At 47.3% G+C, this 70837-nt stretch overlaps 1 protein-coding gene, 1 non-coding gene and 1 pseudogene across 2 annotated transcripts; 2 read left to right on the top strand and 1 right to left on the bottom strand.

Moving 5' to 3' along the window:
• The first annotated feature begins 3533 nt into the window (after window positions 1-3533).
• On the top strand, window positions 3534-3640 carry LOC115838190. The gene has a single exon (XR_004033219.1). It is a non-coding gene; the product is annotated as a U6 spliceosomal RNA (small nuclear RNA).
• A 32134-nt stretch (window positions 3641-35774) lies between these two features.
• L3MBTL1 (L3MBTL histone methyl-lysine binding protein 1) lies at window positions 35775-70288 on the top strand. Its single transcript, XM_030825773.1, has 22 exons — window positions 35775-35818; window positions 41833-41978; window positions 42177-42400; window positions 42974-43115; window positions 43349-43499; window positions 43632-43755; window positions 44434-44518; window positions 57003-57091; window positions 57605-57709; window positions 58625-58760; window positions 59140-59231; window positions 61412-61563; window positions 61981-62057; window positions 62647-62732; window positions 62923-63033; window positions 63467-63581; window positions 64477-64576; window positions 64737-64934; window positions 65048-65097; window positions 68798-68955; window positions 69397-69464; window positions 69583-70288. The coding sequence occupies exons 2-22, from the start codon at window positions 41843-41845 to the stop codon at window positions 69767-69769; spliced, it is 2586 nt and encodes an 861-aa protein (XP_030681633.1). The 5' UTR covers window positions 35775-35818; window positions 41833-41842; the 3' UTR covers window positions 69770-70288.
• LOC105740716 lies at window positions 51478-51910 on the bottom strand (annotated as a pseudogene).
• Window positions 70289-70837: the final 549 nt, after the last annotated feature.

Below are 70837 nucleotides of genomic sequence, written 5' to 3'. Positions count from 1 at the left end.
TCTGTCTTCGGTCAGTGGGACGCAACTCAAGTTGTCTCCTAAGTCCTTTTGAAACAATTCTAATCTTGTCAGTTTCCTCGCTTTCTGGTATGGTAAGATTTCCAAGATCATGTACATTTTCAGTCCAGATCTGAAATCAGCCATTTCTCCAAGGAGCCCTGGTTTTGTTAGAAATGGTATTTAGCAACCAGTCTGGGCAATAAGCAAATTCATTGCCACTTGTTTGGTCATAGGCCTTCTCGGTTGACAGAGCTAGGAAAATATTACCTGATTCTCCCTCTGGCCACACAAATCATGTTACCTTCTGGTCATCTGAAGGTCCTCTCTTCTCCAAGCAGAAACCATCTCAACCCTGCCTCAGTCAGTGCCACAGTTTTGAATCTCCTAACCATATGTTGTCTTCCTGCACTCTTAATTTGTGAGTGCCACTCTTTTTTTTTTTTCGAGACAGAGTCTTGCTCTGTCGCCCAGGCTGGAGTGCAATGGCGCGATCTCGGCTCACTGCAAGCTCCGCCTCCCAGGTTCATGCCATTCTCCTGCCTCAGCCTCCCGAGTAGCTGGGACTACAGGTGCCCGCCCCCATGCCTGGCTAATTTTTTTTTGTATTTTTAGTAGAGACGGGGTTTCACCATGTTAGCCAGGTCTCGATCTCCTGACCTTGTGATCCGCCCGCCTCGGCCTCCCAAAGTGCAGGGATTACAGGCATGAGCCACTGCGCCTGGCCTTGTGAGTGCCACTGTTACAGAGTGGTGTTCACTGGTAGACAAAGCACTCCAGGTTTGCTCCAACCTGCTCAAAGCAGAGCAGTGTATGGCTTCCCTGCCTTGATATATGCTTCCTCAGCTGACTTCTGGGCCGTTCTGGCAAAGGGATAAGAGGATTAAAAGGAAATTGTTTCTCTAAGATCCTGCGGCCTCTTTTCCGCACCGTCAGATGGTTTAAAGCAGATAATGTGTCATCTTGCTCTGAATAATGAGTAGAGGAAGAAGGAAAATTCAGAGCCTAACTTTCAGTGTGATTCTAGAGTACACAACAGCACTATAAATGGAATGAGTAAGTAAAGACCTCAAATTATAGTTTTCATCCACCTTGACCATTGCCTGCAGACCCAGCGGTAACTCAAGCCCAGACAACAGTGTGGCTGTGATCATAATAAGATGATCAGTGCTCACTGGTGTTTTCAGGAAGTTTTTCAGGAAGCCCTGGAAAAGTATAGCACCATGAGTCATCGTAGTCCAACTCATATTCAGTAAGCATTTATTAAAAACTTTGGCCGAGTGCGGTGGCTAACGCCTGTAATCCCTGCACTTTGGGAGGCCGAGGCAGGCAGATCGCCTGAGGTCAGGAGTTCAAGACCGGCCTGGCCAACATGGCGAAACCCCATCTCTACTAAAAATAAAAAAATTAGCTGGGCATGGTGGCAGGCTCCTGTAATCCCAGCTACTCCAGAGGCTGAGGCAGGAGGATCTCTTGAACTCAGGAGGCGGAGGTTGCAGTAAGCCAAGATCACGCCACTGCACTCCAGCCTGGGCGACAGAGCAAGACTGTCTCCAAAAAAAAAAAGTACCTTGCCAGATGTGTGGTAGATTACATTACTGTCAGAAATACTTACTATCTCCCCTTTCTGCATTTATGAGTACTTCCCTCTCTTGATGTTGGCCAATGGAATTTAGCAGGCATGATCTATTTGGTAGGCTGAATGATACCCTCCCCTGCCCCCCAAAAGGTCCACGAGCTAATCTCCAGAACCTGTGAATATGTAACTAACATTGTAAAAGACACTTTGCAGAGGTAATTGAATAATGTTCTGGAGATGCGATTATCTGGCTAGGCCCAGTGTAATCACAAAGGGAGGCTTTTTTTGGCTCTCCAGCCTCCCTTATAATCTAGGGAGGCTGGAGAGTCAAAAATCAGAAAAAGTTGGTGTAAAAATGGAAGCAACAGTAGATTGGAGATGCTCTACTGTCAGCTCTGAAGATGGGCGGAGCCACGGAACGAGGAAACGGATTCTCCCTAAGGGAGCACAGCCCTGCCGACTCCCTGACCTGGCCCCTGCCTCCCTCTCTCCCTTGATTGGCCCAGTGAAACCCATTTCTGACTTTTGATCTCCAGAACCATAAGACAATAAATTTGTGTTATTAGGTTGGTGCAAATGTAATTGTGGTTTTTGCCATTACTTTGAAAATATTTTAGGCCAGGCGCCGTGGCTCACGCCTGTAATCCCAGCACTTTGGGAGGCCGAGGTGGGCGGATCACGAGGTCAGGAGATCGAGACCATCTTGGCTAACACGGTGAAACCCCGTCTCTACTAAAAATACAAAAAATTAGCCAGGCGTGGTGGCAGGCGCCTGTAGTCCCAGCTACTTGGGAGGATGAGTCAGGAGAATGGCGTGAACCCGGGAGGTGGAGCTTGCAGTGAGCTGAGATGTGCCACTGCACTCCAGCCTGGGCAACAGAGCGAGACTCCATCTCAAAAAATATATGTATATTTTAGGCCACCAAGTTTGTGGTAATTTGTTACCGAAGCTCCAGAAAAATTAATACAACACAGCTAAAGCCTTAAGACATACTTAACACCTTAAGACACACTTAAGACAACACCTTAAGACACACTTAAGACAACATGTTAAGACACATTTGCACACCTGGGCTTGCTCTCCTGCATCCCAGCTGTCTCTATGAGAATAATACACCTCAGCCAGAGGACAAGAGGGCAAGAGACAGGCTGGCCAGAGCTGCCTGTGAGCCTTGGCCACCAGCTCGAAGCAGAACCCAGCCCAGATCAGCCAACCTGCAGAAATGTGAAAAGTAAAAACGTACTGTTGTGTACTACTCAGTTTTGGGGGTTAGCGACAATGATAGCTAACTGATAACGGGGTGCTAGGCAACTCCACATCTGTCTCTGCAATAACTATACGTGGTAGAAACTGTTATCCAGCATTTTACAGATGATGAAACAGGTCAGGTAAACCCACGTGCCCAAAGTCACACACAAGGCAGCATTCTGAAGTTCAGTCGTTTCATTTTGCCTAAATGAATATGAGAGATATCTTCCATTTTTCCATCCCAATTTCCTATTCGCCTGCCTGAGCCTCAGGAAACTAGCCTCATGATTTCATCCACACACTTCCCTGCCCTCTGGTTTCAGAGTGGGACGTGGAGAGAGGGAGGAGATGGAAGTTGGGGTCTTTATTCCCACAGCACCCCACCCCCACCCCCGAAGGCTTAACTAAGGCTGGCGGTGGCCTTCAACCAAAGGCCATAGTGTCTGGTGTACACAGCCCTCTTGTTCCAAGTCCCGGTAACCACTGCCTCCCATTGTCCTAGCCCCACCATTTTATGCTAACCATTGTAATTTTCCTACACCCTGCCCACACCATTATAAATAAGTTAATGATTTATTATATTCTCTTCAAATTACTCAAGTGGGAGTGTGCCTTCTGTTTCCTGTTGTGACGCTACAGATAATAGCAAGTAAGTTAAGCAGTAAGTAAATACTTCCTATTTCAGAGGAATATAAAACATCACACTTAGTGCTTGCTTCAGCAGCATATATACTAAAATTGGAACGATACAGAGAAGATTAGCAGGACCCCTGCGCAAGGATGGCATGCAAATTCGTGAAGCATTCCATATTTTAATTTAAAATTATTTAAAAATAAATAATAAATATCAGGGGTAGATATGCAGGCAGGACGGGGCAAAGCTCTGAGGGGGTAGGGTATGCAGGTCAGCATTATCTAGTTCCAATGGTTATGTTGGGTAATGGGCCACCTGGTGGTCTAGCTGGAGGCAACAAGGCTGTAAATCAATTGTTCAGCATTCTTTGCTGAGATGGGACACTCAACCTTGGTTTGATATTCTGGATATCCTAAGGCCAGTTCCTGGAATTATTTAAATAAAAGGCATGGTTAAACATTAAGAGAGCACAGAAGAACAATATAGAATGGCTGGACTAGATGTGAGGGCTCACACCTGTAATCACACACTTTGGGAGGCTAAGGCAAGAGGATCTCTTGAGCCTAGGAGTTTGAGACCAGCTGGGGCAACATAGTGAGACCCTCTCTCTACAAAAAAAATAAAAATTAGGCAGGTGTGGTGGCATGCACCTGTAGTCCTGTAGGTCTAAAACTGTCCTGTTTGGAGATTTGGTTATTATTTCACTCTCTCCTGATTTCTTGGAAGGTTTGATAACAATGGTTTCAGGCTGGGTGCAATGGCTCACACCTGTAAATCCCAGCACTTTGGGAGGCCAAGGCAGGTGTATCACGTGAGGTCGGGAGTTCGAGACCAGCCTGGCCAACATGGTGAAACCCTGTCTCTACTAAAAATACAAAAATTAGCTGGGCTTGGTGGTGGGCACCTATAATCCCCAGCTACTCAGGAGGTTGAGGCGGGAGAATCGCTTGAACCTGGGAGGTAGAAGTTGAAATGAGCTGAGATCATGCCATTGCACCCAGTCCAGCCTGGGTGACAAGAGCAAAACTCCATCTCAAAAAAAAAAAAAAAAAAATCTTGGTTTTGGCTTAGTGGTGTGGAACTTCAGCATTTGTACTCCATTTTGGTTTGGTCTATTGGGTCTAATGCCAGAGCCCAGTCCAAATAATGAACTCCTAAAATTTGTATTTAACATAAGGGAGGGAAGGAAGGAGATAGAAAGGGGGCATGAGAAAGAAGGGAATGAGGCCAGGTGTGCGGCTCACACCTGTAATCCCAGCACTCCAGCACTTTAGGGGGCAGAGAAAGGAGGATTGCTTGAACTCGAGTTTGAGACCAGCCTGGGTAACATAGTGAGACCTCGTCTCTTAAAAAAAAAAAGAGCACAACCTTATTTATTCAACTTTTTTGAAAGAGGATCTTACTCTGTCACTCAGGCTGGAAATCATATCTCACTGCAGCCTCGATCTCCCAGGCTCAAGTGATCCTCCTGCCTCAGCCTCTCAAGTAGCTGGGACTACAGGCACATAACACCATATTTGGCCGATTTTTGTGTTTATTTTTTGTAGAGATGGGATCTTGCTATGTTGCCCAGGCTAGTCACAAACTCCTGGGCTCAAGCAATCCACTGGCCTCTGCCTCACAAAGTGATGGGATTACAGACACGAGCCCAGCCTACTACAATTTAGCAAGAGAATTTAAAGTCTGTTGTCTAACGAAAACCTTTGTAGTAGAATCTTATAGAGACTATTATAAGGGATAAATTTCTAATTATTGCCTCATTTACTCCAAACCATAGAAAAAGAGATCTAACAAATGATGCCCATCTAAAAGAGTGAAGCCCCCCTGGTGATGTTTTCTTTTTCTTTTTTTTTTTAGAGAAACAGTGAAAGTTTATGAAAAAGTTTTAGAGCAGAAATGAAAGGAAGTAAAATACACTTGGAACAGGGCCAAGCAGGCAACTTGAGCAATCCAAGTGCCCTGACTGACCTTAGACTTGGGGTTTTATACATTGGCATGCTTCTGGAGTTTTGCATCTCTCCTCCCTTGATTTTTCCTTGGGGCAGGCTGTCCGCATATGCAGTAGCCTGCCAACACTTGGGAAGGGGTGCATGCGTGGTGTGTTTACTGAAGCAGTGTGCATGCTCACTTGAGGCATTTTCCCCTTACCAGCCGAGTGTACCTAGAGAAAGGTCGTGTACCAGTTAAACTCCACCATTTTGCCTCTTAGTGCACATGCTTGGACCCACTCACCCAAATTCTGAGATCTTAGTGGGAAGCTGCGGATCACCAGCTTCAGGTGTTTTCTGTCTATTGGGAGATTAATTTTTCCTTGATGCCAGATGTGACCAATTATTATTTTAGAGAGACAGCTGAACAACTGCCTGACCATTACCTGATGGTTGCCTTGAGATGGTGCTTGTTCCCTTGACCTTGACCCCCTTGTGGGCAGGAACTGGAGTGGCTCATTTCACTCAGCTTGCAGTCTGTGGACAGCTAAGTGTTAACAGCTCAGTGAAGGGTCAGGCTGATTGCCTCCTGTACCTGCCGCAATGTATTCTTTAACCTATGATGTAGGTTAAGAGTGGACCAGTGTTCTGTTTCTGACTGATTATGATGCAACAAATGTACCATTAAAATTTCTCACCGACATTGGCCCTATATCTTCCATCTATCAAGGCATAAGATTGTCCATGTATAAGATTGGCTGCAAAATCCTCCACAAATAAAAGTATACCCCACGGGTGCACACAAGACCTCTTTTCCAGTTCTATTGTTCATAGAAGCATAAGTAAGGAAAAAATTAGGAGAAGTAAGAATCTCATGATGGCAGAGGAATGTTGATCCCTGATTTTGGGAAAGCTGTCCACATCTAGGATGTCGTCTGCTTCTGGAGAGAACCTTCTCTGGTTAGCTTTACCTTATGTTCTCCAATAGGTATACAGTTCTAGCGGGGCTCTTCTGAGTTGCAAGATCACAAACCCAAAGCTCAAAGTCACAAAGTTTTGCTGCAGTGTGGGTGGCAAGTGCAATTTTTCTCTGATGTCGTTTCCAGAAGTCCCAATCTCTGAGTTCTAGATAGTGAAGTCTTCGACTGTCCTTAGTCAGTGGATCATGAAAAGTTTCCTTTACCTGGTGAAAATACACTTTGGCAGAATGCATTAAAGCCTTGAAAGGCTGGGTGCAGTGGCTCACACCTGTAGTCCCAGCACTTTGGGAGTCGGAGGCAGGAGGATTGCTTGAGCTCAGGAGTTGGAGACCAGCCTGGGCAACAGGGTGCAACCGAGTCTCTACCAAAAATATAAAAATTAGCCGGGCATGGTAGTGCATGCTCATGGTCCCAGCCACTGTACTCTGGAGGCTAAGGTGGAAGGATGACTTGAGCCCGGGACATGGAGGTTGCAGTAAGCCATGATGGTGCCACTGCACTCCAGTGTAGGCAACAAAGCCAGACCATGTCTCAAAAAAAAAGAAAGAAAGAAAAAGAAAGAAATAAAGCCTTATAGCATTTAGTCATATCAGAGATTAGGAGTGGAAGATATATGCGATTCTATTATTAGGAGCATAGACCTTTTAGTGACTATTTCATATGGGGTCAACTCATGTTTTCCACTGAAAGTGGATCTGATTGTTATCAATTCCTAATGCCTTTGACCAAGCCAATACAGTTGATTTAGGTAGCTTTTCCAGATATTTATTGTATCTGTAATACCTTATTTAACCATTTTACAACTTGTCCAGTGAAACAAGTACCCCTATCACTGGAGATTTCTCCAGGAATGTCCATGAGAGAAACACATTTCCTAATAACCTTTTAGCTACTGTTATAGCATCAGCCCACTTACATGGGAAAGTTTCTATAAAGCCAGAAAACATACATTGAAAATGACAATTAAATGCAGTCCATCTATAAATGTTTAAATAGCCCATCAGGTAGCAGAAATATACCTGAAGTTTTGATTGTCTTCCCAGGATTATAGGTTTACCAAACCAAACACTGGTCATAAGTTATTTTAGCAATTTAGAATAGTCATCGAATCATATATATATATATATATATATGATTCCTGTTTGGATAATTTTGTCTCTTCCATGAGGAGTCATGGAGTGCAGAGCTTTTAATAACAGAAGCTTTAAGGACTCAGGAAGGACTAGACAAGCATCCAGGCTTTCTATGAGTACATGCTTAACATTAGGTTTATATCCTCTTAAATACTGATTTTGTTTCCCCAAGTCATATGTATAGCACGATTTGTTAGATGGGTTATCATAGGTCATTTGTCTTGGACCATGGGTTCATTCAAATTGCATATCTAAACAATTTCTGGACTGCCTGATTTAGCATGAATATCTGGGAAACTATTGTCTTGATATTCAATTAACTCCTCTCTTTCTTGGGTGAGCAGTTTTATCAGTCATTCTCTTTATTACACTTCTGGGAATTCTTATCCAGTCCAAATGGTATGATTGAAAACTTATCAGAAACCTGTGTTTAAGAGTGCTTCTCAGGAAAAACAAAGTGCTTGTAAGGGTCTTTTTTACTTTTTCCATGAACCTCCTTGAAGACATAATACTCTAGGATTTTACTTCTTGAGAAGAGTTTTCACTTTAATTTTATTTTTTTATTTTTTTGAGACAGGGTGTCACCCTGTCGCCCAGGCTAGAATGCAGTGGTGTGATCACGGCTCACTGCATCCTTGACCTCCCAAGTTGAAGCCTCCCTGGTAGCTGGGACCCACAGGCATGCACCACCACACCTGGCTAATTTACTTTTATTTTTTGTAGAGACAGGATTTCCCTATGTTACTCAGGCTAGTCTGGAACTCTCGGGCTCAAGCGATTTTCTGACCTTGGCCTCCCAAAGTGCTGGGATTATAGGTGTGAGCCACCATGCCAGCCAAGAACTTTCAGAAACTGCATCAGAATTAAGCAATTAACTATAGAACCAACTTAATTGTCATTGTTAAAGACACAATTTACAAATTTGTTCATTTCTGTGATCTACAGTAATTTAACATAATAACTATAATTATATCTATATATATAACCATATATATATAACCATATATATAAAACGATATATACACACATGCAGACACACACACACACACACACACACATCCAGACATATCAGAATTTGGGGAATCTTATACAATTTTGGAACATATGTTAATAACATTCATAAAAACAAAACTCAAAGAAAGTTAAACATCATTACTTTTTCCTTTTTATTTGTTTATTTAAAATAGAGACAGGATCTCCCCATGTTGCTCAGGCTGATCTCATACTCCTGGGCTCAAGTGATCCATGCTTGCAAAGTTCTGGGATTGCAGGCGTAAGCCACCACGTGTGGCCTAAACATTATTTCTTATTTGACAATGCTTCCCATGTAATTTAACACATCAAATAAGCCCTTTTATTATCTTTCTTCTGGATGCTGCAAGGACCCTGTGATGCATCCCAAGGTTAAAGGCAAAAAAAAAAAAAAGACAATTTTTAATTTGAAATTTGATTTTGAGAAGCCTGTCAAATATGTTAAAGGATTAAAAGACCTTATCAAAATAGGATCACAGGTCACTGTGATAATTCAGATTTTAAAAAGCAAAAACCTTTACTTTTTGATAGAAGACTGTTTTCCAAACAATCAAGAGACCTAAACAAGAATAGCATGAGACAGAATCTGTCTCTCCTGCCCTTTCCTTTTTAAAAATTGTTTTGCAGTTTATGCAAAAGGTGAGCAAAAATATTTTATTGTATTTTATTAATACTGCATGACATTTTTGTTTAAAAGAGAAAACCAGGCTGGGCATGGTGGCTCACACTTGTAATCCCAGCACTTTAGGAGCCCAAGGCAGGAGAATCACTTGAGCCTAGGAGTTGGAGACCAGCCTGGGAAACATAGTGACATCCTGTTTCTATAAAGAATAAAAAAATTGGCCAGTGTGGTGTTGTGTACCTGTAGTTCTAGTTACTCAGGAGGCTGAGGCAGGAGTATCACTTGGACCTGGGAGTTCAAAGCTGCAGTGAGGTGTGATCGCACCACGGCATTCCAGCCCGAGTGACAGAGTGAGACCCTGTCTCCGAGAGAGAAAAATCAGATTTTTTTTATTATTATTTTAACATACAAATATAAAATGTGGCCTGTAGTCCAAGCTAATTTTTTTATTTTTGTAGAAATAGGATCTCACTATGTTGCCCAGGCTGGTCTCAAACTCGTGAGCTGAAGCAGTCCTCCTGCCTCAGCTTCCCAAAGTGCAGGGATTACAGGCATGAGCCACTGCACCCAGCCTCACATTTTTTCTTTATTAGCAAATCTAAATATATTTAGCTTTTCTATACCATATAAAAAATAAGATGCCAAAGCATATCAACTTAAACTTATATTTAATAATAAATGTTTGGTATTTTATTTATAAATGGCTCAGACATTTTATGATTATTACTTAATTTAATATAACATAACTATAAGATTTTAGATTACTAAAAATAAATTTGAAACTCTGACACAGGTACCCTCCCTAATGTCTTCCCCAGTCATCCTGGGTCTCATGTAGCCGTGTGGCACCCAGGATGGCTAAAGAGGGCAGGGTTCCTCTGGGTCCAGCATTTATGTGCCACATTTGGAGCTCAGGACAGCAGGCAGATCTGTGAAAATGATGCCTAGAGGATCAAACCCCTCCCAGAATAGCCAAGAGGCAAAGATGGACCAGAGAGGAAGGGGCCATATTGGGCTTGATTCTGCCTTGAAGCTAGCTGGTGGTCTAGGTGCTGAAAACATGTCCCCAGGTCTTAATATGGCCACCTGTCGGATTCCAGAATCCAGAAGCTCAAAACCAAAAACAAGCTCACAGACAAATCAAGCAAGTATCAAAAATACAGAAGCAGCAGTTTTGTGGCCCTTAAAACATGTATTGGAGACAGCATAAACCTGTTTAACCAGTAGACCCAGGCAACAATTTCTGAATTATATTTAACTGATAATTTTGAAGCCATTCCTATTATATCAATAATTTAAAAACTAGTTTAATGTACCAAATATTATCACATACACACAACCCGTATAGACATATAGATATACGTACAGAAAGCGATCTTAAGCTTTCATAAAGAATTTGTATTTTCTGGCTTTTAAATAATTTTTTCAGCCAAGCATGGTGGCTCATGCCTGTAATCTCAGCACTTTGGGAGGCCAAGGTGGGTGGATTGCTTGAGCCCAGGAGTTTGAGACCAGCCTGAGCAACATGGTGAAACCCTATCTCTACTGAAAATACAAAAATTAGCTGGGTATGGTGGCACATGCCTGTAGTCCCAACTACTTGGCAGGGGTTGAGGCAGGAGGATCACCTGAGCCTTCGGAGGCCGAGGCTGCAGTGAGCTGTGATTGCACCACTGCACTCCAGCCTGGGCAACAGAGTGTGACCCTGCCTCAATATAAATAAGTAAATAAATAAATAATTTTTCCCCACTCAGATGATCAATCTTCCAATTACCTGTTTTGTTGCTCAAAGCAATTGTTCACTAGGCAATAATTTGCCTTCTAAAAAGATGACTCAGCCAGGCATGGTGGCTCACGCCTGTAAGCCCAGCAATTCGGGAGGCTGAGGCAGGTGGATCACATGAGGTCAGGAGTTCAAGATCAGCCTGACCAACATGGTGAAACCCTGCCTCTACTAAAAATACAAAATTAGTCAGGCATGGTGGTGCACACCTGTAATCCCAGCTACTTGGGAGGCTGAGGCAGGAGAATCACTTGAACTCGGGAGGCAGAGGTTGCAGTGAACCAAGATTGTGCCATTGCACTCCAGCCTGGGCAACAAGAGTGAGACTTCATCTCAAACAATAAAATAAATAAATAAATAATTCTTCAGTGAAGACAGAAAATTTATATCTCAAAAGCACAGAGCTGAGACTTGAGGTCTAAACATTGTACCATCATTTGCCAAAACCAAGGAAGAAGGGTGTGAAGGCCCAGTTAAAAAAAATTGGGAAGGAAAAGCACCTTAAACAAAGCAAAGACTTGTTATGTAAATTTAAAACAATGGTAAGAGTTTTTTAGTGACTCAGTCATCCCTCTCAGAACTCTTACAAATGAAAATTTTCGTTATAGCTGTAAATTTGTTTTACAAAAATGTTTTAAGATGGCCAGCTAAATGTCAGAAAGATGTATTTTGGAGATGGATTTAGTTCGATAGGTGGTCTTTTTAATGTAGCTACTGTTTCTTAGCTAAATTTACTGAGTTATTTCTCCTTCTCTTTGCACATTATAAAAAAATGAAATAAAATAAAATAAAACTACTGAGTTCTGGGTGAAGCCCATTCAGGAATTGGGCAAAGAAAGGATTTGCTATGCATGAGCCCAGCATGGATATCTCTGAAAAGGCAGCAAACATACTTTACCTGAGGGCATAACTGTTTAATTTTTTTTTTTAGAGAAGAGGTCTCAAGAGGTCTCACTATGTTGCCCACGCTGGTCTCCAACTCCTGGGCTCAAGTGATTCCTCCCACCTTGGCCTCTCAAAGAGCTGGGATTACAGGGGTGAGCTACCATGCCCAGTCAGAGGGCATACCTTTTATAAACACTATCCAAGATGGTTTCTTTTAGCCTTTAGGGTGGAATAGTGTATTAGTCCATTTTCATGCTGCTGATAAAGACATACCTGAGACTGGGCAATTTACAAAAGAAAGAGGCTTAATGGACTTACAGTTCCACGTGGTTGGGTAGGCTTCACAATCATAGTGGAAAGTGAAAGGCATGTCTCACATGGCAGTAAACAAGAGAAGAGAGCTTGTGCAGGTAAACTCCCCTTTATAAAACCATCAGATCTTGTGAGACTCACTATCATGAGAACATAACAGGGAAGACCTGCCCTCATGATTCAATTACCTCCCACCAGGTCCCTCCCACAACACCTGGGAACTCAAGATGAGATTTGGGTAGGGACACAGCCAAACCATATCATTCTGCCCCGGCCCCTCACAAATCTCATGTCTTCACATTTCAAAACCAATCATGCTTTCCTAGCAGTCCCCCAAAGTCTTAACTCATTTCAGCATTAACTCAAAAGTCTACAGTCCAAAGTTTCATCTGAGACAAGACAAGTTCCTTCCACATATGAGCCTGTAAAATCAAAAGTAAGTTAGTTACTTCCTAGATACAATGGGGGTACAGGCATTTGGTAAATACAGCCATTCCAAATGGGAGAAATTGGTGAAAACAAAGGGGCTGCAGGCCCCATGAGGGTCTGAAATCCAGCAGGGCAGTCAAATCTTAAAGCTCCAAAATGATTTCCTTTGACTCCATGTCTCACATCCAGGTCACGCTGATTGTGGGTTCCCATGGTCTTGGGTAGCTCCACCCCTGTGGCTTTGCAGCTTTTTCACCCCTCCTGGCTGCTCTCACTGGCTGGCATTAAGTGTCTGCAGCTTTTCCAGGTGCATGGTGCAAGCTGTCGGTGGATCTACCATTCTGGGGTCTGGAGGATAATGGCCCTCTTCTCACAGCTCCACTAGGCGGTGCTCTGATAGGGACTCTGTGTGGCGGCTCCAACCCCACATTTCCCTTCCACACTGCCCTAGTGGAGAGTCTCAATGAGGGCCCCACCCCTGCAGCAAACTTCTGCCTGGGCATCTGGGCGTTTCCGTACATGCTCTGAAATCTAGGTGGAGGATCCCAAACCTCAGTTTTTTATTTCTGTGCACCCACAGGCTGAACACCATGTGGAAGCTGCCAAGGCTTGGGGCTTGCACCCTCTGATGCAACACCCTGAGCTGTACCTTGGCCCCTTTTATCCATGGCTGGAGAGACTGGAACACAGGGTACCAAGTCCCTAGGCTGCACAGAGCAGGGGGGCCCTGGGCCCACCCCACAAAACCATCTTTTCCTCCTAGGCCTCCAGACGTATGATGGGAGGGGCTGCCATGAAGACCTCTGACATGCCCTGGAGACATTTTTCCCATTGTCTTGGGGATTAACATTCGGCTCCTCATTACTTATGCAAATTTCTGCAGCTGATTTGAATTTCTCCTCAGAAAGTGGGATTTTCTTTTCTATCATATTGTCAGGCTGCAAATTTTCCAAGCTTTTATGCTCTGTTTCCCTTTTAAACTTGAATGCCTTTAACAGCACCCAAGTCACCTCTTGAATGTGTTGCTGCTTAGAAATTTCTTCCAAAAGATACCCTAAATCATCTCTCTCAAGTTCAAAGTTCCACAGATCTCTAGGGCAGGGGCAAAGTGCCACCAGTCTCTTTGCTAAAACATAAAAAGAGTCATCTTTGCTCTAGTTCCCAACAAGTTCCTTATCTCCATCTGAGACTACCTCAGCCTGGGTTTCATTGTCCATATCATTATCAACATTTTGGTCAAAGCCATTCAACAAGTCTCTAAAAAGTTCCAAACTTTTCCTGTTTCTTCTGAGCCCTCCAAACTGTTCCAGTCTCTGCTTGTTACCCAGTTCTAAAGTTGCTTCCACATTTTTGGGTATCTTTTCAGCAGCACCACACTCTACTGGTTCCAATTTACTGCATTATTCCATTTTCACGCTGCTGATAAAAACATACCTGAGACTGGGCAATTTACAAAAGAAAGCGGTTTAATGGACTTACAGCTCCACGTGGCTGGGGAGGCCTCACAACCATAGCAGAAGGTGAAAGGCACATCTCACATGGCAGCAGACAAGAGAAGAGAGTTTGTAGAGGGAAACTCCCCTTTATAAAACCATCAGATCTCATGAGACTTACTCACTATCATGAGAACAGCACGGAAAACACCCCACTCTGTGATTCAATTACCTCCCATCAGGTCCCTCCCACAACCCATGGGAATTCAAGATGAGATTTGAGTGAGGACACAGCCAAACCATATCAGATAGTAACAAAGTGAAAATTAGCAAATTAATTTTTTTTTTATTTTAACAGAAAAAGAAGAAGAAAAGAGTCTTGCTCTGTCACCCAGGCTGGAGTGCAGTGGTACAATTTTGGCTCGCTGCAACCTCCATCCCTGGGTTCAAATGATTTTTGTGCCTCAGCCTCCTAAGTAGCTGGGATTACAGTTGCCTGCCACCATGCCTGGCTAATTTTTGTATTCTTAGTAGAGAAAAGGTTTCACCATGTTAGCCAGGCTGGTCTCAAAGTCCTGGCCTCACATGATCTGCCTGCCTTGGCCTCCCAAAGTGCTGGGATTACAGGTGTGAGCCATTGTGCCCAGCTGGATTTTATTTTTTAATTAATTAGTCTCAAGTTTTTTATTTGCCTTTTATAAATCCTTTTAAAAGAGCCAATAACAATACTGAATCTTTTTAGAAACTTTTGCACATCAATAGACATCCCTGGAGCCTTCTTTTTTTTCTTTTTTTTTTTTTTGAGACGGAGTCTTGCTCTGTTGCCCAGGCTGGAGTGCAGTGGCGTGATCTCAGCTCACTGCAAGCTCTGCCTCCCGGGTTCACACCATTCTCTTGCCTCAGCCTCCCGAGTAGCTGGGACTACAGGCGCCTGCCACCACACCCAGCTAACTTTGTGTGTGTGTGTGTGTGTGTGTGTGTGTTTTTAGTAGAGACAGGGTTTCACTGTGTTAGCCAGGATGGTCTCGATCTCCTGACCTCGTGATCCACCTGCCTTGGCCTCCCAAGGTGTTGGGATTACAGGCATGAGCTGCCGCACCCGGCGGAGCCTTCTTTTTTAAATGCACTTCTTAAAGTGCAGGGTTGAAATGGGAGAGTTCCCTGGCCCCCCTTGCAGGACATGCAACAGGGTTGTGGCTCTCTGTTCTGCTGCAGCAAGCTCAAACCCCTTATGGTATGGGGAGCACAAAGATGGACAGGTGCAGGAACAGGAGTGGACACTTTTGGGCTCCAGCCCCATGGCAGTGTCTAGGGGTGGCTGTCTGCAATTCCCAAAGCCCAAGGGGGAACATGTTACAGTATGCTCTTTTAGCCTTGCCATCCACAGATGGCTTAAGTGTTAACCAGCTGAGTGGATCCTCTGCCTTTTTGAAGGGGCAGAGGGCCAGTGTTACAGCTTTCTGTATCCTGAGTTCTTGTCCAGCATCCTGGAAGAATCAGGTAACACGTGGACTTGAAGGATAAATGCAGGGGTTTTACTGAGCAGTGGTGGTGGCTCTCAGTAGGATGGATGGGGAGCTGGACAGGGCATAGAGTGGGAAGATGATCTTCCCCTGAAGTTTGGCCGTCCAGTGGCCAATTCTCTGAACATCCACAGCCAAACCCCTCCAGACGTTCCTTCTCTGCCGTGCTGTTCTGCTGTTCGTCTGCTTGTCTCCTTGTCTCCTCGTCTCCTCATCTGCTTCTGGAGCCTGGAGTTCAGGGTTTATATGGGTACAGGATGGGGGAGTGGCAGGCCAAAAGGCAACTTTTTGGGTGTGAAAACAGAAATGCTTGTCCTCACTTAGGGCCGTGAGTATCCAGATTTGATGGTGGGGCCTTTGTTGGGGAACCACCCTCTTCTACCCAGTATTTCCCTGTCTCCTGTCTGTATCAGTGTTGTTTATTTGGAACATTTCATTGCAATTTTATTTATTTATTTTTGTTTATTTTTAGACAGTGCCTCATTCTGTTGCCCAGGCTGGAGTGTAGTGGCATGATCCTGACTCACTGCAACCTCTGCCTCCGGGGTTCAAGCAATTCTCCTGCCTCAGCCTCCCAAGTGGCTGGGATTACAGGCATGTGCCACCACATCTGGCTAACTTTTGTGTTTTTTTAGTAGAGACAGGGTTTTGCCATATTGGCCAGGCTGGTCTCAAACTCCTGGCCTTAGGTGATCCACCTGCCTAGACCAAAGTTCTGGGATTACAGGTGTGAGCCACCACACCCACACTTCATTGTAATTTTAAATTACCTTTAGTAAGATTTTGCTATTTCTGTAAGTGCATGCTTCTTCTGGGGCCTAATACTTTCATGGGTATAGGTAGGCATAGCCAAAAGGTAGAGTACTTCTTTCTTCAGAAATTAAAGGTGCTATTTTTATACTGAATCTTGGCTTTGGCTCTCAGATCCCTTTGATCAACTTACCCAGTAGTTTTTCCCTACTTAAACAAGCAAGAAGAAGAAACAAATGAGACAGAACACACACACAAAAAAATCCTGTAACTTTCATGCCAGGTACAGTGGCTCACACATGTAATCCTAGCACTTTGAGAGACTGAGGCGGGTGGATTGTCTGAGCTCAGGAGTTCAAGACCAGCCTGGGCAACACAGTGAAACCCCATCTCTACTAAAATACAAAAAAATTAGCTGGGCATGCTGGCATGCGCCTATAGTCCCAGCTACTCGGGAGGCTGAGGCATGAGAATCGCTTGAACCTGCGAGGTGGATGTTGCAGTGAGCTAAGATTGCGCCACTGTACTCCAGCCTGGGTGACAGAGCGAGACTCTGTCTCCAAAAATTCCTGTAAATCTCTGAAAGCTGAACTTCTTACTCTCTGAAGTATTGCCATTTACTGCCAGTTTTCTATCATGACTTCTGAAGACAGCTCGGATCAAAAATTTGCTCAAATAAACTTGGATAGCTAGAAACCCAAATTCATGGGGCTTTGGAATCTGAGAACTTACCCACAATCCCCAGTTGCTGTGAGAGAGGAATGGACAAAATGAGTCCAGCACGTCACTCATTTCATCGCTCGATGCTCCTAGGAGACCCTAGGAGCTCCACTTTGGTTCCTACTTCTGACACCAAATTGTTCTTTGCTTAATTAATCTGTTTAATTTGTCTTAAGTTAAATGAAAAACTTTAGACAAATTAAACAGATTAATTAAGCAAAGAACAATTTCTGAATCTTTCAGTGCCCTAAACCAGAAAAGGTTCTGTGGCTGGGTGCAGTGGCTCACACCTTTGGGAGGCTGAGATGGGAGGATCACTCGAGCTCAGGAGTTCAAGACCAGCCTGGGCAACATAGCAACATCCCATCTCTTAAAAAAAAAAATAAATGAAAAAGAAAAACAGAATAGGTTCTGAGAATTTCCAGTGCTGCCACATGGTCAGAGAGAATTTATGGACAGAAAAAGCAAAGTGAGGTAAAGTAACAGCTGCATTGCTTACAGCTTTGCATTTGCCTTGTTTGAACACAGTTTGAACAGTTGGCCATATTTGATTGGCCAAAACTCAGTCATTGGTATGAGGGTAGGATGTAGTCTGTTTACATACCCAGTTAGGTTATAGTTCACTATGTACAGAGAAACATTTAGGCTGAACTTAAAATATGTAAGGAAGCAGATTTAGGCTAAACTTAATTTTAACAGCTTGCTTATCTATTTGAGTATCTAGAATTCCACAGTGCTTTTGTTGTTGTTGTTGTTGTTGTTGTTTTTGACAGAGTCTCTCACCCTGTTGCCCAGGCAGGAGTGCAGTGGTGTGATCTCAGCTCACTGCAACCTCTGCCTCCTGGGCTCAAGCAATTCTCCTGCTTCAGCCTCCCGCGTAGCTGGGATTACAGGTGTGCACCACCACACGTGGCTAACTTTTTTATGTTTAGTAGAGACAGGGTTTCATCATGTTGGCCAGACTGGTCTCAAACTCCTGACCTCAAGTGATCCACCTGCCTCGGCCTCCCAGAGTGCTGGGATAACAGGCATGAGCCACTGCGCCCGGCCCCGCAGTGCATTTTTAATGGACCTGAGTTATTATAAAGGGCTTTGCTGTATTGAGCCGTGGCTGTCACACCATCGTCTGTTTCTTTGATTCCTCTGTTCCTCATTTATGTATCCTGTACTACACTAGGCAAGACAGATAAAGAGCACAGATCCCCAGGCTTCAGCAGCCTGTGCTTTCAAACAAGACAATACAGCATCTTCAGTATGAGTGCAGGCTCTGGAGCCAAAGTCTGGTTTTACTACCCACAGTGACTTAATCTGACTATTAAATGAAGTTTGTGGGAAGCCATTATTTTGGACTGAGCTTCTGCACTGGGCCCCAACAGAAAAGATCAAACCAAAATGAAGTTATTGATGCTAAAGTTATTTGTCACCAAACCAAACAACTAAACTGGTTTTCTGATCTTCGGAGAAGTCAGGAGAGAAAGATGACAGCCAAATCCCTAAACTGGCCAGTTTTAGTCTACATGATAAGGAAATTCCCTATGCTTTAATCTTTATAAGAAAAGTAACCTGAAGTAACCTGATGGTAACTAATCTGCTTTTTGTGTTATGCTATTTCCTTGTTTTTGCTCAAACTATCTTATAAAAACTGATCTGTCATGCCCAATGGAACGTGAAATCTTTAGAGGAGACACTGCCCAATTTATGGTTCTCTAATAAAAGCCAATTAGATCTTTTTTTTTTTTTTTTTTTTTTTTTGAGATGGAGTCTGGCTCTGTCGCCCAGGCTGGAATGCAGTGGAGCAATCTCGGCTTGCTGCAAGCTCCGCCTCCGGGGTTCACGCCATTCTCCTGCCTCAGCCTCCCAAGTAGCTGGGACTACAGGCGCCCGCCACTACGCCCAGCTAATTTTTTATATTTTTATAGAGACGGGGTTTCACGGTGTTAGCCAGGATGGTCTTGATCTCCTGACCGCGTGATCCACCCGCCTCAGCCTCCCAAAGTGCTGGGATTGCAGGCGTGAGCCACCGTGCCCGGCCTCTTTTTTTTTTTTAAGACAGTCTTGCTCTGTCACCCACGCTGAAGTGCAGTGGCGCAATCTTGGCTCACTGCAAGCTTCACCTCCCGGGCTCAAGTGATTCTCCTGCCTCAGCCTCCCGAGTAGCTGGGACTACAGGCATATACCACCACCCCTGGCTAATTTTTGTATTTTTAGTGCAGACAGGGTTTCACTATGTTGGCCAGGCTGGTCTCAAACTCCTGTTCTCAAGTGATCTGCCTGCCTTGGCCTCCCAAAGTGCTAGGATTACAGGCGTGAGCCACCGCGCCTGGCCACATCTTTAAACTAAATTTGTTGAAATTTTGTTTTTTAATGTCACTAAACTGTAAGAAAGAGAAAACCAGCAGCTGGCCTGTCAGTCACTGCTAGGCCTTGGTGTTCTGTGGAACATACATGTTTTCACAGAATACCAACATCAGACAAGACTGCTAAGACCACAATGGAACAAGACAAAAGCAAGTCTATTCCCCAATCATGTCTGAGCACAAACAAAACCAAGAACCTGCCTAAACCTCAAAATGACCAAGCATACCCTTAGGCTGGTTGATAGGAGTCACAAGCTGTCTTTACCAATTATAGGTATATCTCTACTCTAGATTTCCTGCCTTCTAGCGAAAACATTATTAAGATTCCATGTCATAGTACTCGTACCTTTGCTTCCTGACGACACTCAATCCAGAGCAAAGCTCTGCTTCCCTGAACCCTCTCCAAAATGATCTTACAGAAGCCATATTTGCCATTTTTAATTAGTTAATTAATTTATTTATTATTTATGAGACAGAGTCTCACTCTGTGGCCCAGGTTGGAGTACAGTGGCATGATCTCGGCTCACTGCATCCTCTGCCTCCGGGTTCAAGTGATTCTTCTGCCTCAGCCTCCTGAGTAGCTGGGATTACAGGCACCTGCCACCATGCCTGGCTAATTTTTGTAGTTTTAGTAGAGACAGGGATTCACCATGTTGGCCAGGCTGGTCTCAAACTCCCGACCTCAGGTGATTCCCCTACCTCAGCCTCCCAAAGTTCTGGGATTACAGGTGTGAGCCACCATGCCTGGCCAGTATTTGCCATTTTTAATACCTGTATTTTGCTGGGATATGCCTCACACCAGCTAACCCAGGATTTGCATGTTTCTGGAAGTCCTTGAGAAGAACCTTCAATGTGCTGTAATCCTAAGGGTAACTTGCCTGCATTGCTCCCTAATGGTCTGAGGTTTCAGCTGAGATAGTGAGGGTGGAGAGGGGAGGGTGTGATAGTGATGGAAACACACCCCATGTAGATGAGAGGTAGCAGAAGAGGGCAGGGAGAAAGTTGTGACCTGGCTCTGCTGTGTACTAGTTTGTAAGGCCCTGACCAAGGCTGGTGACCTCTCTGAACCTTGTAGTTCTCACCTCTAAAATGGAGCTTCCTTCTTCAGGGGATTGGTAAGAATTAGAAGCACAAAGTACATAAAAAGCTTTGTAGAACTGGACTCTTTTCCCTGGATCCTGGTACCAAGGCAAGATCATGAATTTCCCAGGACCCTTAGCAAAATGTCCTATTTAACTTTTTTTAAAAAATTTAAACCGATTTTTAGGCAGGGTGTGCTGTATCATGCCTATAATCCAAGCATTTTGGGAGGCCAAGGCAGGAGGCTCACTTGAGGTCAGGAGTTCAAGACTAGCCTGGGAAATATGGTGAGATCCTGTCTCTATAAAAAATGAACAAATTAGCCAAGTGTGGTGATACGTGACTGTAGTCCCAGCTACTTGAGAGGCTGAGGTGGGAGGATCGCTTGAGTCCAGATGTTTGAGGCTGCAGTGAGCCATGGTTGTGCCTCTGGGCTCCAGCCTAGGTGAGAGAGTGAGATCCTTTCTCAAGAAAACAAACAAACATTAAAACACACACACACACACACACACACACACACACACACACACAGCTGCTACTCTGGTTGAAGTAGGGGAATTACTTGGAATTCTCCCTCCAGGGACCACCAACCCCTTACATGCATCCTTTTTTTCTTTTCTGTCTCTGGGGACATAGCCCAAAAGTTTCTGGTTTATACATTGTGCTATTCAAAATGCTGCAGTCTCCCACAAATGAAATCTAATTCCGTACACGTCATTAAGTCTCATAGATCCAATCCTGTTATGTAAAAGTTGAGGGAGTTACACAGTCCTTTCATGAAACAAGAATTTGTCAAATCAAGTGCTGCTTCAGTCTTTGCAGTGGCCCTGGCTACCACAAGATTCACCCTGCAGTACAAAGTGCTCCAGAAAACCACTTACATGAGTTGAGCCTCCTGAGCTGCCACAAGCTTCTGGGGCACACACTTCAGAAACATCCTCATGTGCTTTGCACTCACTCCCTGCTTCTGTTGTTTTGGTGATTGCTGCACACACATTCCAAAAAGAATCACTTACATGTGTTACAGGAAAGGGGTCCTGATCCAGACCCCCAAGAGAGGGTTCTTGGATATCGTGCAAGAAAGAATTCAGGGCGAGTCCATAGAGTAAAGTAAAAGCAAGTTTATTAAGAAAGTAAAGGAATAAAAGAATGACTACTCCAGGCCGGGCGCGGTGGCTCACACCTATAATCCCAGCACTTTGGGGGGCCGAGGCGGGTGGATCACGTGAGGTCAGGAGTTCGAGACCAGCCTGGCCAACATGACAAAACCCTGTCTCTACTAAAAGTACAAAAATTAGCCGGGCGTGGTGGCAGGCGTCTGTAATCCCAGCTACTCGGGAGGTTAAGACAGGAGAATCACTTGAACCCGGCAGGCAGAGGTTGCAGTGAGCCAAGATTACACCACTGCACCCCAGCCTGGGCGACAGAGCAAGACTGTCTCAAAAAAAACAACAACAACAACAAAACACCGACCCTACTAAGGGCTGCTGCTTGCCCATTTTTATGGTTATTTCTTGATGATATACTAAACAAGGGTTGGATTATTCATGCCTCCCCTTTTTAGAGCATATAGCATAACTTCCTGATGTTTCCATGACATTTGTAAACTGTCATGGCGCTGGTGGGAGTGTGGCAGTGAGGCATACCAGAGGTCACTCTCGTCGCCATCTTGGTTTTGGTGGGATTTGACCGGCTTCTTTACTGCAACCTGTTTTATCAGCAAGATCTTTATGATCTGTATCATAGGCTGACATCCTATCTCACCTTGTGACTTAGAATGCCTTAAAAGTCTGGGAATACAGCCCAGTAGGTCTCAGTGGCATTTTACCCAGCCCCTATTCAAGATGGAGTTCCTCTGGTTCAAATGTCTCTGACACATGGATTTACCTCTCCAAGTTGCCACCTGTAACCCTAGGATCAGTATTATGATATTTGCATGACCAACCTTCCCAATGCCTGCACAATTTGCCTATTCTGGAAAAACTTACTTTAATTTTTTGTTTCCTGTGGGGTTTTTTTCTTTGTTCTTCTTTCTTTTTTTAAGTGAGTGGTTACTTCTGATGTATATGTATCAATAACTTTTATCAGCTTATCTCAGTATACAGTGACACCATGAAAGTGAATGTGAACGCCAGGCACTTCATAAGAGAATCGGTTACTTGACCAACTGTATTAGTCAGGGTTCTCCAGAGGAACAGGACCAATAGGATATATGTATATATAAAAAAGGGTTTATTAGAGAGAATTGGCTCACATTGATTACAAGACAAGTCCTACCATAGGCTATCTGCAAGCTCGGGAAAAAGAGAAGGTGGCAGCATGGCTCAGCCCAAGTCTGAAAGCCTCAAAACCAGGGAAGCCCAAGTGTAGCCTTCAGTCTGAGGCTGAAAGCCTGAGAGCCCCCAGGATGCTGCTGGTGTAAGTTCCAGAGTCCAAGGCCCAACAAACTGGAGTCTGATGTCCAAGGGCAAGAGGAGAGGAAGCAAGCATTGGCACAGGAAGACAGAGAGAGCACTCTAGAGGACATAGCCACCTGAATATCCCTTCTTCTGCCTGCTTTGTTCTAGCTATGCTGGCAGCCCATTGGATGGTGCCCACCCACATTGAAGGTAGGTCTTCCTCTCCCAGTCCACTTACTCAAATGTCAATTTCCTCTGAAAACACCCTCACAGACACTCCTAGGAAGTGTTTCACCAGCCAGCTGGCATCCCTCAATCCAGTCAAGTTGACACAATATTAACCATCACACCAACTTTGTTGTTACTTTGTATGCTAGGCAGGATAATGATCCCCCAAACACATTCACATTCTAATCCCTGGAACCTGTAAATATGTTATGTTTTATGGCAAGACAGAATTAAAGTTGCAGATGGAACTAAGTTTGCTGATACACTGAGTTTAAAATAGGGAGATTATCCTACATTATTTGGGTGGGCCCAATGTAAGAACAAGCATCCTTAAAAGATGACAAGAGGCCGGGCGCGGTGGTTCACGCTTGTAATCCCAGCACTTTGGGAGGCCGAGGCGGGTGGATCACGAGGTCAGGAGATCAAGACCACGGTGAAACCCCGTCTCTACTAAAAATACAAAAAAAATTAGCCAGGCGTGGTGGCGGGTGCCTGTAGTCCCAGCTACTCGGAGAGGCTGAGGCAGGAGAATGGCGTGAACCGGGGAGGCGGAGCTTGCAGTGAGCTGAGATTGTTCCACTGCACTCCAGCCTGGGCGACAGAGCGAGACTCCGTCTCAAGAAAAAAAAAAAAAAAGATGAAAAGAGAGGCCAAAGAGTGAGTGTCATAGTGATATGGTGTGAGAAAATCTTGACCGGCCATTAATAGCTTAGACGATGGAGAAGGGGGCCACAAACCAATGAATGTAGACAGCCTCTCGAAGCTAGAACACACAAGAAACTGGATTCTCTCCTAGAGCCTCCAGAAAGGAATGCAGCTCTGCTGACACCTTAAGGCTGAGTGAGACCCATTTTGGACTTCTGATTTCCAGAACTATGACATAATAAACATATGTTAGGTGTTTTGGCCGGATGTGGTGACTCACGCCTGTAATCCCAGCACTTTGGGAGGCCAAGGCGGGTGGATCACGGGGTCAGGAGATCGAGACCATCCTGGATAACACGGTGAAACCCCGTCTCTACTAAAAATACAAAAAATTAGCCAGGCGTGGTGGCGGGCGCCTGTAGTCCCAGCTACTCAGGAGGCTGAGGCAGGAGAATGGCATGAACCCGGGAGGCGGAGCTTGCTGTGAGCCGAGATCTTGCCACTGCACTCCAGCCTGGGTGACAGAGGAAGACTCCGTCTCAAAAAAAAAAAAAAAGTATGTTCAGTGTTTTAAGCCACTAACTTTGTGGTAACTTGTTACAGCAGCAATGGAAAACTAATAAAGCTCGATTTTTTTCATTGGGTTCATCAGCATCATTGTAAGACATGAATTCTAAGAGTGTGTTGAGAGCAAGGTTCAGATATTTAGCAGAGTCGGAGAAAAGGAAATAATTGAGGCTCTGGTCCCCGCTGACACAAATTTTCCTATTGGAGATAGACCTATTTTTTTCACAAACATAAGTGCAACAGCAAATTTCCAAAGCCCAGTAGAAAATTTGTCAGTCTCTGATGTTCTGGATAACATACAGCCATACCCACACTGTAAAGTTACTAATCTCCCTCCCCATCCCTTGCCATACTGTGCTCTTTCAAAGGAAGTCACTGTGTGCAACCCACACTTGAGGAGTGGTGCTATGGTTTGAGTGTCCCCTTCCAAACTCATGTTGAAATTTCATTACCAATGTAATTAAGAGGCAGGACCTTCAAGAGGTGATTAGGTCAGGAGGACTATGCCCTCATAGTGGATTAATGCTGTTATCTCAGGAGTGGGTTAGTTATCCCAAGAGTGGGTTCCTGATAAAAAGGATGAAGCTGACCATCAGCTGAGTAAGATATAGTTCCAGCTACTTGGGAGGCTGGAGCAGGAGGGTTGCTTGAGCCTAGGAGTTCAAAACCGTAGTGTGCTACGATTCTTGTGAACAGTGATTGTACTCCAGCCTGGGTAACATAGTGAGACCCTATCTTTTATTTTTGAGAAAGAGTCTTGCTCTGTCACTCTGTCCTCAGGCTAGAGTGCAGTGGCGTGATCTCGGCTCACTGAAACTTTTGCTTCCCAGGTTCAAGTGATTCTCCTGCTTCAGCCTCCCAGGGATTACAGGTGCCTGCCACCATGCCTGGCTAATTTTTTTGTATTTTCAGTAGAGACGGGGGTTTCACCATTTTGACCAGGCTGGTCTTGAACTCCTGACCTCAGATGATCCACCCACTTTGGCCTCCCAAAGTGCTGGGATTACAGGTGTGGGCTACCGTGCCCAGCCACAAGACCCTATGTTTAAAAAAAAGAAAAAAAAGTTGAGTTCAGCCAAATTTCCTCTCTTTATCCATGTTCGCTTGCCCTTCTGCCATGTTGTGATGCAGCACAAAGGCCTTCACTAGATGCTGGTGCCATGCTCTTGGACTTCCCAGCCTCCAGAACCATAAGCCAAATAAACATCTATTGTTTATAAATTGTCCAGTCTGTGGTATTCTGTTATGCACCAGCAAACAGACTAAGACAGGTGGGGAATTATGCTTCCTTTCCTTTAGGGTGGATTATCTAATCCCTTTGCATTGGAATCCCTCTGCATGGGAGATTTGTCTCATCTCCCCTGTTTATTAGTTTATTCAATCTTTTTATATCAATATGGACTCCTGGGTATTTATTTTATTCTTTAGCTTATAATTCAATATTACTTTATTTTGTTGTGCAAATTATTCCAGTGTCAGCCATTTGGAGCACTTGTTGTTTCCTTTGCCCCTTTGATTAATGCCCATCATTGTGTTTTGTTTTGTTTTTCTTTTCATTTCTGGCACTATGAGATGAATCCTGTATATTTTTCATCTCAAACATTGTATTTTTTATATCTAGAAGTTTAATTTGGGTCTTTTATTTATTTTATTTTATTTTATTTTTTGAGACGGAGTCTCGCTCTGTCGCCCAGGCTGGAGTGCAGTGGCGCAATCTCGGCTCACTGCAAGCTCCGCCTCCCGGGTTCATGCCGTTCTCCTGCCTCAGCCTCTCCGAGTAGCTGGGACTACAGGCGCCCGCCACCACGCCTGGCTAATTTTTTGTATTTTTAGTAGAGACGGGGTTTCACCATGGTCTCGATCTCCTGACCTTGTGATCCGTCCGCCTCTGCCTCCCAAAGTGCTGAGATTACAAGCATGAGCCACCGCGCCCGGCCTAATTTGGGTCTTTTAAAAATTATCTTCCTTTTTTTTTTTCCCAAGTTGGAGTCCTACTCTGTCGCCCAAGCTGGAGTGCAGTGGCACAATCTCAGCACAAACTCTGACTCCCGAGTTCAAGCAATCCTACTGCCTCAGCCTCCCAAGCAGCTGGGATTACAGGTGCCCGACACCATGCCTGGCTATTTTTTTTGTATTTTTAGTAGAGACAGGGTTTTGCCGTGTTGGCCAGGCTGGTCTCAAACTTCTGACCTCAGGTGATCTGCCCACCTCGGCCTCCCGAAGTGCTGGAATTACAGGCATGATCCACCATGCCCAGCCTTCTCTTCTGGCTGGGCATGGTGGCTCACACCTGTAGTCCCAGCACTTTGGGAGGCCGAGGCGGGTGGATCATGAGGTCAGGAGATCGAGACCATACTGGCCAACACAGTGAGACCCCGTCTCTACTAAAAATACAAAAAATTAGCTGGGTGTGGTGGCGGACGCCTGTAGTTTCAGCTACTTTGGAGGCTGAGGCAGGAGAATGGCGTGAACCCGGGAGGCGGAGCTTACAGTGAGCCGAGATCTCGCCACTGCACTCCAGCCTGGGCAACAGAGCGAGACTTGGTCTCAAAAAAAAAAAAAAATTATCTTCTACTTCACTACTTAACATGTTCATTTATTCCTCTAGCTTCTTGAGCATATGGAATATAGTTATAACTGTTTTTAAAACCTTTTCTACTAATTCTTTCATCTCCTGCTTACAGGTCATATTTTCCTGCTTCTTTGGAAGCCTGGTAATTTTTTTTTTCACAGGGTCTCACTATGTTGCCCAGGCTGGCTTTAAACTCCTGGGCTTGAGTGATCTTTTCACCTCAGCCTCCTGACTAGCTAGGACTATAGACATGCACCACCTCACCTGGCTTATGCCTAGTTACTATTATTATTTGCATCAGATTCTTGCCTAGGCTGGAGTGTAGTGTCACAATTATGGCTCATGATTATGGCAGCCTCCGCCTCCTGGGCTCAAGTGATCCTCCCACCTCAGTCTCTTGAGTATCTGGGACTATAGGCACACACCACCATGCCTGGCTAATTTTTGTAATATTTTGTAGAGACGGGGTTTTACCATGTTGCCCAGCCTGGTCTTGAACTCCTGGGCTCAAGTGATCTGCCCCTTGGGCCTCCCAAAGTGTTCGTATTATAGGTGTGAGCCACCACCCCTGGCCAAATTTTTTTATTTTTTGTGGAGACGGGGTCTTGCCGTGTTGCCAGGGCTGGTCTCAAACTCTTGGGCTCAAGCAATCCTTCTGCCTTGCCCTCCCAAAATGCTGGGATTACAGACATAAGCCACTGTGCCCAGCATTCCTGGCGATTTTTAAGTGGATGCCAGACATAATTTTTACCTTGTTGGATGCTGGATATCTTTGTATTTCCAAATATTCTTAAGCTTTTTACCTGGGATGTGATTAACATAATTGGAACTAGTTTAACTCTCTTGGGTCTTATTTTAAAATTTTGTCTTTTTAAATTTTTAAACTAAGACCAGAGTGATGTTTTGTGTAGGCTTAATTTTTCCCCACTAGTAAGCACTCAGAACTCTCCCTGACTGCTCATGAATTACGAGGTTTTCCACTTTGGTGGTGGAAGCTATAGGAATTGTTGTCTTTAACCCTTTCAGTCTGTTCTTTCCTCAGGCTCAGGTATTTATGTCACATATGTGCTGATTAGTACTTAACTGAATACTCAAGGCCAGGGCTGTCTATAGTTCTCCAGCATCTTCTCTTACATCGCTTTCCTTTCTGGTACTCTTTCCTGTTGACTCTAGCTGTCTTGCCCTCACTGGACTTCCAGCTCCATCTCCTCAATTCAGTGAGCCTGCTAGGCTCCACTTGGATTGCCCCAGCTGTGAATATTTATCTAGCAATCATGGAGATCGCCTTGATTATTTCTTATCTTTCAAGAATTTCTATTCTACCAGCCTAGGCAACACAAAATAAATTATAAAAATAGCAGGGTGTGGGCCAGGTGCAGTGGCTCACATTTGTAATCCCAGCACTTTGGGAGGCTGAGGCGGGTGGATCACGAGGTCAGGAGTTCAAGAACAGCCTGGCCAACATGGTGAAACCCCATCTCTACTCAAAGTACAAAAATTAGCTGGGCGTGGTGGTGGGCACCTGTAATCCCAGCTACTTGGGAGGCTGAGGCAGAGAATTGCTTGAACCCAGGAGGCAGAGGTTGCAGTAAGCCGAGATCGTACCACTGCACTCCAGCTTGGGTGACAGAGCAAGACTCCATCTCAAAAACAACAACAACAACAACAACAACAACAACAACAACAAAATAGCTGGGTGTGGTGGCAAATGCCTGTAGTCCCAGCTACTTGGGAGGCTGAGATGGGAGGATCACTTGAGCCCAAGAGGTCAATGCTGCAGTGAGCTATGATCATGCTACTGGACTTTAGCCTGGGTAACAAAGTGAGACTGTCTCTGATATGGTTTGGCTGTGCCCCCACCCAAAATCTCATCTTAAATTGTAATCCCCATTATCCCCACAATCCCCATGTGTCAAGGGAGAGGGGGAGGTAATTGAATCATGGGGGTGGTTTCCTCCATGCTGTTCTTGTGATAGTGAGTAAATTTTCATGAGATCTGATAGTTTTTTTTTTTTTTTTGAGACAGAGTCTCACTCTGTCACCCAGGCTGGAGTGCAGTGGTGTGATCTCGGCTCACTGCAAGTTCCGCCTCCTGGGTTCACACCATTCTCCTTCCTCAGCCTCCCGAGTAGCTGGGACTACAGGCGCCTGCCACTTTGCCCGGCTAACTTTTTTGTATTTTTAGTAGAGACAGGGTTTCACCGTGCTAGCCAGGATGGTCTCCAGCTCCTGACCTCGTGATCCACCCGTCTCGGCCTCCCAAAGGGCTGGGATTACAGGCGTGAGCCACTGCCCTGGCCTGATCTGATGGTTTTATAACAGGCTCTTACCCCTTTACTGGGCACTTCTCCTTCCTGACACCTTGTGAAGAAGGTGCCTTGCTTCCTTCCCCTCTGCCTTCCACTATGATTGTAAGTTTCCTGAGGCTTCCCCAACCATGCTGAACTATGAATCAATTAAGCCTCTTTCCTTTATAAATTACCCAGTCTTGCCAGGTGCGGTGGCTCACACCTGTAATCCCAACACTTCGGGAGGCCAAGGCGGGTGGATCACTAGGTCAAGAGTTTAAGACCAGCCTAGCTAACATGGTGAAACCCCGTCTCTACTAAGAATACAAAAATTAGCCAGGCGTGGTGGTGTGTGCCTGTAATCCCAGCTAGTCGGGAAGCTGAGTCAGGAGAATTGCTTGAAACCGGGAGGCAGAGGTTGCCCTGAGCTGAGATCGTGCCACTGCACTCCAGCCTAGGTGACAGAGCAAGAGTCTATCTCAGAAAACAATAAATAAATAAATAAATAAATAAATAAATAAATAAATTACCCAGTCTTGGGTTTGTCTTCGTAGCAGTGTGAAAATGGACTAATACAGTCTCTAAATACAAAAGAAAGAAGAATATGTCTTCTGTCGCCTGGTGGCCAGTGTCTTGAGAAACATTTGCTATGTGATTTCCCTTGTCTTGGTTGTTTCAGTAGAAAAAGTAAATCTAGTCCCTGTTATTCCGACCTGGCCAGAAGCTGAAGCTCTTGGCCCCCACAGTCTTTTTTTTTTAGATGGAGTCTCACTCTGTTGCCCAGGCTGGAGTGCAATGGCACTATCTCAGCTCACTGTAACTTCTGCCTCCTGGGTTTAAGCGATTCTCCTGCATCAGCCTCCTGAGTAGCTGTGATTACAGGTGCCCGCCACCACACCCAGCTGATTTTTGTGTTTTTGGTAGAGACGGGATCTCACCATGTTAGTCAGGCTGGTCTCAAAGTCCTGACCTCATGATCCGCCCTCCTAGTCCTCCCAAAATGCTGGGATTACAGGCGTGAGCCACCGCACCCAGCCGACCCCCACAGTTTTTTTAAATGAGTGGCTACTTTTACATATACTAGTCACTTTAATCAGTTTATCTCTGTATATGGTAAAACTATTAAGGTGACTATTAATTCTAGGCACTTTGTAAGAGGTCCCTCCACCACTACCTTTCATCTTGTTTTCCATAGCAGCTGCATCTTACATTCCCACCAAAAGCACACCAGGGTTCCAGTTTCTCCAAATCCTCATGTAATTCCCATTCCTTTTAAAATAGTTTTAACATATTTGCTTTGTTTTTTGCTCTTGTTCTTGAGAGACAAGGTCTTGCTATGTTGTCCAGTCTGGTCTTGAACTCCTGGCCTCAAGTGATTCTCCTGCCTTGGCCTCCAAAAGTGCTAGGATTACAGGCAAGAGCCACTGCACCCAGCCCACATTTATTTTACAATCTCTTTATAAATTATGCTATTGTCTCAAGTTATTGTGGGTGCTAATTTTCCTGTTTATTAGGTCTGCTGATGGTTAAATATGGTAGATAGTTTCCTTGACTACTTCATGTTTTTCTATTGTGAGCATTCCATTTGGCTTGGGTTGTAACGATGTCTCTACAGAGAAGTTGTGCATGGATATTACTTGCCCAGGACCAATTTTTGCACTGCTTTCTTAGCTGAAGCTATCAATACCAGGAGGGCAGCACAAGTCCCTACAAATCTAATCTACAAATAGGGTTCCCAAATCCATTCACAGTGTAGGCTTACAGTTTTGATTTTCCATGGTTGACTTGCCCTGATCCTCACTTCTATGCATCCCAGGCAGAGACAAGCTTCCTTTCTATTTCTCTGGACTGTTGTACTGAGTTTTTCTAGAACTCTCTTCAATGAATATATAGTCTGGGAGGAGTATCCAGTCTTTTTTTTTCCTTAAGACAGTGCCTCACTCGGTTGCCCAGGCTGGAGTGCAGTGGGGCAAACATGGCTCATTACAGGCTTAAGCGATCCTCCTGCCTCAGCCTCCCAAGTAGCTGGGACCACAGGAATGTCACCACACCCGGCTAATATTTTTATGTTTTGTAGAGACATGGTCTCACTTTGTTGCCCAGGCTGGTCTCGAATTCCTGGGCTCAAGCAATCCTCCCATCTCAGCCTCTCAAAGTGCTGGGATTACAGGTGTGAGCCACCACACCTGGCCCTCCAGTCTTTATACATGGTCTTCAGTTCCAACTCTCAGGGCCACATGGACCCAAGGTTCCATCTCCCGTCATTGCATGTGTGGTAAAACCCAAATCTCTAGCAGCTGGGTCCTGTCTGTATCCAACAACCACCTCCAAGACAAGAGAGACATCAGGCCACATCATATTGCTCTGGTTCCCTTTTTGTTTTTGACTCCTGAGGATTTCCTCTTACATGTTCAGCAATGAATTTACTCTTTTTTTTTTTTTTTTTTGGAGACGGAGTCTTGCCCTGTCACCTAGGCTGGAGTGCAGTGGCAGGATCTCGGCTCACTGCAACCTCCGTCTCCCAGGTTCAAGCAATTCTCCGGCCTCAGCCTCCCGAGTAGCTGGGATTACAGGCACGTACCACCACACCCAACTAATTTTTGTATTTTTAGTGGAGACAGGGTTTCACCATGTTGGCCAGGCTGGTCTCAAACTCCTGACCTCAAGTGATTCACCTGCCTCGGCCTCCCAAAGTGCTGGGATTACAAGTGTGAACCACCGTGCCTGGCCAGCAGTGAATTTACTTTCTTTCCCGGTGTGCTTGCTTGCTTGCTTGCTTCCTTTCTTGTAATATAATAGGCAGGGTTTTCTGGTGTTTGTGTTAGAAAAGGTTCCCAGCCAGGCGCGGTGGCTCATGCCAGTAATCCTAGCACTTTGGGAGGCCAACGCAGGAGGATCCCTTGAGCTTAGGAGTTTGAGACCAGCCTGGACAACACAGGGAGACCCTGTCTCTATTTTATGTAACTATATTTAAAAGATAAAAATAAAAAAAGTTTTTAAAATGTTCCATACTAGCTCAGTCTGATGTTGGAACCAGAAGTGTTTTTATACATAAAGGGCACATCCTGATAATTTCCCTAAAAATCTGCAGACAGTCTCAATGGTGAATGAAACTCTACTGTAGGAACAGAATGGTGTGGGCTGCTTAGAAACAACAGTTTTCTTGTGTTTGTTTGTTTTACGTACAGGGTCTTGTTCTATTGCCCAGGTTGGAGTGCAGTGGTATGATCACAGCTCACTGCAGTCTTGACTTCCTGGGCTCAAGCGATCCTCCCATCTCAGTCTCCCAAGTAGCCAGGACTATAGGCACATGCCATCACACCCAACTAATTTTTAAATTTTTTGTAGAGACTGGAGGGGGTCTCTCATTGATACAGGAGCGGGGCAGGGAAGTGCTGAGTAGAGAAAGGCAAGGTCCCTGGCGAGACCCCACCCATGGACCTAGGTGAAGACAAGCACTCCTGTTTTTGTTTTTTTTTGGTTTTTTGTTTGTTTGTTTTTATTATTATACTTTAGGTTTTAGGGTACATGTGCACAATGTGCAGGTTTGTTACGTATGTATCCATGAAGCACTCCTGTTTTTGTGCCCAAATGTTGCATTTTCCAGGACCACTCTGGTCTGCACACCCCCCATCTTGTGCCTATATAAACCCCAAGACCCTGGTGGGCATACATACAAGTGGCTGGATATCGAGAGGAGCACATCAGAAGAACACATGGATGCTGACAGGCCATCAACTGCAGAAGGACGCGGATGTCTAGGGAAATTCAGCTGAGGATGGTTGAAGGAGAGCCTGGCAACTCCAGGGGAAGACCAACTTCCCACTCCATTCCCCTTCTGTTTCCCCATACATCTGCTGAGAGCAACCTCCACCATTCAATAAAACCTTGCACTCATTCTCCAAGCCTATGTGTAATCCGATTTTTCCGGTACACTAGGGCAAGAACCCAGGATACAGAAAACTCTCTGTCCTTTTGATAAGGCAGAGGGTCTAATTGAGCTGATTAAAACAAGCCGTCTTCGGACGGCTAAACTGAAGAGCACACGGTAACACACACCTACTAGGGCTTCGGGAGCTGTAAATACTCAACCCTAGATGCTGCTGTGGGGTTGGAGCCCATGCTCCCCACGACCTGCCCATCTGTATGCTCCCCCTAGGGTTTGAGCTACAGGGCACCGAAGACACGAGCCACTCCCCCGCTGTCGCACACCCTGCGAGGGGGATAAGGGAACTTTTCCCGTTTCATTACTATGTTGACCAGGCTGGTCTTGAACTCCTGGCGTCAAGCAATCCTCCCACCTTGGCATAACTGCTGGGATTACAGGTGTGAGCCACTATGCCTGGCCTAAACAACAGTTTTCTCAGTGCTTTGACTCATCAACATTTCAAAATATTTTGGGTCCATGCTTGAGCAGGGGGTTAACATGGAGAAGACAATGGGGGCTGTGAACTTGTGGAAGAGGGGGCTATCACTTGAGAGGAGGATTGGACTTGCTTACTTGCTCCTGAAGGCAGACTGGTACTGGAAGGGGAAACTCTCGCTTCATGAGGCAGAAACTTCTCCAAATCGTATTAACGTGGAAGCAGCTCTTCACCCCAGTATTTGGTGGTCTTGATACCTGGTTTGTTTGCTTGCAAGCCAACAAGCCAGGTATCAAGACCACAAAAATACTTTTTTTTTCTGGGGTGGGGGGATTGTTTGTTTAGACAGGATTTCTCTCTGTTGCCCAGACTGGAGTGCATTGGCACACTCATAGCTCACTGCAGCCTTGAGCTCCTGGGCTCAAGTGATCCTCTCACCTCAGCCTCCCTAGTAGCTAGGGAGGACTACAGTTGTGTGCCACCACACCCAGCTAAATTTTTTTTTTTTTTTTTTTTTTTTTTTGTAGAGACAGGATTTTGCCATGTTGCCCAGGCTGGTCTCAAACTCCTGGGCTCAAGCAGTCCTCCCACCTCAGCCTCCCAAAGTGCCAGGATTACAGGCGTCAGCCACAAAAATACTGTCGATAGGCAGAAAAATAATGTCTTAGCAACTCACATCCATGTTAATTGTTTGTTTCTAGGTCTTGCTAGCTCAAATTCCACTTGTCCGTCTTAATCACCATCTAAAAGATGCCTTTGTTTTTGAGAATCCATGTGTTTGTGTAGGTTCACCACTTTCTTTGAATCTTCTGAATACCTAAAATAAACCTTTGAAATCTAGATCAAGCACAGTCTGGGTTGAGATGAGAGAAAACTGAGCGGATGGTTGTGTATGTATCAATGTGTAGAAAGAGGCATCCATTGTTATGGCAACCAGCATCCTTAACTGATGCAATCCTGTTCCCAATAATATGAGATGTGATTAAAAATTGACATTGCAGCAAGGAAGAACACATGCAATGCGTTGGCGTGGCAACCAGAATAAGTTAAATTCCGCATAAATTTAAACCTGTTGATCACAGCAGTTTGGAGAATTTGCCTACATTTCATTAGGAACCCTTTTCTCATCTGGCCTGGGAGGGAGTCAGGAGCCTGGAGGTCTGACATGTGTCCATGACTTAAGGCCAAGTAAAATCAAGGGATTAAATTAAATCATTGTTTCTGTAAAAACAAGGGATTAAATTAAATCGTTGGTGTGGGAGAGGGGGCTGGATGGTGGACTGTATCAAAAGTTGCCCTGTTTTCATCTGCATACCATACATCATTTAGTCACTCAACAGATATTTATTAAGCACCCACTCTGTGCCCTGCTCTGGGCTAGGTACTAGGAATACAAAAACTAATGTTTCCTACCCTCTTGGAGCTTGAAACCTCTTAGCCTCTTGAATTACTCAAATCTATGTGAAGTGCCAGCTGCGGTATGTGTAAGCGAGACAGGTATCTTGTGTTACCAGAACCAATAACAAGGAGATTTGATTAATTAGAGAGATCAGGTGGAGGCGAAGAGATCAAACTGAAGCAGAGAGGAGCAGTGACTGCTAAACCACCACAGGAACCCAAACTGAAAACGACCATACGCCATCAGGTGGGTGATAGTCTTTACCAATGTCGAAATGGAGGACCTGGGGGATAGTGATGTTACCCAGCCCGTGGCAGTGGGGTCGCCCAGAAGTAGACGCGGCTAATGTAGCTCTTTATGCCCGGCAGCGCCAGGACCAAAGCCCCCGCACGAGAGTTCCTCTCTCCGGTCGCACGTGCCCTTCACTCTTCCTGAGGCCGTTTTCTGACGCTCCTGAGCTCCCCTCCAGGGGAAGGGCAGGATCGATGGGAAGGCGTTGGACAGAGCAGACACTCGGCTGGGGTGCGTGCCCGGGTGCAGCCTCGTCTTTTGTCACTAACCACTCAGCTCGGTAGCCCTCCAGGCTCTCTCTTCGAGCTCCGCGGTCCCTGCACCCCCGCTGCGCTCTGCTAGCTGTGATGCAGGGGTTCGGGGGCAGGAAAAATCTCGACCCGCCGCGCCCGTGCGGCAAACCTGTCCTAGGTTGAGGGGGCATGAGGCGCGCACAACCAGGGCCTCGAAAGCAGGCAAGAGGGCGCGGGCGCCACAGAAGCCTGGGCCTGCGCCTGGGCCGGGCAGATATGCCCGGCGCTCGGGCCCAGCGCTCTGCGTCCTGCAGGGAGGCGGACCCGCCCCCCCCGAGCGCGCAGGCGCGCGGCGCCCGGCTCGGACCACAGCTAGGCGCTGGGCGGCCACCGGCTGGCCAGGCAGGTAAGCACCCAGCGGTGCGTGGGCTCAGACCTTGCGTCCCCTGGGCGCCGCGCCACCCCGTTCCGTCCAGAGAGGCGAGGGCTCGGGTCTGCGGCTCCGGCGTCTCGCTCCTTCCGAGCGCCTCTGGCGCGGGGCGCGGGCTGGGGAGGAGGTTCGGGAAAACGCCGGGGAAAGCGGTCTGGGCGGAGCGCGCAGGGGACCGGGCGGGTGCGGGACTCCAGGCCCAGCCGACCCTGCGGCGTGGCTTCGGGCTGCGATCAGGAGGGGCGAGGAGGATGGAGGCTGCGTGTTTGGAGATATGCAATCAATTAAGAGTTTTTTATTAATGGAAAGGAGGTGTGGAGGGCGGGGTTTTGGTTTTCTTGGGAAATGAATGAGTCATTTGGCAAACTTTCCTACCATTAATTTTCGATTTTTATAATGGAATATGGAATTTTTTTTGTTTCTCTTTTGTTGTTTTGGTTTTTTTTTTTTTGGGCCATAAAGAGAAAGAATAAAAAGAATTCCGCCATTTTAGCGTTTTAAAAAGTAACCGTTCCGCGGAACTGTCGGATCAGTGACCGCCCCGCCCGCCTTTGCCTGTACCAATCCCGGGAGGCTGGTGGCGGGTCCCGATCCTGGAACCCTGCGCTCAGGGCCGCTTCCGTACCCTCCCGCGTCCGGGAAGCAGCTGCGGCGAGGGGCGGGGCCGAGGCCCCAAGTTTGTGGCCCTCAGCCTTGCTGTGTGTTGTTTTCGGGGTAGCTGTCGAAGGCTCTACTCCCCACCCAACACCTATAGTAAGGGCATTTATTGGGTGTTTTTGTACACAAGGCCTTGGAAGGCAAGGGATTGAGGAAACCTTGTCAGACATCAAGAGAAAATACCCATGGACACATTCAGCCAACAGATATTTATTGAGCATCTGCTATGTGCACGGCTCTGGGCTGGGGCTACAATGGTTGTTTTAGGTCGGGTCCCCTGGAAACAGACTCCAGTAGCAAGATTTGAGTGTAGGTTTATCGGAGTGCTCTTGGCGAATATCACCAGTAGGGGAATGACGGGTTGGGCGGAAGAAGCTGAACTGCTGATGTAGTCTCAACAGAGGCCTCAGCCTGACCTAATGGAAGCTCTGGAACTGAAATGGCCCTGCAGAGGTGTTCCAAAGTAAGGCAAGGGGGTGGGATCTTTACACCTCATAGCAACTCGTCATTGGCTGGCGGCTTCTAGGAGAGCGTTCAAGTGAGGTAGCTCCCTGGGCTCAGAGCAGTTCCAAGAGAGGCTGACGGCAGAAGGCTGAAAACTTTCTTCAGTGTCCACCAGAAACCCAGACTCTTCTGAGTCCCCTCTTACTTCATGGCAGACTCCTTCTCAGTCCCTTTTGCTAGACCCGTTTCCTGTTCCCAACCTATAAATGTGGGTGTGCTCCAAAGTTCTCACTTTTTTCTTTATACTCAGTTATGTGGTTTTCTTTTTCTTTTTTTTTCTTTCTTTCTCTCTCTCTCCTTCCTTCCTTCCTCCTCTCCCCTCCCCTCCCCTTTCTCTCTGACAGGGTCTTGCTCTGTCGCCCAGGCTCGAGTGTAGTGGTGTGATCACAGCTCACTGCAGCCTTTACCTCCCAGGCTCACGCAACCCTCCCGCCTCAGCCTCCCCAGTAGCTGGGACCACAGGGGTGCACCACCATGTTCAGCTAATTTTTAAAATCTTTTGTTGAGGCCGAGGCCTCACTATGTTGGCCATGCTGGTCTCAAACTCCTGGGCTCAAGTGATCCTCCCACCTTGGCCTCCCAAAGTGCTAGGATTACAGGCATGAGCCACCAGGCCTCGCCCCAGTTCTGTGGTTTTAAATGCCATCTACACATGCTGGTCTTCAAATTTATACCTCCAGCCCCAACCTCATCCATTATCTCCAGAATATAAGCTTCATGAGAGCATTTTGTCATGTTTGTGACTGTAACCCCAGAGCACAGAATGGTGGTGACACCTACTTGGTCCTCTCATGCTTGCTGGAAAAGAGGCAGCAAACCCAAACAGAAACGCAGTCTTCAAATCCAGCTTCTTCAATAGACCTGAGATGTGACAGGGTTTGACACAGAGTGAAATTCTTTCAGAAGTAACCACATTCACTCTTAACTGCCAATATTTCAAATAAAAAGATTATTTATTTATTTATTTATTTATTGAGACAGGGTCTCATTTTGTCACTCAGGCTGGAGTGCAGTGGCGCGATCTTGGCTCACTGCAACCTCCACCTCCTGGGTTCAAGGGATTCTCCTGCCTCAGCCTCCCGAGTAGCTGGGATAACAGGCGTGTGCCCCCATGCCCAGCTACATTTTTGTATTTTTGGTAGAGATGGAGTTTCAACATGTTGCCCAGGCTGGTTTTGAACTCCTGGCCTCAACTGATTGGCCTCCCAAAGTGTTGGGATTACAGGCGTGAGCCACCACGCCTGGCCTGCCTGGCTAACTTTTTGTAGAGATAGGGTTTCACTATGTTGCCCGGGCTGGTCTCCAACTCCTGAGCTCAAAGCAATCCACCCACCTTGGCCTCCCAAAGTGCTGGGATTACAAGCGTGAGCCACCACGTCTGGCCTAACTCTATTTAAAGGTATTTAAAATAGTACAAGTACTTCAGCTGTGCAAAGCAAATTGGAATTGAAATTCAGGGAATTATGTTTTATAATTTTTTTCTTTTTTTTTTTTTTTTGAGGTGGAGTCTTATTCTGTTGCCCAGGCTGGAGTGCAGTGGCATGATCTTGGCTTACCGCAACCTCCACCTCCTGGGTTCAAGCAATTCTCCTGCCTCAGCCTCCCAAATAGCTGGGATTACAGGCACCTGCCACCACACCTGGCTATTTTTTTTATTTTTTTGTGTTTTTAGTAGCAATGGGGTTTCACCATGTTGGTCAGACTGGTCTTGAACTCCTGACCTCAGGTGATCTACCTGCCTCGGCTTCCCAAAGTGCTGGGATTAGAGGCGTGAGCCACTACGCCCAGCTAATTTTTTTTTTTCTTTAGAGACAGGGTCTTGCTCTGTCACCTAGACTGGAGTACAGTGGTGAGATCATGGCTCACTGCAGCCTTGACCTCCTGGGCTCAAGCAATCCTCCTGCCTCAGCCTCTGGAGTAGCTGGGACTACAGGCATATACTGCAACACCTGGCTTATTTTTTTTATTTATTTTTATTTTTTTTTTGAGACAGAGTCTCGCTCTGTCGCCCAGGCTGGAGTGCAGTGGCGCAATCTCGGCTTACTGCAAGCTCCGCCTCCCGGGTTCACGCCATTCTCCTGCCTCAGCCTCTCCAAGTAGCTGGGACCACAGACGCCCGCCACCACGCCCGGCTAATTTTTTTGTATTTTTAGTAGAGACGGGGTTTCACGGTGGTCTCGATCTCCTGACCTCGTGATCCGCCCGCCTTGGCCTCCCAAAGTGCTGGGATTACAAGCGTGAGCCACCGCGCCTGGCCTATTTTTTTAATTTTTTATAGAGACAGGGTCTCCCTGTGTTGCCTAGGCTGGTCTTGAACTCTTGGGCTCAAGCAGTCCTCCCACCTCAGCCTCCAAAGTACTGGGATTACAGGTGTGGGCCACTGCATTGGGCCCATACGGTGTTTTTTTGTTTTTGGTTTTGGTTTTGGTTTTTGAGATGGAGTCTTGCTCTGTCTCCCAGGCTGGAGTACAGTGGGACGATCTCGGCTCACTGCAGCCTCCACCCTCCACCTCCCGGGTTCAAGCGATTCTCCTGCCTCAGCCTCCCCAGTAGCTGGGATTACAGGCACATGCCACCAAGCCGGCCCCATACACTGTTTTTTATTAACAAGTTCAAGTTACTGAAATCCAACACAAGGACTTATTAAGCACCTACTATGTGCCAGGTACTAAGTGTCGGGGATACAGCAATGAACAAGACAGACAGTCAGCATTTATGTGGAGATGACTGATCAAACACATAAATAAATAAAGATCACTATTGATTATAACGAAGGACGAGAAAGAAAGAAATATATAATAGTAATGAGACAGATAGTGGTGGGATGGGGTGAGGGGTGTGCTGCTGCTTTCAATTCCTTGGTCAGGCCGGACTCGATGGCTCACGCCTATAAACCCAGCACTTCGGGAGACCGAAGCGGGCGGATCACCTGAGGTCAGGAGTTCCAGATCAGCCTGGCAACATGGTGAAACCCCGTCTCTACTAAAAATTCAAAAAATAGACAGGCTATGTGGTATGTGCGTGTAATCCCACCTAGTCAGGAGGCTGAGGTAGGAGAATTGCTTGAACCTGGGAGGCAGAGGTTGCAGTCAGCCGAGATGGCACCACTGCACTCTAGCCTGGGCAACAGAGCAAGACTTCGTCTCAAAAAAAAAAAAAAAGAAAGACCTCTTCTGAGGAGGTGACTATTGAGTTGAGGCCTGGAGGATGGGAAGGAGCCAGTCAAGCAGAGAGCTTGGGGAAGGGCGTTCCAGGGGGAGGGAACAGCAAGGGCAAAGGCTGTGAGTGGGAATGTTGGTCAAGCAATAGAAGGAAACCAGAGTCTGTTGAGTAGAGAGAACAGGGGAAGAGTGGTGGAGGATGAGGCCAGAGGGAAAAGCAGAGGTCAGATTTTCTAGGGCAAAGCACTTTGATTTTACCGTAAGGGCAATAGAGAGCCACTGAAGAATTTAGATAGGGAAATTATGTGATTTGGTTTATGTTTTTAAAGCTTTTTCTTACTGGAGAGTAGACTGTAGGGGTGCAGGAAAGGAAGCAGGGAGATGGGTTAGAAGGTAATTTCAGAAGTCCAAAGAGAGCTGATGTTGGCTGGGACTAACATGGCAGCAATGGAGATGGACAGAAGTGGTTAGACCTTCAGTGTGTTTTGGAGGTAGCACTGACAGGCCAATTTTAATACGTCTAAAGCTGTGCTGTCCAATACAATAGTCATGGCTACTGTCGCTATTTATTTACTTATTTATTGTCAGAGACAGGGTCTCGCTATGTTGCCCAGGCTAGCCTCAAACCCCTGGGCTCAAGCCATCCTCCCGTGTCAGTCTCCAGAGAACTTGGGACTACAGGCATGCACCACTGTACCTACCTTCTGGTCACTATTTAAATTTAATTAAAATTAAATAAAATAAAAAATTCGGTCCCTCAGTCATAGTAGCCCATTTCAAGTGCTCAGTAGCCACATGTGGCTAGTGGCTACTGTGTTGGACAGTTTAAGTATTGAACATCTCATTATCACAGAAAATTCTACTGGACAGTGCTGGTAAGGCAAGTAGGACAGTGGTCAGTACATTTTAGGTGCTGAGTAAATAGATATTAAATATATTCTTTGTATCTCTAGGTCTTTTTATTTATGTCTTTACCTGTTGAATGGACTCTGTGAAATGCTTCTACTGCCTTTGCGTTATTAAAACAAAATCACGTACTGACTTGACTGCGTTTTCGTACACTATGACTTTGCTCTTCAGATGCATACGTTTGTTCAGCAGATGTTTGAGTGCCCACCCTGTGCTTGGGGTTGGAGGGAGTAGTGGACAGGGCCATAAAAGAACATGATCAGGAAAGATCCCACCTCCCAGGAAGATGAACCCTGTATGGGTGAAGGAAAACCTGGTACTTGAGGTCTCTGAATCCCCAGAGGGAGGAGGGAGTGATTCCAGTGGGGATAGAGGTGGGGTCAAGAAAAAGGTGAGTTTGGATGTGGCCTGGGCTATGTCCTGGAGACAACTGGCCAGACAGAACCTTGACCTGAGTCATGCTCCCCAGAGTCAGTTTTGTACATCACAGTTTACAAAGTACCCTCACACATGCCACCCTACCCATCCTTACCATCCTTACAGAGACTGGGGAGGTGCGGGGCCTGGCCAGAACAGGAGCCAGACCTGATGCTGGCCTATGAAGACACCCTACTCCCCACAGGACTGAGGCCTTTCTCTGCAGGTTACGGGTTTGAAGGTGGCTAGCTTCTCAAAGAAGCCCCATCCCTTCACATCTCCATTGCTGCTGTAACAAAGGTCCCCACCTGATCACCCTGGGGGGCTATGTTTGGCTTGTAGGCCTGCCAGGATGGAGGGGCATGCTGAAATGGAGATGCTGAGGACACTGAAGGGGCCTTCCACAGGGGAGGTCAGCGTGCACTTGGTGGCCGGAGACAGCCCCGGTTCTGGTCCTCACCTGCCCGCAACTGCCTTCATCATTCCAGGTGAGTCAAGCTAGGGTAGGAGTCTAGGAAGGAAGAGCATCTCTGTACCTGCTCAAGCAAGTATGGATCCTGGAGAGGGGATGACCGTTTTCACTCTCCTCCACCTGCCTTCCTTCACATGCCTACACATGCATGGCCGGATTGAGGTAGGGCCACTAGACTCACCTGTGTCGTGTCTATTTGTGTATCTGTTTACAGCCAGTTCGGCCACTCTCGGCCTGCCCAGCAGTGCCCTGGATGTGTCTTGCTTTCCCCGGGAGCCAATCCATGTGGGTGCCCCGGAGCAAGTGGCCGGCTGCGAACCAGTTTCTGCCACCGTCCTGCCGCAGCTTAGCGCCGGGCCGGCCAGCTCCAGCACCAGCACAGTGCGGCTTCTGGAATGGACAGAGGCTGCGGTCCCGCCCCCAGGGGGCGGCCTGCGGGTCAGTGTCTGTGGGGATTGGCTAAGCCTCGTAAACCACAGCCATGGGGCGGGGCTTGCGGGCCCGGAGGCCGGACCTGAGGCGGAAGTGGGAGAAGCTGGCCCAGATGATGGGCCCTAGGGGTGGGCTTTGAGTGAGGGACTCTCGGGGCGTGGCTTGAGTTGAAGCACTCCTAGGCCCTGGGGACTATGGGGGCGTGGCTTGGAGTGAGGCACTCTGGGACTGGGCCTGTGGGAGTCTGGGGGCGTGGCTTAGACTGGGGCACCCTGACCGGGCCTGTGGTAGTTTGGGGGCGTGGCTTAGAGTGGGGTACCGTGGGACTGGGCCTGTGGGAGCCTGGGGGAGTGGCTTAGAGTAGGGCACCCTGGGACTGGACCCCGCAGGTGCTTGGGGGCGTAGCCTGGAGTGAGGGTTTGGCTGGTATATCTTGGAGTGAGGCGCCCTGGCGTGTAGTCTTGAGGCCTGCTGAGGGCGTGAGCTGGCATGAGGCGACAAGAGGGCCATGGCACCGACTCCGAGGTGGGTCAAGGGCCCGTACGGGAGTCGCAATCCTCAGACCCTCCCGCGCTCCAGTTCCGGATAAGCGAGTACAAGCCGCTGAACGTGGCGGGAGTGGAGCAGCCCCCGAGCCCCGAGCTGCGGCAGGAAGGCGTGACCGAATACGAAGATGGCGGGGCCCCGGCGGGAGATGGCGAGGCGGGCCCCCGACAGGCGGGTAGGAGCCCCGCTCCCCAGGCCCTGAGCTGGGCGCTGTGCAGGGTGGGGCGAGGCTTGAGCCCCAGAAGGTTCGAGGGCGGGGCTTGGGGTGGTCCTGGGGTGGAGAAGGCTGGAGGAGTCCATCCGATGCGGAGATGGACCGAGGCGGAGGCAGGGCCTGAGGGGGCGTGGGCGGAGCCTGAGTGTGGCTGCGATGGGGAGGGAGGCCTGAGGCCCATTTGGCCCCCGCAGAGGACCACCCCCAGAATCCTCCAGAAGATCCCAATCAGGACCCCCCAGAGGATGATAGCACCTGTCAGTGCCAGGCGTGCGGGCCTCACCAAGCCGCGGGTCCAGATCTTGGTTCCTCTAATGATGGCTGCCCTCAGCTGTTCCAGGAGCGGTAAGGGGAGGAGGTCGCAGCCCTACTTGCTCTACCTTCAGCCCCCGAAGCCTCATTCCTGTTCAGGGGTTAGGAGAGGGGCTGGGTGGTGCAGGGCGGGTGATTCTTTCCCTAAGGCCAGCCCTTCCTCAGGTCAGTCATAGTGGAGAACTCCTCAGGCTCCACCAGCGCTTCTGAGCTCCTCAAACCCATGAAGAAGAGGAAGCGCAGGGAATACCAGAGCCCATCAGAGGAGGAGTCGGAGCCAGAGGCCATGGTAGGAAGAGAGCAGTGGGGAAGGGAGGGGGAAGCTATAGCCTATGCCTCAATTCCCACTGTCCCCTCCCATCAATCCAGATTATGGAGCTGGGCCAGAGAAGACACACATAATGACTCACTCATCATGTTTTGGGGTCCCATCCTGAGTCAGGTCCTATACCTGGTTGAAGGGAAATAAATTAATCACTCTCTTGATTTTCCAGAGCTCCCATCTCAGTTTAGTGTCAAGGTTCAGGCATAGTCACGTGAACTAGCACCCAAAGTACATGTGCAGGCAGCTGGAAAACTCCATCACTGGAGTCCAGTGCCTAGGCCAAAGGCCAGGGAACACCCAGGGCTCTAGCTGCAGAAGCTGGAAGGGGCAGAGCATGAATTCTACTGGGCGTGTAAGAGCATCACAGAGGAAGTTTTTGTGTACTCAGTTTCTCTACCAGATAATAAAGAGAGTTGTAGTCAGGCTGTTTAATTAGGATGTGCATGCTCATGTGAGTCTGTGCTCAAGTGATAGGGGGATGTCTGCTGGAGCTGCACTCCTGCTGGCGGCCTAGAAGAAATTCTGCCTGTTTGGGGCAGAACACCACATGGCCAGAGAGCCAGGTAGGGGCCAGGATCAGACCCTAGGGCTTCATCCCAAACCATGAGGAGAAGAAGCTGGGATCAGGCTTGCCTTCTACAGGAGAAGCAAGAAGAAAGAAAGGACCCAGAGGAACAACCCACCGCTAGCACCCCAGAGAGTGAGGAGTGGAGCAGCAGCCAGCCTGGTACGGTGGCCTGTGTGTATATATTCGTGTGAGGTGTGTATATACCTTTGGAGGTGTGAGGCTGAGAGTGTGGGTTATGATTGTGATGGTAGGTTGTACATGCATAAATGAGCATGAGTTAGTGTGTGTGAAAGAGAGAGAGACAGTGAGAGACTATTTTGGGTTTGTGTATTAGTGTATGTGTTTTCTTGGGGGTTATATCATGTGTTTGTTTATCCTCTATTATCCAGTCATGACTAGGCCCCAGTGTCAGGGAGATCTTGGCTCAATTTTTGAAGACATTAGTAACTTTTACTGGCACGACATGTCATTGCTTCTCTTTAGTGGTGGGGCAGGCCTGCCCTGGTCATTGGTCTAACATTTCTGTTTGGAACCCTATTCTCACTCTTTGATTCTAAGAAAAATGGAGCAGAGGTCATTCATTTCTCTAACCTTCAGGCCTTCTCTATTACCATCTCCACATTCCCACGTGACAACTGTCAACTGTAGCTAAGTAGCATACTTGTAATCACATAGATACTGTGTAGCAGTTGGTTTAATGTCTCTCTTCTGCCCTCAAAACCGTCAACACAAGGACAGTATCTGTTTTTTTTTTCATTTTTTAAATTTTTTAAATTAAAATTTTTGGAGGGTGACAAGGTCTTGCTGTGTTGCCCAGGCTGGAGTACAGTGGTGCAAACACAGCTCACTGAAGCCTAGGCTCAAGCAGTCTTCCACTTCAACCTCCTGAGTAGCTGGGACCACAGGTGCATGTCACCTTGCATGGCTAATTTTTTAAATTTTTTTACAGAGATGGGGATCTTACTTTGTTGCTCAGGCTGGTCTCGAACTGCTGGGCTCAAGCAATCCTCCTGCCTAGGTTTCCCAAAGTTCTGGGATTACAGGTGTGAGGTACCACGCCTGGCCCTCTTTTTTTTTTTTTTTTTTTCTTTGAGACGGAGTTTCACTCTGTTGCCCAGGCTGGAGTGCAGTAGCGCCATCTTGGCTCATTGCAACCTCCACCTCTTGGGTTCCAGCAATTCTCCTGCCTCAGTCTCCTGAGTAGCTGGGACTACAGACACATGCCACCACACCTGGCTAATTTTTGTATTAATAGAGACAGGGTTTCGCCATGTTGGCCAGGCTGTTCTCGAACTCTTACCTCAGGTTATCTGCCCACCTCAGCCTCCCAAGTGGTGGGATTACAGGAGTGAGCCAAGGCACCCAGCCTTTTTTTTTATTTTTATTCTTAATTTAAGAGACAGAGTTTCACTCTATTGCCCAAGCTGGCGTGTAGAGCTATTCACAGACACACTACAGCTTGGGACTCCTGGTCTCAAGGGATCCTCCTGCCCCAGCCTCCTGAGTAGCAGAGATTATAGGCATGTGCCATTGTACTTGGTTCTTGTATCTGTTTTATTAATCATTTTATCCCTGGTGCTTAGCTAGAGCCTGGTATGGAATAGGTTCTCAATCAGTGTTTGTTCAGTGGATGAATGGATTGAATGAATGATTTGTATGTTGATGGTTTCTCTTGGACTATGGCTTAGTTGCCTCAGTCACTGTCTTTCCCGTCCCACAGAGAACCAGACAGATGAGGTCATTTCTTAGGACATTATCCTGCCTCGATGGATCCAGTGCCAGCTGGAGGAGCCCAATCTGCACCCAGGGCTCTGAACTTTTTATAGTGCTTCTTCCAATTCTACCCATTGTAGCCAAACCAGAACTTCACTATTATGTCTCACCCATGGTGTTCATATCAGAAGGCAAAGGTTTAGCTCGCTTTGGTTTATGGCCTCTTAAGACTTATGCAGAGGAAAGAAGCAGTGTCTTAACTCGGTGGGCTCAACTCCTCTATCTTACTCAGCTAAATAGATTCATAAATCAACATTCTTTTAGCTGGGTCCTGTTGACCAGTACAAAGTTATCTTTTGAAGCATACTACTCACTGTCTCAACTGTGAATATTAGTGTGACATTTTCCCCCAATGCCTTTTTTTTTTTTCCCCAGGAAAGAAACTGTATCAGTAGACAGAAGTTTGCATCTATGACTGAAATGTTTCCTACTCATTTTCAGTCTTCTGACAAAAGAATCTGGGGGGTAGGAATGGGGGTTGGGATTGCTTGAGTTTCTTGTATGTAGGAAGAATCTATGTTTGATCTATATTCTATTTGGCAGTTTGATGGCCAGCTGTTCAATTCACGTCCCACAGACCTGACATACCTAGTGCTGACGGAGTGCTCTGGTAGTTTAAGAGTTAAAAACATATGACTTGTGCCCATTTGGGCCTTCTCTCTCATAGATCTTCTCCTTTTCGATAACCATATTTTGTGAATGATTTTCTAACACACCATTGCAAGTTTCTACAACTTACTTAGTCATTAATAGATATTCTGACTGTGTTAACAGTTATAGTAGTCCCCTTTTATCTGCAGGGAATACATTCCAAGAACCCCAGTGGACACTTGAAACCATGGATAGTACTGAACCCTATAGATACTGTGTTTTTTCCTATCCATACCTACAATAAAGGTATGATAAATAATACACTTTAAGGCCGGGCACGGTGGCTCATGCCTGTAATCCTAGCACTTTGGGAGGCCGAGGCGGGCGGATCATGAGGTCAGGAGTTTGAGACCAGCCTGGCCAACATGGTGAAACCCCATCTCTACTAAAAATACAAAAAAAAAAAAAAAAAAAAAAAATAGCCAGGCATGGTGGCTCGCGCCTGTAATCTCAGCTACTCGGGAGGCTGAGGCAGGATAGTTGCTTGAACCTGGGAGGAGGAGGTTGCAGTGAGCCAAGATCGCGCCACTGCACTCCATGGACAACAGAGCAAGAGTCTGTCTCGGGGAAAAAAGAAAAAAGAGAATACACTTTAAGGCTAGGCATGGTCCCTGTAATCCCAGCACTTTGGGAGGCTGAGGTGGGTGGATCACTTGAGCTCAGGAATTCAAGACCAGCCCGGGCAACGTGGTGAAACCCTGTCTCTGCAAAAAATACAGATATTAGCTGGGCATGGTGGTGAGCATCTGTGGTCCCAATTACTCGGGAGGCCGAGGCTGGAGAATCACTTGAACCCAGGAGGCAGAGGTTGCAGTGAGCCGAGAGTGCACCACTGCACTCCACCCTGTGTGACAGAAAGAAACCCTGATTCAAAAAAAAAAAAAAAAAAAAAGACCGGGCGCAGTGGCTCACTCCTGTAATCCCAGCACTTTGGGAGGCCAAAGCGGGTGGATCAAGGTTGGGAGTTCGAGACCAGCCTGACCAACGTGGAGAAACCCCATCTCTACTAAAAATACAAAATTAGCCAGGCATGGCGGCGCATGCCTAAAATCCCAGCTACTCGGGAGTCTGAGGCAGGAGAATCGCTTGAACCTGGGAGGCAGAGGTTGCAGCGAGTCGAGATTGTGCCATTGCACTCCAGCCTAGGCAACAAGAGTGAAATTCGGTCTCAAAAAAAAAAGAAAAAGAAAAAGATGAGGTCTTGTTGTATTGCCCAGGCTGGAGTACAGTAACGATTCACAATGCAGTCTTAGCACATTGTAGCCTCAAACTCCTGGGCTCAAGGGATCCTTCTACTTCAGCCTTCTGAGTAACTGGGACTACAGGCACCCTGCTCTTGTTTTTGTTTTTTTTTTTCTAAATGGTGTCTTTTAAAGAGCAGAAAGTTCGTTTTGATGGTGCCCAATTTGTCAATTTTTTAATTATTTAGTGCTTTTTCCATACATTTTTATAAGGTACCAGTTCTTAATAGCTTTATTGAGATATAATTCACACACCATACAATTCATCCATTTGAAGTGTACAATTCGGTGGGGTTTTTTTTTGGTGTATTCACAGAGTTCTGTAACCATCACCACAATAAATTTTAAAAACATTTCCATCACTCCCAAAAGAAGTCCTGTTATCTATTAGCCATCATTCCCCCTAAAGGCCACCAGCAGTCTGCTTTCTATATACCAGATTTGCCTATTTTGGACATTTCATATAAATGGAATTATATATTGTGGTTTTGTATGCCTGGCTCTTAGCACAATGTTTTCAAGGTTTACATATTTTAGGCTGTATGTGCTTCTTTTTATTGCTGAATAATATTCCATTGTATGGGCATACCACACTTTGTTTATTCATCAGTTGATGGACATATGGATTGCTTCTACTTTTGCGCTATTATGAATAATGCCAGTATGAACATTTGTATACAAGTTTTTGTGTGGACATATGGACTCATTTTTCTTGGGTATATACTTAGGGGCGGAATTGTTCAGCCATATGGTAACTCCATGTTTAGCCTTTTGAGGAACTGTCACACTGTTTTTCAAAGTGTCTGCACCATTTTACATTCCCACCAGCAGTATATGAGGATTCCAGTTTATCCCCATCTTCACCAATGCTTGTTATTATCTTTTTAATTATGGTCATTCTAGAGGTTATCAAGTGGTATCTCATTGTGGTTTTGATTTGCATTTCCCTGATGGCTAATGATGTTAGCATGTTTTCATGTGCTTATTTGCCATTTATATATTTTCTTTGGAGAAATGTCTATTCAGATCCTTGCCCATTTTTAAATTGGGTTTAAAAAACAGATTTTATATTGAAATACGAGGACTGCCATATGGAGTTGGTGAACAAGCTGAGAATATGAGTGTGTAATTCAGTACCAGACATGGATCAGTATGCTACTTAAAGCAGCACTTACTTAACTGTGGTCCTTAATCTAAGTTTACATGCAAAATTCTGTGACTTGTTTATGTGAATTGTCCATGGCTTTCATTACATTTTCAACAAGGGTCCATTTATACTTCCTAGAAACCAAAGGCAATTTTAATGGCTGACACCAGGTAAACAATAGACTATAACATTTTGGAGTCCAGCCTCTTCAGTTTGGTGTTCCCAGGCGTAGATCCCTATAAGACACATGTTAAATATAAATGTCAGGCTCTTGGTTAAACTTTCAGTGTCTTAAAATGAACTGATTATGAATTGGCTAACCATGCTCTATAGGAGAGGCAAACATACAAATATCTCTGTAGCAAATTGAAAGCAAAAAGACCCAGCACATAGTGGTACCCTGATGACTGCTTGTAATTAATTGGTTCTTCTTGAATCTTGGCATTCTGTTCTTCCCTTTACATTTTCTGTAGACGTCGTAGTGAAAGGTCTGACTAGAACCATTAATTTTTGAATTATCTGTACTGAAGTAACTGAAAGTATCCTGAAGAAGCTTCCCGAGGGAATGAGAAAGGAAAGAAGATGGGAGGGAAGTACTGTGTTGGTTTCTAGGTTTGCATCATTGAGGATCAGGGTTGAGGCAGGAGGAGGAAGAAGAATAGAGCTAAGAGAGTGTGGTAAGAAAGAAATGCCAAGATGGACTGGGTAGTTGGCAGCACATGAAGATCAAGAGTTGAAGAATAAGCATAGGTCATTGGATTTTGACCTTAGTAACTGAAGAGAGCAATTTCACTAGTGTGTAGAGGTAGGCATGAGACTAGGTGATTAAGAAAGGAATTCATCAAAAGGGCATAAAGTTCATAATACCCCCTTTTAGTTATTTTATTTTTTATCATTATTTTTAGAGACAGGGTCTTACTGTGTTGCCCAGACTGGCCTTAAACTCCTGAGTGCAAGTGATCCTCCTGCCTCAGCCTTCTGAGTAGCTGGGACTGCAGGCATATACCACTGTACCTGGCTCCCATTTTTTATTTATAGTAAACTTTATTTTCATTGGTACTCCATTTAACATAATTTCAAAGTAGCTCTGTGCCCTAAGATGAGCAAAAGAACAGATATCCTAAATATCATAAGAGATTTTCTTCACACTGTTCCTCTGAGCACAGCATGAGGTTTCGGAGCCCCCAGTGTTGCCACTTAACATTTTATTCCTTGAGATTTTACCTATAAGATACAGAAAGAGGCTGGGTGCAGTGGCTCACGCCTATAATCCCTGCACTTTGGGAGGCCGAGGCGGGTGGATCACGAGGTCAGGAGATTGAGACCATCCTGGCCAACATGGTGAAACCCCATCTCTACTAAGAATACAAAAATTAGCCAGGCATGGTGGCGTGCCCCTGTAGTCCCAGCTACTCAGGAGGCTAAGGCAGGAGAATCGCTTGAACCCATGAGGCAGAGGTTGCAGTGAGCTGAGATCGCGTCACTGCACTCCAGTCTGGGCGACAGAGCAAAACTCCGTCAAAAAAATGATACAGAAAGAAGATATAATATCAATACACAATAATTAAACTGTATTAGGGTATCTGTGGGGTTGTAATGGTAACTGAGTTTTTCCCTGCTAAGTTTGGTGTCTTTTTTTTTTTTTTTTTGGAGACAAGATCTGGCTCTATCACCCAGGCTGGAGTGCAGTGGTGCGATGTCCGCTCACTGTGACCTCCGCCTTGCAAGACTCAAGCCATCCTCCCTCCTTAGCTTTCTGAGTAGCTGAGACTACAGGCGCACACCACCATGCCTGGCTAATTTTCGTATTTTTGTAGAGACAGGGTTCTGCCATGTTGCCCAGGCTAGTCTCAAACTCGTGATCTCAAGCTATCCATCCGCCTTGGCCTCCCGAAGTGCTAGGATTACAGACATGAGCCACTGCGCCCGGCCAGTGGTGTCTTTTTTTTTTTTTTTTTTTTTCTAAAGTAAAATGTCAGATGGCCGGGCATGGTAGCTCACCTCTGTAATCCCAGCACTTTAGTAGGCTGAGGCAGGTGGATCACTTGAGCTCAGGAGTTTGAGACCAGCCTGGTCAACATGGTGAACCCCATTGCTAATAAGAATACAAAAAAAAAAAAAATTAGCTGGGCATAGTGATGCACACCTGTAATCCCAGCTACTCAGGAGGTTGAGGCAGGAGAATCACTTGAACCTGGGAAACGGAGGTTGCAGTGAGCCGAGATCCACCACTGCGCTCCAGCCTGGGTGACAGAGTGAGACCCTGTCTCAGAAAAATAATAAAAATAAATAAAGTAAAATGTCAGAATATGCAAAAATGCTGTACTTATTTCTGAAAATAAATTACCTTGAAAATAGTGGAAGTTTGAAGATTTTTAATTCTTCAAGAGTCCAAGCTGGGAGATGACTGCTACTGATGGGGTTTATTCAACGTACTGATTCCAAGCTTGGCGACCATCAGCAAACTGGTACCTGCAATTAAACCTGGAGAAATAAATTTTCCAGAATGGTAGAATCTCATTCCCATAATGCCAGCCAAGGTCTCAGATGTAGCTAGGAAAACCCAAGCATCCCTTGGATCCTGAGAGCTGATAAGCACCCAGGCCTGTTAAACCCCCAAAGAGGAATAGCATTCTACCTGCTTTTGCATAGTCAGTGATCCCTCCAGAGGCAACCAGTGCTGCCTAGCCAAAAGCCAAACCAGTGCAAAGGCACTAGTGGACCAGTATCCTGCGGCATTGTTCTCTTCTCACCCTGTCCTGTCAGACAGGAGACCATATAGCAGGCCTGCATTTGCACCACTCTCCTGAAGGTCTGTACTGGTCAACAAGATCCCCTTATCCTTTTAATATCTGTAGGACATTTTTAAATTTCTCTTATTTTCTTTTTATTTTTAACTTTTTTTAAAGATAGAAATAGGGGAGGCCAAGGCGGGCAAATCGCCTGAGGTCAGGAGTTCGAGACCAGCCTGGCCAACATGGTGAAACCCCATCTCTACTAAAAATACAAAAAATTAGCTGGGCGTGGTGGCGCATACCTGTAATCCCAGCTACTCGGGAGGCTGAGGCAGGGTAATCTCTTGAACCGGGGAGGCGGAGGTTGCAGTGAGCTGAGATCGCACCAGTGCACTCCAACCTGGGTGACAGAGTGAGACTCCATCTCAAAACAAAAAAAGAGAAGCAGGATGTCACTATGTTGCCCAGGCTGGTCTGGAACTCCTGGCCTTAAGCAATCCTCCTACCTCAGCCTCCCAGAGTTTTTCTTTGTTTATTAATCAGTCTTTCCAGAAACTTACTAATTTTATTTGTCTTTAAAAAAATTTATTTCCATTTTCTTTGGGTTAATTTTACTTTTCTAACTTCATGAGACAGATTTATTTTGATTTTTAAATTTCATTAATTTTAGCCGTCCTCCTTTTCTAATATGTTTATTTAAGGCTGTCATTTTCCTCTAAATATTGCTTTGGCTGCATCTCAGTTTTTGATACATAGTTATTTCCATCATTGTTCTTTTATTTAACAAATACTAAGTGCCTCCTATGTACCAGATAGTGGGCTAGATGCTAAGAGTTCAGAGTAAGCAAAACACAGTACTAGCACTTAATGAGCTCATAATCTAGTTGCAGAAATAGATATGTCAACAGATTATTATATAACCATATAATAAGTGTTATGTTTGAGGTATGTAAATACAAGGGGCTGTCACAGAACAAACTGCCTGCTGGAGTATAAAAAGGCTCCATGGGGTAGATGGGATGATATTTCATCCATCCATCCACTCATCCATCCATCCATCCTTATAGTCATTTAACAAGCATTTGTTGTGCATCTATTTTATGTAAGTCTTGTGCTAGGTGCTGGAACTATGGCTATGTCTTGAAGGATGTGAAAAAGATAGGCTAATAGAACAAGGTGGGGGTGGGATTTTAAAGCAGAAGTATCAACCTATGCAAAGGCACAGAGGCACAGGGGCATGGAAATGCATGATGAAGCTGGCACGATGGGAAGTAGCTAGTTCACCAAGGCTGTGTGTGGTGTGGAAAGGTGTTTAGATTTTTGGGTTTTGGGTTGGAAATGAGAAGCCATGGAACTTAAAGCAAAGAAAATAAACACGTTTTTTTATTTGATATGTATTCTGGCAGTAGAATAAGTGTGAGGCAGAGACCAGTTAAGAGGCTTTTGGACTAGGCTCAAAGCAAGGACAGTAAATGTGGAGAGATGGATATAGATCCAAGAGATACCTAGGAGCTGGAATCAGTAGAATGGAAGGATCCTGGGGAGTTTAAAAAAAAAAAAGGCATAAAGGATCACTTCCAAGTTTCTGGCTCGCGTGACTGGATGAATGGATGGTGGTGCCATTGACTAGGGTAACGAATACCAAAAGGGCCACAGGCTTTGGCAGAGAAGTTACAAGTTTGGTTTTAGATCAGGCTGAGCTTGCCAAAGAAAGTGCTATCCAAGAGCATCTGGTCTAAGGAAGCAGGAATAAACAAAGGAGCATTTCTGGAAGTGGAGAGAGGATCAGTGCCACCGCTAGCCAATATGGTACCTTTGTACAAGTTGTAAAAAAAAAAAAAGCACCTCTCCTGGGCAGACCAATTAGAAAAGGGCAACCTTTCTTCACAATAGACTCAGCCACTTGGCTTGGCAGAAAGCCCAGGCTGTATTTCAGCCCCATTCACTCCCTTGGCTGGGCACCTATGTATAGTGCACAGATTGTACAACCATACACAGGAGCCTCGGGACTTACTTGGGTTTAGGGATGTGCCTAAGGGCTCAGCCCATTGTTCACCAATAGAAAAAGGAGACAGGAAACTGAATTTGGCTGGGGGGTTGGTCAGGGAAGGAATCTAGTAATTGCTGAAGGATTTGGTGGTCAGGCCTCTTTCCAGTGGATTACATTGAACTTCTGTCCTCACCTGTGAAAGGGGTTACTATGAGCCCTCCCTATCATCTAAGGGCATTATGAGGACTCAAGGAGACCATGTATGTGAAGTCTTTCAAGCATCTCTGTACCCCCAATTTCTAGTACCAGACATGGCACACAGGTTTAACCACTAAATGGTAAAAGGAATGGTTAAGGTCAAATGAAGAGGTGCATAATGGTAAACTGAAGAATGTATACTTGGTAAGTGTTGTGACTAGTGAGCAAATATGAAGATAGTACAGGCCCAGGGAGGGACATCTTCAGGGGACCAGTGGTAAGAGATAATGGCAGATAAAGAGGGTGTTGGTCAGAGGTGTTGCTGTGGCATGGGGGTCTCAGAGCTTGGTCTCTGGAGTATGGGTAAAGGGAAGCAAGCTGAGAATTGAAGCACCAAGGAGCAGCAGAGGCACCTGAGACAAGAAATCTGGCAGGTAGTCAGCCCCTTAGCTGATGTTACGGTTTGGGAAGAGTGAGGCAAAAAGAAGAAAGTCATCCAGGGAGGAAGAAATGGCTGTTGGGAAGGGTTCTGTCATAGTAGACAAGATTTGGGAAAAGTGAAGAGGTCTTATGCATGATGATGTGGAATCCCAGTGGCAAGAAACAGCAGGATGATGGCATCCTGAAGTCTACTCTCTCTTCTCTTTGCCCTACTCAGTAAGAATGGATGAAGACCGAGTGGGAGAACTGGAGGGTTTCTTGAGGGAACATAGTAGGTGATATGTTGTAAGGGACAATCCAGGTTTTACTCAGGACAAAGAATAGCCGGAAGAGATGAGCTCTAGATTGGTGTCCACGTAGGTCCCTGAGAGCTTGATAGCTTGCTTGATCCATTGATGAACAAAGTATCTGCTGTGGCCCAACTGGATCAGGCAGTTGAGATCTCAAGGTTTGGTACAGTGACTGAGGAATTTAGGCAGCTGCAAGACAGGTGCTTCTAGGCCGAGTGCGGTGGTTCACGCCTGTAATCCCAGCACTTTGGGAGGCCAAGGCAGGCGGATCACCTGAGGTCAGGAGTTAGTGGCCAACATGGTGAAACCCCGTCTCTGCTAAAGATTTAAAAAATAGCCACGCGTAGTGGTGGGCACCTGTAATCTCTACTCGGAGGCTGAGGTAGGAGAATCGCTTGAACCCGGGAGGCAGAAGCTGCATTGAGCTGAGATTGCACCACTGCACTCCAGCCTGGGCGACAGAGTGAGACTCTGTCTCAGAACAAACAAACAAACAAAAACAAAAAACAGGTGCCTCTAGCCACTTAGGTCCCAACTAAAGCAAAAAGGGAAAAAGCATCTTCCTGAGAGACAGACCACTCTAAGCCTGAATTATCCAGGGCAGTAGCCAAGAGAAGCAGAGCTAGAATCCAGTCCTACAGCCTTAGTGAAGACCCAGGAGCACTGGTAACAGAAGTCCAGCACTCTGTATTTCATAAGGATCTTCTATACATAGATCTGACTTAATCATCATACTGATCCTGTATGGTGGATATCTGCATTTCACAGATGACAAAATAGAGGTGTAGAAGTTTCTAGAAGAAGCTGGAGCCATTTACCTAAGGGATATGAATTGATTCTTGTGAGTTGTTACCTCTTTACTTGTCTGTAGACTTCGATTGGAGGCAGCTCATGCTGATCTGGTCAGCCTACATGTAACTGGATATTCTAGCCTTTAAAGGGTGTTTGTCCTCTGTTAGAGGCTAGGACTCCACCTCAGGCTAGATTGAAGGTGCTGCAGGGGTATTCATCTCCCTCCCCAGGACCCTGAGACTTGGAGGCATGGACAGGACCTGGGCTGTAGGTCCTGACCGTAGTGTATACGTGTGAGTACGTGTGTGTGCACATAAACTGTGTGTGTCTGGGAGGGCTGTGGAATCAGTATATCCACTCTGGGGGGCACCCACCAAGCACACATATGCACATTTGTGTAAGTTTCTGTAAGTGTTCAGGGGAAGAAGAATAAAAAAAGTGGTTTTTTTTGTTTGTTTGTTTGTTTTGAGACAGGGGCTCCCTCTGTCACCCAGACTGGAGTGTAGTGGCATGTTCTTGGCTCACTGCAGCCTCCGCCTCCTAGGTTCAAGCAATTCTCCTGCCTCAGCCTCCCAAGTAGCTGGAACTACAGGCGTGTGCCACCACGCCTGGATAATTTTTGGTTTTTTGTTTGTTTTTTGAGACAGAGTCTTGCCCTGTTGCCCAGGCTGGAGTGCAATGGTGCGATCTCGGCTCACTGCAACTTCTGCCTCCCAGGTTCAAGCAATTCTCTTGCCTCAGCCTCCTGAGTAGCTAGGATTACAGGCATGTACCACCACGCCAACTAATTTTTGTATTTTTAGTGGAGACGGGGTTTCACCATGTTGGCCAGGCTGGTCTCGAACTCCTGACCTCAAGTGATTCACCTGCCTCGGCCTCCCAAAGTGCTGGGATTACAGGCGTGAGCCACCGTGCCCAGCCGTGTTTCTTATTTCTCCAACTCTTCCACTTCTTCCTATTTCATGTTTTTCCTCTCATTTCTCTTTTTCCTCTCCTTTCCTTGTGAGTTTAGATGGCATTGTGATTAACTTCTCTGGCACAGGACTTGTCACTCAGCTTTGTCATGTCAGAGGACAGGGTCCCTCTGTGGCTGAGACTTTGTAACTTCAGACAGTTGCTGAATAATCCAGAGTACTTCTGCTGACAGTGGCCCGAGGGGGTGGGGGAGAAGTGATGGGCAGAATTTGGTGTAGCCTCACCTGAGACTGAGCCTCCCCTCAGCCCCCTGTGTCTGGCACCATCATGGTGGGTGGGACCAGAGGATACATGTGAACACAGACAAAAGTTTGTTTTGGGGGTGAAGGTAGAGCTTGGTCAGGAGAAGCTGAAGAAAGTCATGTATCAGGAGCAGCCCAGGAGTTAGCCTGTCTGTCCCCTTTCCACAGCAACAGGTGAGAAGAAGGAATGCTGGTCGTGGGAGTCCTACCTAGAGGAGCAGAAGGCCATTACTGCCCCAGACAGCCTCTTCCAGGACGTGAGTTGGACAATTTCCCCCTAGGAACAGCTTGTCTTCCCAGTCTAGGGACACACCACCAAACTCAGGCCTTCTGGTGTTTTCTGTGTCAGGCATGCCTCAGTGGACTGGCAGAATGGAAAGGGAGAGACTGTTTAGGGGCCCAGAGTGGAAAAGGGCCCGCCATAAGGGGCTGCAGGGTGGGAAGAAATAGAGAGGTAGAATCTAGGCTCACTCATCACTGGGCCTGCAGACTTTTGAATTCTGGTAACTTCTACTCAATTCAGCATTGATCTTTCCATGACTTTGGAGAGAGGGAGCCCTTGAGTCCAGCCCTGACTCACCCACATTTTTCAAGGGACCTGGGAGATACTCTCTCTCTCTCTAGATCCCTGTAGTAACGATCCCCAAATAAGTTGCCCCTTTGGAAATACCAGGCGGGTGGGGCCTAAAGGCAGCTCCTTCACCCCAAGCCCACTAGGCAAGGATAAGGCTGGATGGAAGCTGGGTCCTCTCCACTCTGTGCGTTGACAGTCCCAGGCAGTCACTCACAACAAGAATGGCTTCAAACTGGGCATGAAGTTGGAAGGCATTGACCCTCAACACCCGTCCATGTACTTCATCCTCACCGTGGCTGAGGTGAGCTGGGGCTTGGTACCACCTTTCTGGTGATGTCACTCAGTGTAGACTGATGGATCTTGCTGGGGACATAGAAGGAAGTACCTCCCTCCCCTCGGAGCACACACAATCTAGTAGTGGATTAAGTTGGAATACATAGAAAGCTTAAAAGAACAAAAACCAGATGGAGTGTCATGGGACAGTCCTGTTACTGTATGAATGTATACTGTCCACTCTGGGGGAGCTTGAGGAGATCCCGAGGGCCAGGGATGTTGGCATGAGTCAAACAAGGTCCTTGTCCTCTAGGAGCTCACAGTTGTCTGGGGAATCAGCCAAATAAACATGTCAGTGACATGCCACAGGGGTGGCAACAGACTTGAGCTGGGAGGCACAGCTGGGTCAGTTCTGTCTGAGGAGCAGCAAAAGCATAGAGGAAGGGCCTCCTTTGCAGAGTCTTGAGAGATAAGTTGTGAATAAGGAGGGAGCTCCAGGCAGAAGGAGCAAAGTGGGCAAAAGCCCTGGGGCATGGAACGGACTGCTACCTTCAAGGAATTGCCATTAGCTCAGCAAGACTGGAAGCAGAGTGTGAGTGGGTAGCAGTGAGAGAAGGTAGCAGAGGGAAGGGTCATCAGGAGCCCTCAGCAGTCCTGAACCTTGGTGGCTGCCCTCAGAATTCTGTCCAGGGCTCACAAAGGCAAGAGACTGTCATAGGGTCCACCTCCCTTGCATCCAGAACTCAGGGCTCATGAGTACATGAACTGTCCTCACTGCAGAATAGGACAGGATGGGGTACACTGGGAGCAAAGAAAGGTGGGGTTGGGGAACCTGCTAGCATTAGAGCCCCTGAGACCACCAGACTGGGCCAGGAGAGCTGAGGGAGATGGGGAGTGGGGCATCTCCTGACATTGGAGTTCTTGATTCCCCTCATGGGGCCAGGTATGTGGCTATCGCCTACGCCTGCACTTTGATGGGTATTCTGAGTGCCATGACTTCTGGGTCAATGCCAACTCCCCTGACATTCACCCTGCTGGCTGGTTCGAGAAGACGGGGCACAAGCTGCAGCCTCCCAAAGGTAAGGCCTAACTGGGTTGGTCACAGTGAGGCAGTGAGTCCTCAGACCCTTCGCTTCTTCCCCGTGGGTCCCCTGGCTTCCAGCTCTTTTGTTTTCTGACCCCGTACCCTGTTCCAAAGCCACCCTCTCTTCATCGCATCCTGATGACTCTGCCCTGGGGTCAAGTTGACCAGAAGCCCTAGAACTTCCACTTTGCACTTGCCCTTTGAGTGTCTACTCAAGTCGTGTCCTGCTTCAGTAGTGGGGGATCCCTGGGCAAGTTCTTGAGGGTTGGGGGGAGGTCCTCAGGCATGCCTGATTCTGCTGCTTCACTGTGGGGTGCCCTCGCCGTGGCCCAGCCTCTGCACGGCGCTCTGTTCATCCCCCTCGAGGGGCCTAGGTTACAAGGAGGAGGAGTTCAGCTGGAGCCAGTACCTGCGCAGCACAAGAGCTCAGGCTGCCCCCAAGCACCTGTTTGTGAGCCAGAGCCACGTGAGTGCCCCTGAGTGAGAGTGGATGTCACCCCCATGCGCCAGAGTCACTGCAGCTGGCCCAGGGTATCTGACTCATCAGAAGGGTGCTCATCTACTGGTTGTCTCAGCTTTGTTCTGATCTCTCATATCAGATGGGAGGGGCATAGGTGGGCAGGGTCCAGGGCCAGAGATGGGAAGCTGGTTATAGTTTTTTCCCGACTTCCCTCCCTCCTTTGCTACTGCAGATACCCTGTCCTCACAGCCCCCTGGAGCCCCTGGCCCACTACCCTAGTCTGAGCACTGAGATGTCATTGCTCATATATTCTTGCTTTGGCTTGCTCTGCAGTTCCTTGGTGTACGGTCAATGCCTCTATTCTGGGAGCTTCTTTTTCCTTCCTTTTGCCCAACATTGAGACTCTTCCATTTATTTCCAACAATTCATCCCTTGTCCTTTCCTCTGTTCAAGGCAGCTGGCAGCTTATCCAGCAGTTAAAGTATCTCACATAATCCCAACCAAAAGGCCTAAGAGATATAGAGAGCCTCCATTAAAAATATCATACTGGACCGGGCGCGGCGGCTCATGCCTGTAATCCCAGCACTTTGGGAGGCTGAGGCGGGTGGATCACCTGAGGTCAGGAGTTCAAGACCAGCCTGGGCAACATGGTGAAACCCTGTCTCTACTAAAAATACAAAAAAATTAGCTGGGCCTGGTGGTGGGCGTCTGTAATCCCAGCTACTCAGGAGGCTGAGGCAGGAGAATCGCTTGAACCTGGGAAGCGGAAGTTGCAGTGAGCCAAGATCGCACCATTGCACTCTGGTCTCAGCAACAAGAATGAAACTCCGTCTCAAAAAAAAGAAGTATATATCAATCTTACTGGCTGGGTGTGGTGGCTCACACCTATAATTCCAGTACTTTGGGGCCGGGCACGGTGGCTCACGCTTGTAATCCCAGCACTTTGGGAGGCCAAGGCGGGCGGATCACGAGGTCAGGAGATCGAGACCACGGTGAAACCCCGTCTTTACTAAAAATACAAAAAATTAGCCGGGCGTGGTGGCGGGTGCCTGTAGTCCCAGCTACTCGGAGAGGCTGAGGCAGGAGAATGGCGTGAACCCGGGAGGCGGAGCTAGCAGTGAGCCGAGATCGCGCCACTGCACTCCAGCCTGGGTGACAGAGCGAGACTCCATCTCAAAAAAAAAAAAAAAAATTCCAGTACTTTGGGAGGCTGAGGCGGGAGGATCACTTGAGCCCAGGAGTTTGAGACCAGTGTAGGCAACATAGTGAGACCCCATCTGTACAAAAAATGTCATTAAATTAGCTGGGCATGGTGCACGTGCCTGTAGTCCTAGATACTACAGTAGCTAGCTGAGGTGGGAGGATTGTTTGAGCCCAGGAATTCGAGGCTACAGCAAGCTATGATTGTACCACTGCACCCCAGCCTGGGCGACAGAGTGAGACCCTGTGTCTAAACAAAAAACCATATTGAATGTCTAGAGTTCCCATGGGCCCAGGACTCCACCATGCTCTTCAGGCAGAGACAGTTACTCCCCCACTCCAGTCCAGCCCCAGAGTTCATACTTGCAAGTTCCCAGGTGACAGGTGGGGTCCTGCCTGCTGTTGTGACAACAAATGCCAACTTTTAATTCAAACTATTTAAATACTGGCCCCGCCATTGACTAGCATTGTGTTCTGGGCCAAGTGATTTAACTTCTTAAGTGGGAATAGGGTTGTTGTAAAGGTCCAAGGAGGTGATGTCTTTTGAAGCTTACATGGCAGGTACTCAGTTTATACTGGTTCCCTGTCTGCCTCCATGCCATAGATGTCCGCTGTTTCTTCCCAGCCACCCCACTGTTGCCACAACTGCCTCAGGACAAGCTGGGAAGGGCTTGTCTGGGTAGGGAGGATTTATACTTGGTTCACCAGGTTCTTTGGGCGAACGCATAGCCTCCTTCCAGGCACTTACCTTCTGGCACAAGCCAGGCCTCTGAATGCACCTTGGAGGCCAGAGGTTACTGAGTGCCTCAGGGCTCAGGTTATGATTCTGCCCTGGAGGGCCCTCTTTCCCAGCTTATTTCTCCTTCCTTTCTCACTGCCCACACCCCAGGCTTTCCTAGAGAACCTATTCCTTTGTTTGCCAATGGGCTCTGGGCTGGTCCTAGCCAGCTTGTCCCTGGCCCTGGCAGCTCCTCTTTTTCCCCTAGAGTCCCCCACCCCTGGGCTTCCAGGTGGGCATGAAGCTGGAGGCTGTTGACCGCATGAACCCGTCCCTTGTCTGCGTGGCCAGTGTGACCGATGTGGTGGACAGCCGCTTCCTGGTGCACTTTGACAACTGGGATGATACTTATGACTACTGGTAGTAGGAGGGTCCAGACTTGGCCTCAGGGGGTGAGGGGATGGCAGGGGGCAACTGCTTTCATATCTCAGGTACCGTGTGGCCCCACTCAGTCCAGTTCTGACATTCAGATCTTCTTCCACTTGGAAAATAATTGAATTGAGCTTTATCATAAGAAATACAGCTCAATATTAAATGTTTCATCTAAAAATACCATGGTTAAGATGAGCAAGCCCCTATGATTCATGATTTTCCGTTAGATATTATGGTGATGGTAGAGTTTGTAATTCGTGTTGCAATTTTCTAACTTTGTCATTGCCATCTGTCTCCCTCTCACTAAGAAGTAGATGAGGGTGGGCCCTGAGCCATGCTTTCAGAGGATGGCAGGCTCAGGGCCTCAGGTTTCTCTTGGGACAGTGACACGTTCTTGGATTTCAGGTGTGATCCCAGCAGCCCCTACATCCACCCAGTGGGCTGGTGCCAGAAGCAAGGAAAGCCCCTCACCCCTCCACAAGGTGACCCTGCAGCCTGAGCAAGCCCCCTTTCCTAAGCCTGGCTCTGCTTCCCTCTCCACTGACCCCTCACCAGTAGTGCCCCAGTAGCTGGCTCTCTAGGGTCAGGGTGAGAGAACAGACATGTCCTGAAGCCTCAGCTTCTTGGCCTGGGAGTTGAGAACCCTTTGATTTTAGGAGACTCCTGTCAAACCCTGACTCCATTGGGGTTTAGGGGAAGAAAGTTACATGACCATCTCAGCAAGGAAACAGGGAATCAGAAGTAAAGAAAACGAGTCCTTCATCCTGGGAGTATTGCATTGGCCCAAATACAATAGAGATTCAGATGGGGCTGGGGTGGGAGCAACAGGCCAAGAGTGACAGGAGTCAGGGTTCCCAGACAGCCCCGTGAACTATTAGGGTAGTGCTGTGCTTGATTCTACTAGCACCCATCTGCCTGAGGAGCCCAGTGCAAGGAGCTGGCTGTGGTGATGGTGGGAGAGATTCTACTCCAAAGGCCTCTGTCCCTTCCATGTTCCTGGTCCTGCTTGGGGGCAGAGGGCTTCCCCAGTACACCTGGGTGGCTAGACATTGCTTTCATCCTCTCCTCCAGATTACCCAGACCCTGATAACTTCTGTTGGGAGAAATATCTGGAAGAAACTGGGGCCTCTGCTGTCCCTACTTGGGCCTTCAAGGTGGTGAGTCAGTGCTCCCTGCCCCCAGAGCTGAGCTCAGAAAGACATGGAGCACTCAGCTAGCCAGGCTGGGGCCCTAGCCTTCTCCTTTGGGCAGGCCCCAGTTTCCCCAGGCACAGCATTTGGGCTCCCTCTGTGGGGCTCAGCTCTGCTGAGCTGGGCCTTGGCCTGAAGGCAGCTGTCCCCTCTGCAGCGACCCCCTCACAGCTTCCTGGTCAATATGAAGCTGGAGGCTGTGGACCGCAGGAACCCAGCCCTGATTCGCGTGGCCAGCGTGGAGGATGTGGAGGACCATCGGATAAAGGTGGCTCTGGGACCCTAGGGCTGGGAAGTGGACAGGCCAGTTGGGCAGGAATTCTGTAGACTGTTTAGAGGTCAAGGGCATCATGGCATGAGAGAAATGAAGCCAAAGATCTTGAATCTCATTCTTGCCTCATTTGTGACTTGTTTTTGTGGGCTTGGACAAGTCATTTTCCCTCTCTAAGCCTTACATCATCTGTAAAATGGGCCTAATAATCCTCGTCCCACCTAAGGATTGCCAGTGGGAGATGCCAGTAACTTAATGAGTGATGCCCTTGGAAAATGTGGTGGCCAAAACTGATTATTGCAGGGTTGGCCCCTTGGTTCTTCCAATCCAGGATCTTGCTTCTGACAGGTCCCAGGGATGGGGAGAGGACCTTCTGGCTGAGCTGGGCTCCATGAGAAACGCCTGACTTCCAAGAGCCTTTCCTCCCCAGATCCACTTTGATGGCTGGAGTCATGGCTATGATTTCTGGATCGACGCTGACCACCCAGACATCCACCCTGCCGGCTGGTGCTCCAAGACAGGACATCCCCTGCAGCCTCCTCTCCGTGTGTACCCCTAGGGCACTCTGATCTTTTCCTTTCCCCCCAGGTTCTGACAGTCCTGTAGTTTGCCTAAAGAGCTCTAACTCCCCATGCCCAAATGTGACACAGAGGGCTCTGATGCCTACCATGAGTTCCAGAATCCCCCATCCACCCCACCCCCGGACTATCTGCTACACTAAGCAGTGCTTCTGGCTACCCCACTTGTCGGGGTTTGGGGTGTTGAGGTGCGAAGGGGCAAGCTCACTTGGTTGCATGTGCTTCAGAGGTGGTCAGCCACCCAGGGATTTCTCTCAGCATCTAGCAGAGCCACACTGAGCGTGCACTGTGTTTGCTAAGGACATGATGGCTTCCTAAAGTAAATTCTGATTGTCTGCAGGCAGGGGTTAGAGTTCAGGTCACTGGGCTGCTCAGCCCCATTTTGACCCTTAGGATTCCCCTTCCTTATTTCCCTACTGCAACCGTGTTTGTCTCACATGGGGTGTTGATCCTTCTTGAATGTTCTCCAAGCATAGGCAGAGCCTTAAAAAAGTTACCAAAGTCTTGGGGATGAAAACAAGAAAAAGAACTGGGAGTAACATGAATCTGCCAGATGTGGCTTCTAAGGTATGGCTACACCCAACCAGCTCTGAGTGGCTCTTCTCCCCCCGAGTTCTCTCAGAGACTGAGGGCATAGCCTGCAGGTTTCAACAAAGTATTAACATATGAGAGCTAAGCCCTCCTTACCCAGAGAGGGGCAGATATCCAGTAATAGAGAATGGTGTCACAGTCAATGCAGGGCCCTCATCCTTGGGGAGTGGGTTTCTAGTGCTGATCTCCCCAGTGGAAACTGTCTCTTTCCCTGCCCCGCACTCCCCACCCCCAGGACTCCATGAGGACCCCCTCCTTTCTGCTCTTTTAGGACCCAGAGAGCCCAGCTCTGCCTCCCCTGGGGGCTGTCCCCCTCTCAGCTATAGAAGCCCACCCCACACTAAGACCTCCAAATACAGCTTTCACCACCGGTGAGTGAAGGTTCCTGCTGAGAGACCCTCAGCGTTGTTTTGCACTTACTGCATGCAGGTGACTGGGGTCCACCAAAACACACTCCAGGTGGGACCAGGGCTGAGGAGGGCTCAGCGGGGACCAGTGGATTCAACCCAACTGAAGCCTCTTCTTCCCCAGGAAGTGCCCCACTCCTGGTTGCGACGGCTCTGGCCATGTTACAGGCAAGTTCACAGCTCACCATTGCCTCTCAGGCTGCCCACTGGCTGAGAGGAACCAGAGCCGGCTGAAAGCAGAGCTATCTGACTCGGAGACCTCAGCCCGCAAGAAGAACCTCTCAGGCTTCTCCCCAAGGAAGAAGCCTCGCCATCACGGCCGGTATGGAGGCCAGGGAATCAGGGCCCAGGCTTCCTGGGGGTGTGGGGCCTCGTAGCCTCTTGGACTTCCCGGACACTGATTCCCTGCCATGGACCTGATCCCTCTTTCTCCAGAATTGGACGCCCTCCGAAGTATCGAAAGATTCCACAGGAAGATTTCCAGAGTAAGTCTGGGTTATCTGCTCCTATGTCCTCTGCTGCAGAGTGTTCACAGTGAGTGCTCTGTCATTGGTGGGATGAGACAGATTTCCCAGAGTGGGAGAAGCTAGAAGGAGGGCTGTGCCTCTTCGTTTGAGATACTGAGAGCACAGAGCAGTGGCAAAAGCAGTGGAGGGGCCTTGAGTGACCTTGCGTTCCAGTCTCATGTCCCCCATGGCCTTGCTGTGAGTCTGTGGGGAGGGTACAGAGCCTCTCGGGGCCTTTGGTTCTCACTGTGAAGCAGGATGATGCTCCTGCTCTTCTCTGATTCTAGGCTTCCTGGGAAGGAGGCCATGGCTATCACTTTCTACCTGTGTGACCTTAAGCAAGTCACTTAACATCTTTGAGCTTCAGTTTCCTCACTTGAGTAATTGGATAAAACCTGCCTTTCCATTGTCAATACCTGAAATAACAGTGGTTACTACCACTGCTTACTGAGCATCTACTATGGGCCAGGCACTATGCCAGGTGCTTTACACATACTGTGTCTAACTCTCACAAGAGTTCTCTAACATGTATATTGTTCTTCTGCGAGAGGAGGAATGTGAGTCTCAGAGGGTGAAGTCACTTGCCCAAGGTCATTCACCTTGTAAGGGGCAGAGCTGGCATTCCAACTCGGATCTGACCTGACTCCTCCTGCTGCATGCTGCTGGTATAGGAGACATAAAGTACCTAACCCAATGTCAGTTCACTTCTCACTCCCTTTGCATTAGCGTGCCTGCTGCCGTAACAAAAATACCATAGACTGGGTGGCTTACACAACAGAAATTTATTTTCCACAGTTCTGGAGGCCAGAAGTCCAAGATCAAGGTGTTGGCAGGCTTGATTTCTTCTGAAGCCTCCCTCCTTGGCTTGCAGATGGCTGCCTTCTTGCTGTGTTCTCATATGGTCTTTCTTCTGTGCACAAGCATTCCTGGGGTCCCACGATGTGTCCCAGTATCTCTTCTTGTAAGGATACCAATTGAATTGGATTAGGGCCCATCCTAATGACCTCATTTTAACTTAATTACTCTTTAAAGGCCCTTTCTCCAAATGCGGTCCCATTCTGAGGCACTGGGGGTTAGGACTTCAGCATATGAATTTTGTGGGGACACATTTCAGCCCATAACATACTTCGGGGGAGGGGCATAGTGGCTGAGCCCTCCCCTAGGTGGTGAATTCATCTTACATCTTCAGCCACTAGTACAGGGCCTGATGCACAGCAGGGATGCCTCAGTTGAATGGAATGCATGTCGTTTTAAGGCTAAAAGAGACCTTGAGAAATCACCTGGTTTAATGCACCTTTGGCAAGACCCAAGCTGTCCCAGTTCTTCAAGAACAGTCTCTGTAACCTGGGCAGTAAGTAACAGTGATAAAAAGTATAGCCCTGAAGTCAGACTACCTTTTACAGGCTGAGAGGTCTTGGGTGGGTGACACTGCCTCTCTGAGCCTCACCTTCCTCATCTGTAAAATGCTGATAATAATCGTACCCACTGTATGATGTGGTAAGAGGCTTAACTGAGATGTTCCATGTGAGGTGCTTAGCACAGCTCCCTGCCAGTATTATTAGTGTGAGTCTCTTGCCTCACTTCCTCTTGCTGTCATCTCATACTGTTTCCTCTTTGTGGAAACAAGCAATTTCTTCAGCCTCAGACCTGAGTGATGAGGGTCTTGGCCAGCACCTAGACCCTCAGAGTAAGGACTCCTAAGGATCAAACTGCAGTGGGCACCTCTTGTACCCATCTGTGGTACCCATGGTCAGGTCCACTGCAGGACCAAGTTCTGACCACCAGAGGGCACTTGCCTACTGTGTTCATTCCAGAATTAGGCTGTAGAATTCTTGGGAAGCTACAGCTTTCCAGAGGCGGAGACTGTGTCACGGAGCTGGCAAAGAAGGATTCACCCAGAGCCTTGAGGCACTTCAAGGATAGAGCAGGGGCCGTTGCCCAGGTCTCACTTCTGCAGGGCACCCCTGCTCTTCTAGCTGGCCCGTCACCCAGAAGAGCCACTGGTCACTCTGGGTTTTGTTCCAGAGGCAACTTCTTACACGCTGGTGGGTAGACCTCCTTAGTGTAGCTCTGAGGTTTGCTGGTGAACAATTCCATAGGAAGGTCTGCCTGGAGAGGACAGGGCTTGGCTGGGCTTAGTCTTTAGGCCTAGGAGTGTCAGCTACTGAAGGAACTGAGGAGCCATGTTTGAGGAGCCACGTCTGACCTGCAGCTGGGTGGTCTGCAGTTAGATAAGACACTGTAACTGCTGGTAAGTGCTCCTGGTCTGTGCTCTTCCCTGTGCTCTGGGGAAGAAAGATAAGGAGAAAAGCTCCCTACAAACTTGATGTTGTCTCCCAAACCCCACCCCAGGGTATGAAACCCAGATACAGGGTTTCAGAGAGGGAGTACCTGGGTGTACCAGAGGCCAAACCTGTGGCCAGGTAGATGAGGTGCTAGTGGTAGTAGCTGTCCTGAGAGATGCTGAGTGTGCCCCAGACGGGCCATGAGAGGAGCTGGCTGAGCAGGGAGATGGGGCTGTCTGGGATATGGGCAGGTAGTAGGGTTTCGCTGATGAACAGAGAGCAGCAGGAAGGCAGTGGCACAGAAGTGTGGTTGGTAGGGCTGAGGATGGAATCCCAGAGGCTTTGTGGGTGAATGGGGGTGGAAGAGCCAGGCTGAAAGGCTGACACTCAGGGAGAGAGGGCAGGACAATCTGTGACCAACAGGGAGGGTCTTTGGCAAGAGGGCACTTGGAGGTGCTGCATTGATGAGCATCTGGAATTAGCACCAGGAGAATAAAGAGCCAATGCTCCTGGACCATGGACAGAGAGGCTGGGAAAACCCCTTGGGAAAGTGACCACATTGCACAAGGCTAGCCAAGGCTGACAGCAGTGAGTGGGGCCAGGTTTGTCAAAGCAGCCAGAGGGGGATGAAGTCCAAGCTGGCACGTGCCAGTCCCTACCAAGGAGGAGGCCAAGGTCAGCAGCATTGGTTGTCAGCTCAGTACAGCTGCTTGAGGTAGGAGGTTGGGGCCAGTGATCCCAGAGGCAGACCAGGAAGCAAAGCCACAGGCAACATGGAGCTGGGGAGTGGGTCAGGGATCACCCTCTAGTGCTGGCATAGGCAGTAGTACAGACCGGGCTGGTGGAGGAGGGGGAGGAACTGGAGCTTGAGGCATTGGCAGTGGCCAGAGGGGTGGTCTTCAGCCTAGTCAGGGGGACTGTGATCCTGAAGCAGAATCACTCTGGCTCTGAGAAAGTTGGTCGTGGCCCAAAAGGACTCATGAGAAGAAGAGTAAACAGAGTGGACTTCTGACGTCAAGGCTGAGCTTGTTTGGATGTTAAGGACCCTTTTGATGGATGGCATCTAGAAAATTATGTCTTTAGAGATGCTGCAGCAGCTCTAAGAGACTATCCTTGCAGGGCCCAGGGTGGTGCAGCCTCAGAGAGACGGGGTGAGGGTCATTCCAAATAGCTGACCTGAGAGTCTTTGAGAGAGCCACTTTACCAGCAGGAGTGAACACTACATGAGGAGTCAGGAGATATGGCTCACCCTCTTGACTCTACAGGCTGTCAGAAGGGGCCCAGAGTCCTGTCTACTCTGCCAGCCAGTCTCCTGAGTGGTGTGGGTATGCATGGGCTTCGGGAACAGTTTAGTCCTCCGCGTCGGCCTGCCAGCCTCTGCCTCTGCTTTCCAGCACTCACGCCCGATGTCGTGCACCAGTCCCTCTTCATGTCAGCCCTGTCGGCCCACCCTGACCGCTCACTCTCAGTGTGCTGGGAGCAGCACTGCAAGCTCCTGCCAGGAGTAGCGGGCATCTCAGCCTCGGCAGTCGCCAAGTGGACCATCGATGAGGTGAGGAGCGAGGGCCCTTTATCCTTCTCTTCCTCTCCACCTCCCTTTCACTATACCCTGGTGGAAAGGCCTAGGTCAGATAGAACCCGGTACCACTCCTGGCACTACCTCTTGCTCGTCTGTCCTGTGCACAGTCCCTTCTAGCTGCCCAGTGGGGGATGACTGAGACCCTTCCTGATAGGCCCATCATGGCAGAGGGGGCGGGAGCTGTGCTGCTGTTTCAGCCAGAAATCCAGCAGGAGAGGCAGGCTTCATTCCCAGGCCTCAGAAGCAAGGGGCCCAACTTGGCATATCTGCCAGCATAGAAACCCTAGGATCCTTTTAGGCTGGTGAGAAAAAGCAGCATTGGCACAGCTCAGAAGCACCTAGGCCATGGAGGCCAGCTCTCCCTACATGCCTAAGCTCTGTCCCCTGGTCAACATGTCATCTTTGGTTTCCAAGGTCTTCGGCTTTGTTCAGACCCTGACAGGTTGTGAGGACCAAGCACGCCTCTTCAAAGACGAGGTAAGGTGCAAGTGCAGAGTGGGAGACAGAGCCGGGGTCACTGTCCTTAAGACGGCAGGAAGCAGGTGCCCTCCCCAGTGCCACCTCAGCTAGGGAGGGACCCGTGTTGCCCCACCGGGCAAGAATAGTCAGAGTGACCCATGTGTCTGGGAAGAATCTAGTCTGGACTATGGCCCAGCTTGGGGACCCTGTGTGCTCAGATCATCTTCAGGAAGGAAAAGGCATCCTGGAGACAGGAGTCCATTCACTCCTCTGCTCTCTAGCCACTCATTTGCTTGCCAAACTTAGCTTTGCCAGCGACAGTCAGTAAATTAAAGTGTACTTTTTTCCCCCTTTAATCCAATATAGCTGATAATTAAAGTGTATTTTGAATGACACAGATATTGTGATTTACTGCAAGGATCCTAAGACACACATAAAATCAAGAGCCAAGGAGTAGTGAGTTGTAGATAAAAAAAGAATGTCAGCTTTGGAGACAGTCTGGGTTTAAATCCCAGTTCTGTCAATTTCAGCTGTTTACTGTCTCTGAGCCTGCATCTTCTTGTCTGTAAAATGGTGATAAAGTGGGTATAATGAGGTCTACCTTGCAGAGCCATTGTGAGCATTGGAAATGATGAATGAATCATACCAGAATGTCTAGTATAATTACAGTCATGCATTGCTTAACGATGGGGATACATTCTTAGAAATGTGTCACTAGGCAATTCTGTCATTGTGTAAACATTATAGAATGTACTTACACAAACCTAGATGTTATATGTATTTTTATTTATATGTATATTTTCACATGAAAACCAAACGTCCCAGCATTATTACTGAATGTCAGTCATTTCCCCTACTTGATCTGCAATGCCAATATCAAGGGCCACGCATCAGGTTTCTGTATATGTTCCACTATAATCTTATGGAACCATGGTTTTAAATGTGGAATCATTGACAGAAATGTCTTTATGTAGCATATGGCTGTGTATCACTAGTATATAATAGAGCAATATTATGGAGGAATATGTAGATCCAGTCACTTTACCTATACAAAGTGACTGCTATGGTGGGAACACAATAAACACCAGTTTTGACTTTTAGTGCATAGTTGCCCTTAAGCAAAGAACTTTGTCGGCCGGGCACAGTGGCTCATGCCTGTAATCTCAGGACTTTGGGAGGCCAAGGCGGGTGGATCACCTGAGGCCAGGAGTTCAAGACCAGCCTGGCCAACATGGTGAAACCCTGTCTCTACTAAAATTACAAAATTAACTGGGCGTGGTGGTGTGCACCTGTAGTCCCAGCTACTTGGGAGGCTGAGGCAGGAGAATCACTTGAACCTTGAAGGCAGAGGTTGTGGTGAGCCGAGATTGCACCACTGCACTCCAGCCTGGGAAAC

This window comes from Nomascus leucogenys, chromosome 13 (genome assembly GCF_006542625.1).
Source record: "Nomascus leucogenys isolate Asia chromosome 13, Asia_NLE_v1, whole genome shotgun sequence".
NCBI lineage: Eukaryota > Metazoa > Chordata > Mammalia > Primates > Hylobatidae > Nomascus > Nomascus leucogenys.
Note: the sequence above shows the minus strand (reverse complement) of the source record. Positions and strands in the feature narration are given on the sequence as shown.

What these genes read in the sequence shown, in the direction of transcription:
- L3MBTL1 (XM_030825773.1), top strand. Translation starts at nt 41,843, where the DNA reads ATGGAGGGGCATGCTGAAATGGAGATGCTGAGGACACTGAAGGGGCCT. An exon ending in CCTCAGCTGTTCCAGGAGCG is followed by an intron (nt 43,500 to 43,631) that starts GTAAGGGGAGGA and finishes GCCCTTCCTCAG; the next exon opens with GTCAGTCATAGTGGAGAACT. An exon ending in CTCTTCAAAGACGAGGTAAG is followed by an intron (nt 69,465 to 69,582) that starts GTGCAAGTGCAG and finishes CCACCGGGCAAG; the next exon opens with AATAGTCAGAGTGACCCATG.